The sequence below is a fragment of the Pinus tabuliformis genome, chromosome X (genome assembly GCF_031772625.1).
Source record: "Pinus tabuliformis cultivar Carrire ecotype Pingquan chromosome X, CPIR1, whole genome shotgun sequence".
In the NCBI taxonomy this organism is placed as follows: domain Eukaryota; kingdom Viridiplantae; phylum Streptophyta; class Pinopsida; order Pinales; family Pinaceae; genus Pinus; species Pinus tabuliformis.
The window spans coordinates 881,875,729-881,947,817 of record NC_142308.1 but is presented as its reverse complement, the minus strand read 5'-3'; the positions used below and the strand labels follow the sequence as shown (position 1 = coordinate 881,947,817).

General features: G+C 35.5%; 1 long non-coding RNA gene across 1 annotated transcript; it reads left to right on the top strand.

The window, feature by feature from the left end:
* The first annotated feature begins 34,366 nt into the window (after positions 1-34,366).
* Positions 34,367-35,566, top strand: LOC149142520 (uncharacterized). Its single transcript, XR_016265146.1, has 2 exons — positions 34,367-34,523; positions 35,098-35,566. It is a non-coding gene; the product is annotated as an uncharacterized LOC149142520 (long non-coding RNA).
* Positions 35,567-72,089: the final 36,523 nt, after the last annotated feature.

The following is a 72,089-nucleotide window of genomic DNA, read 5'->3' as shown; positions in this document are numbered from 1 at the left end:
TTTGTTGTTTACTAGACATCATTTAAAATTGAACTTAAAAATTATTTCAATCCTCTTTGTGTTTTTTAATTGAAGCATGATATATTTCAGTTCATTTTAGGTATAAAAGTGACTTGGATGATAGTAAGATTGTACTTATTTTCATAGTCTATCAAACTAGAAATCCAAATTGTTATATTTTTTAATAAAAGTTATAATATAGAATATTTTTTAAACTAGCGAAATGATTAATAGATTCATAAACTGAAATAATGAATGTATCAATAAATACTCCATATGAAAATATATACAAAATACATTACATTAACATCCATAAACTAAAATGATAAGCATCCATAAACCGAAATAATGTTCACGTATCTATAAATTGTCCATGTATGAAAATATAAAAACTATCCCATCTATGTACCACTAGAACTCCCATGTGAAATCTTTTGTGTAATGTAAGAATCCATAATCCAGATTTAATTACATATGAGTTTATTATCCTCACTCGAGTCCAAATGGAAGTTAGGTAGGATGGGGGTCTGATCAATCAAGGTTTGGTGCTCCCATGCCTTTGGCTCAATGATTGAGGCCTAAAATGATGAACCTGCATTGTCAATGTCTCCATACCCAACATCCCACTCATGTTTCCACATAACTATGACATCAACACCACTCTACATTTGGGCTTGTGCACATAATGGAAAAGAAAAACTATAATTAGTCTACGAATTAATTAGCATGCATGTAACTTAAAAAAACAAAATGTTGAAATCCTAGGAATAATTTTTTTACCTCAACTACTGGTCCATGTGGTTTCACATAATGACTTTCAGATGACCTCAGAAGCTCATCCATGTAGTTTGGTTGTGTCTAGAATTTATCATAAACTTATTAATATAAATGAAATCTAAAACGAACTTATTAATATATAAATAATATATAATTTGACAATAAGAGTCAAAAGTTTCATACATATGTACCTGGTTTGTCTCACGCGCGTCGTACACCCTCCAATTTTCATAGATGACATCATGACACATACATGCATATGAAAAAAATTGGTCAATGGGTAGAGTCTCAAGATGTGAATCATCATATAATTGGACTAGAGGGTCATGAGGCAACAAAGGTGGTTTTCTCATCTCTCCATGCAATGTAGCCTGCGCATTGACCAATGTCTTTCACATGCTATCTACAATGGTATTCCTAGTCTTAGTGTTGAGCTGCGATGCATCCTTTATCTCTGGCGACAATACCACACTCTAAGACTGTAATGCAACAATCTCAAAGGTGGTGGTATATGCACAACATATGTATGAGCCCCGACAAGATCATAGCTACATCCCATGTCGGGTCCATAAAAATAAGATCTAGTGATAGTGTAATCCAACCTCATATATAGCTCAAACTCTGCATATATATGCTTTGCAAAGTAAATGGGGTCCTGGGCATGGTGTGGGAACTGACCCCAAGCTCTAATGAATCGAACATAAACAAAAGGGGTCACATCAATATTCTTAAAATATTTCAGTGGAATCAAACTAGCATATCTAGCATGGTGGTCCGGAGGGATGCCAAATAGCTCCCGATGAACTTCAATCTCCTTGGTGGAATTTTTCACTGCCTCCCAATTATATGTGCCTTTAACATCTAGCCTCCTAATCCTGTGTATGGAATGTAGGAAGTGGCCCTATGATATTCCTTCACCAACATATTGATGCTCTCTAGCATCAAAGTCAAACTATGCTTAGTAGACAACGTATCAGGGATTTTACCCATGTCTCCTATGATCCATGTACGTTGTCCCCTCACATCCTCTAGTGTGATAGTGGTTGTTGCATTGTTTCATGTAGGGATTGACGCTGCACTATAATCCTTAGATTCTCCCTATTAAGGATCTACAAATCATAAACATAAGTTAACATATATAAAAAAATAAGCATAATAACATATGCATTAAATCAAAACACATCACTTGAAGATGATTTAAAAAATAAAGACAATTTCAAGGAATAAACACATAAAGTTTAAAGAGGATTTAAAAATGTAGGAGGTCTACTTACAATAGGTGAAGATGGTCGACTATCTATAACATGATCATCAACATACACTAAAACACTGCCTCTAACACGCTGATTAGTGTTGGAGCCAGGATATATGAGTGGAACACACACACTGGTTGGTCTACATGATCTATCACGAGCCTGACCATGTATAACAAATCCCCCCACACTTTGACGACCTACGGTTGGGGGGCGTATAGGAGATGGCACTGAATATTAGATATAATACATATCAACTAATCCAAGAAAAGAATGTTGACAAGAAAACCATTTCTAAACTAAAGTAGAATTATATAGTATGAAGTCCATATAGACACAATCAAAAGAAGTGATCAAATCTAACCTGACACATTTTCTCATTTCTAAATAATGAATTTTATTTATAGAGTACAAATTTGTAAATATATGTAAAAAATTGAAATTAACCTATTTGTAAAACTAATAAAATTTCATGCCAACCAAATACTCCATAAGACAAGTTCTTGTAATGTATGTATTTTATGTACATGACATGTACTAAGTGCAAGCACATGAAGACAATGTTTATGGTACACCACATTATATAATGAAACAATATGGTACAAATTAGAAAAGATTCAAAATGCTTTTATTTATTCTAAATGCATTTTTCCTCATGTATTTAATGTATGTATCAATCATGCATTACTGAAACTTGAACATACACACACACACACACCCACATGTATATATGGTTATATTATAGTTATTCTATGTTATGTTACATAGCTAAATATAAATATATATTTAACATTATGTTATATATAGTTATGCTATGTTAAGTAGTTATAAAAATATATATGTGTGTGTGTGTGTGATGTTATAGTTATAGTTAAATTCCCTGATGGGGGTGTGCAATGTGAAAAGCATGTGGGAAGCAGAAGATAATGAAGTACATGGCTAGGGTTTAGGTGACTCCAACTGGGCGATATGACATGTGTAGCTAGCAAGGTGCCGACCACCCCAAGTAGCGCGGATGGAGCCGAAGCGTTGAGAAGGTGGTCAAGTTTACTATAAATAATGAGTTCTTAGATTTTTGTTGCATTTGAAAATATGGTACAAATTAGAAAAGAGTCAAAATGTTTTTATTCATTTTAAATGCATTTGTCATCATGGATTTAATGTATGTATCAATGATGCATTGTTGAAACTTGAACACGCACACACACACATGCATATATATGGTTATGTTATAGTTATTCTATGTTATGTTATATAGTTATGTTACATAGCTACATATAAATATATATTTAACCTTATGTTATATACAGTTATGTTATGTTAAGTAGTTATAGAACTATATTAGAATAAATATGTGTGTGTGTGTGTGTGATGCTATAGTTATAGTTAAATTCACCGATGGGGGTGTGCAATGTGAAAAGCACATGGGAAGAAGAAGATAATGAAGTACGTTGCCAGGGTTTAGGTGACTCCAACCAGGCGACATGACGTGTGTAGCTAGCAACGAGACAACCACCCCAAGTGGCACAGATGGAGATGAAGCATAGAGAAGGTGGTAAAGTTTACTATAAACAATGAGTTATTAGTTTTTTATTGCATTTAGGTTTTGGGTATGGGAGTGAGCTTTAAAGGGATTCTGACAGCTGAGTGTGCACAAGCCTTTCACTTGTGCATGCCTGCTAGTCTGGGCACAACTAGGTCTGGGGAGTTTGGTGAGGGACAAAATTAGGCTCTTGTGTGCCTAGTCTCAGTGAAATTTAGAATAGTGTGGGATTAAGGGGATGTGGATTGCAACCACATACAAGTGAGTGTCATCATTGAATTCCACATTTTTGAGAGGTAATTGGGGTTTGGGTGTCAGCATTTTGGTTCTTTGTTTTAGTTCACTCTCTTTTTCTTGTTGAGGGTATCTAGCTCATCTGAATTATCGGTCCCCCTCGACCAACCTCCATTATGGAGTCAGTGTTGCTCTAAAGTGACAAGGTTGGAGAGATAGGTGGTTTTTGGGTTCGATGAACTTAGTGGAAGGCTCCCTCTCTATAAGTTGGGCTGCTGACACTAAGAACTAGTGGGTATAGTCTGTTTGTTTATTGTGTATTTGTTGGGAAATGGCGGACCCTCTCCTAGTCCAGTCTATAGAGATAAGTGGGCCATTTTCTGTGAAATTAGCATAAACTATCATCATGCTACGAGAGAGAGGTGGGGATAGGCCAGGAGTTGGACGACGTGGTTAGCCTGGGGTCCGGGTTGAGTAGGATGACGAGCGTGCAAAGGAAGATGTAGCACGAAAGGGGGGAGGTCACCTAGGACCATGCACTATCACCAGGGAACATGATGCAACTGCCAACACTAGCCTCTATTGCAGAACAATTGCACTATAGACATGCTAGTCTGAACATTCTCCATGAGCAGAGGTATGATGATAGAAATGAGATTATAGCTTACATAAATGACCTACAATTCTTAGAAGGATAAATTTTGGAACACCTCGCTTCATTTCATCACAACCAATGAATGTCTAATGAAAGGCTAGATAAATTGAAGTGAGGCTAGCTCATATTGAGCATCAAGTGCATGAGGGGCGAGGTCCTCCTATTGTCCTTGCGAATGCTCAGGCATTGAACCCCCCAATATAATATGGTTGTTGTTGGTTGGTTGTTTGATTTGTTTGTATTTTAGGTGATAGGGCTAATATGTTTATGGGCATCATGTAAAAAATGGCTTTATGTTTTCATATTTTGCTATGCTCTCCTGGCCAACAAATCCAGTCAGAGTGAGGTCGAAAGCGCAAAATTTTTTTGGCATGGATGTAATTAGTTTTTGAGAAACTAATATGAGTCATTGATTGGCTAAAAAAAGAATAGTTATAGTTAAATTAATATAGTTATGCTATTTTTGACTTTATGTTTTGTTATATACCTACATGTTATATATATTGTATAATTAAATATTGTTAACCAATTATATATATATATATATATATATATATATATATATATATATATATATATATAACTTAGTTAATATTTTATTTAAGTAATTAATTTTTTAAAACAAATTACTATATTTATTCTTAACAAATATTTAAAATATAAATAAATTTAAATTTAAAATAAAATAAAAATGAAATAAAATTTCTTTTTTGATAAATAGGGGTTCACCATGAGTAACTATATTCACTATGTCAATGCTAAGCTCCTAATTTATTTATTTATTGGTTATAGTTTGGTTGTTTTATATTTTGGAATATTTTTGTCATATTTTTGTTTAAATTTGTTCGAAATTTAAAATGTATTTTAAATAAGAAAAATTCAAAACCTGTTTAAAACTTATTTCTTTAAATTCCTAAGAAAAACTTCAAACCTGAAATAATTAGAAAATAAAGTATTTATCATTCAAAAATAGAAAAAAATCATAATGAGCATGTTACCATTTCAATTATGGAAAACGTATACCATGAAATGAAAAAAAAAACCTAGTTTATAGTTTTTGCGGTGGTTTTCAAGGGTTTTCTTAGTGGTTTGTTGTGGTTTTCTAGGGTTTTTTGGTGGTTTTCAAGGTTTGTCTTGGTGGTTTTTGTGGTTTTTTGTGGTTTTCTAGTTTCTTTCTTGTTGTTTTTTTATGGTGAGTTTTCTTTTCAATTTTTTTTTTGATAATAAAAATTAATTCAAATAGAGAAAAATGATAGCAAACCTACCTTGTCCTCCAAAAGGTAGTTGGTCTGACATTATAGGATCTTGGTAGGTTCACTAGGTCATTGGAACCAACTCCTCCATCTCGTTCAAGCTCCCAAACTACTAGTTGAGCTCCTCTTTACCTCATGATATGTGTAAAAGGGCTTCTACAGACCGCTAATGTCTCGATGAAGACCTAGAGCTTGATCGAGCCTATTGCTCGATCGAACTCTAAAGAAGAATCAAGCCCATAGCTCGTTCAAGCTCCTGTGTTATGTCGGGTTACATAAGAGATCAATTGAGGGTTTGTCTTAACGCTCGATCGAGTTATTTCCAAGCCTTCAAAAAACTCGATCAAACACTTAAATATTTCTCAATTGAATGCTTAAAATGGCTCAATCGAGCTCCCTTTTCTCACCAAAATGTGTCCTCGGTTTGCCAAAAAAGTGTAATCCAAATCCATGCATATATCAAGTTCCTTTGAGTTCTTCGTAATATATAAATCCAGGCTCCATTTGGAGAGATTTTCTTGATATGCTATTAGTTGTTGCATTGAACTCTCTATCAATATGCTAGAAAGTTATTTTGTAGAATTCCTTCTTATTTTCAATTTTCCTCTTCCATGCTTCAAGGTTAAGAACCTCTAGTTGTGCCTTTCCTACCATCCATTTGATCACACACCTGGAATCCCTAAAAATTTGAACGTTTTAATGTTCTTTGATGAAGCTAGGAACATAAGACCCAAGCAAGAATTAATTTTCTATTTGTATTTCTGCCAATTCCTAAACTAACTTTAAAGAGCATGGCTTTATCCCCTACCATTTTGATCATTCCTCACCCTCCACAATAATTTTCTTGTATTTCACAATTGAAGAAACCAATAAAATATTCCTATAGCAAGCAAGGGAAGTGTATTCTTCTAAATTCACCTCGAATTGTAATAGAGAGTATTCCATGTAATGAGAAATAATCTTGGTAGAGAGATGAAGAATATTCAATTTTTCATTTTTGAAGATTATCATTAGGGGAATTTTGAGATCTAAAATGGGCCTCCTAAGGAAATTATAAAATAATAGTGGAAATAATAAAATAATATTAGATTACATCCTCAAATTTTAGAGGGGAAAAAAGAAAAAACTATTTTTTCAACTCATATTTTCAACTTATCTCCCTATGGGTTTACTCAAGTTTTGAGTGGAAACACTCATTGGATGCAGAATTGGATTCCTCATCCAAGTAGTACCCATGTTTCATACTTTCTATGGAACCTACCACATGAAAATGAGAAATACATGAAAAACATGATTGCAATCATTTGTTTTCGTGTATTTCACATTTTCTGTGTAGCAGGGTCCATCAAAGGTATGCAATATGGGTACTCCTTGGATGAGGAGTTAAATTTTTCATCCAATGTGTACTCTTGCTTGAAATTTGAGTAAAACCTTAGGGAGATAAGTTGAAAATTTTGTTTTATTCTTTTATTCTTTTTAAATCGTTTTACTTTTTTACTAAAAAAATGGTGAATCACCCCCTATGGTTGACATCATTATCTTGAATCCTATTGGTTATAAATTTTATTTTGGTGGTATATTTTCCTTAGGAGGCCCATTTTAGACTTAAAAATTTCCCTAATTCTCATTCCTTAGAAGCTAGATACCCCATGTCAAAAAGATAGGAAGAGAAAGATGATTTTTAAATTTTCCCACCTAGTATTGTAGAAATTCCGCAAAGGAGGTTTGTGCAAGATGTTCTCTAATGCCCAAGATCTTCAAGAACAAATTCCTGGTTTTCTTAGATAATTGTAAACCAGTGAAGATGTGATCAATAGATTCATCCTAATTTCTACAAATATAACATTGGTTTGGACCCGCAAAACCTCTTTTCTAAAAAAATTTCGAGGTTAGATTTTTTTTTTGTAGCACTAGCGAGGAAAAACATTTAAGTTTTTTTGGTATGTTCCATTTCCAAATATTGGTGGTCCACCATATGATATCCTGGTCGACAACAGAGTAGGAAATAACTTTGTATGTTAGATTTTCTTTAACCTTACTCGTAGTATTGTCCCAAATACAAACCAATTGATCCTCTGATTCATTCAAGGAGACCCCATTTAAATTTAACTCCTTGATGAATGAGTTCCACTCTTTAGCCAATTTTTTTTCTAGATCTAAATCTGAAGAAGTCAACCATTTACCCTGAGAAGATACATCATTTAAGAAGATAAATCAATTAGAAGTCAAAGTATAAATCAAATATGTTGAAAACTTATAAACACGCTCCCCCTCTAGTAAAGGGGTCCTAGCCTAATATGAAAATTTTCCATCTCCTACCTTCCAGGGTAGCCAATTGAAGAGAAAGGGAAAAGAATCCATAACTTCCTTCCAGACAATTGAACCTATGTTGACCTACTTTTTACTTGTTCCTCTAAGCCAATCCACAATCAATTGTTTCTTTAGATACTTCTCTTTAATCACTTGACTCCAAAGGCCACCATCAAACAATCCTATCCACAAATTTTTTAGGGCAAAAGCTTTAGCAAACTAGGAAATATTCTTGAATCCCCATTCTCCAAAATATTTTGGTTTGGAAAGGGAGGCCCAACTAGAAAGTTGTATCTCTTCTTTTCTCCTTTTTCTAGTCCATAGAAAAATGTACATTCCTTTTCTGATATTGTTTAATATAGATTTTGGAATTTTGGAAATTTCAAGCTAGAAAACTAAGATATTTTCCATCACATATTTAACTAGGATCATTCTCCCCCTTAATGATGGCCATTTGTAACACCACAAACTGATTTTCCCTTCAATGTTTCTAGGGAGATGCTTCTAGACATCTTCATGATAACCATTTGGCTTTAGGAAGAAGCCAAGGTTATTGAAACTAGAATCCATAACAACCATCTGATAAGGAAGGATAAAATGGATGGATGAGAGAAGCTTCTCACTGGTTGCATTGTGATAAAAGGATGATTTCTGGGCACTAACCTCTATGCCATGAGCCTCACAAAATATGTTAGTGGCCTTATAGAAATCCTACCATTATTAAACAGATCCTACACCCGTCAATAGAACATCATCGACAAAGAATGGGTGAGTGATGAATTTATTACACGATATTTTAATGCCTTTAATGTTCCCTTTTTTCCTTTCTTTCAGCAACAACAGACTCAAACCTTCCATCAACAACAGAAATAGTAATGGAGACAGAGGGCATCCCTATCTAAGACCTCTTGAGTTATAGAAGTTGCTAGTGGGAGAACCATTGATCATAATGGATAAATTTGCTGAACTTACACAACCCATAATCTAGTTGGCAGTCTCCAATCCCAAATCAATTTGAACAAAGACTAGTTGAATAAAAGTCCATTTAACTTTGTTAAAATCCTTATTAAGATCCATCTTAAGGAGCAAGGCTTGGAGGCTTTTTTGACTTAATCGAGTGGAGGACTTCTTGAGTGACGCCAATAGCGTAATGCATCTTCATATTGGCCACAAAACCAAATTGATTAGTGGATGTCTTATCAGTAAAGATAGGCTTGATCATGTTAGAGATAATTTTTGAAATGATCTTATAAATCAAATTACACATAGAGATGGGCATCAAATCAAATGATGTCTTAGGTTTGGAGCTTTTGGGAATTAGAGCTATATATATTGCATTAACAACTCTTGAAACTTTCTCCAATATTCTAGATTCCACCACCGTATTGCAAAGATCAAGGCTGATCAAATAATTAACATTTAATAAATGTAATATATCATCATTAAAAAGCATTCACTATCTTTGGGTTCTAATATTTGGAATAAGGAATTTTGGTTTTTAGCAATTATTTTGAATTCAATGCAATGGATAATAACAAAAACATAAAAATGCATATACACAAACATGTGAAAAGAAAATTTACATGCAATAAATATGAAAAATAAGATGATACCTCTTGGAATGGTTTGTTTTCCAAATCTATGTATAAAAAAAATGTGACATTTCCCAACTCAACCCCAATTTTTCCACTGATTTCAAAACATGGAAGTGTTTGTTTTCCAGGTATAAATCTAACGAGATTTCCCCAACTCAACACCAATTTTACATTAAATTCAAAATCCATTAGCTTAGGAAAATCTCCTCTTAAGACGAGGACCACATTTTTGGCTTAATAGTGAAAAGAGAAGGTAAATGACACGTGTCAATAAGAAGGAAAAATCTCTTATTTATAAAAACACCTAAGAAACATCTATATATCTTGTCATGACAATGTAAATTTACTTGAGGAAAAACCACATGCATTTTGTTGAATGACAACATGATGCATCGTTTGACATATCTTACATCTAAACTAAGTTGCTAAGCTTGGGCTTCCTCATACCAAACTTTTCAAATGCATTATTGTTTTAGAATTTCATAATATGAGTGGGTTTCATAGATATTATATTGCATTTAATAGATTCACTAACTTTGTACACCCACCTCATAATTATCGAAATAAAATTAGAATTCCTTATATGTAAAAGTGTGTAATATATTTTATTATTAATATTTTTCTTATTCAAAAATAATATTAAAGTAATAGAACAGAGTTGAAGACATTGTGGGAGTGAGCAACTACGGTTTTTTTTAGTAGTTGTTGTTCTTCCCCTTGTGTTGATTTTTTGTTATAGATATGGGGTTTCAATTGTAGTTGAGTTTATATTTTCTTTCGTATTGATGATAGATATAGATTTTTTGTTGTTGAATTAGGGTTTTTTCTGGTTTTTACATAGTTCAAATTGTTATTAGCTTGGATGTTTTTTTTCTTTTTTCATGCATTCGAAATTTATTGAGGTTTTTTCTACTATCGGACTATGATTTGGTTGTGTTTCTGTAGTTTTTGAGTGGTTTTCATATTCAATGGGTCTCCCAAGAATATTTGTTGAAAAGGAAAAGTCAACTATATTTCTTAATTTGGGAATTTCCTCCTTTGCTAGGAAGAAAGTGACTACACTGAAGGAAATAAGGTTGATTGGTAATTTCGGTGGCCTTTGCCTTTGCCTTAGCTATAATTCTTCTTTAGAATGGGCCTCTATTAATTGGGTAAATCTTGAGCTCGTTGGAATTTTCTATTGTGAATATGATTATTATGATTTTCTTTTTTAAAACAAGGAGGATAAGGATCATATCTACAAATCTTGAACTTATTTCTTGAGCACTAGAGGAATTCTTATCACCCACTGGTCTTTGGATTTCAATCCCATGGTGGGAATTTCTTTTGCACTAGTTTGGGCCACATTTTCATATATTCCACTTGTTTGTTATGATGAAGCTATTTTTAAGGCTATTCAAGATAAATTGGGATGATTTATTACTAGTGAGATGAACAAGGAGAATAACTTCTCTAGTGTCAGAATCTTCATTGAAATGAATTTTTCAAAAGGACTTCTCAAGGTTATTTAGCTTAACTTGGATGATTAGTCTCATATTTAGGTGTTGGATTATGAGCAAGTTCCCTTTAAAGGTAATTTTTGTCAAAAGTATTGGCACTTTACAAAAATTTATCTTAAGATTCTAGCTTCTCATCTTTCTTCTAATCCACTGCCATTTTCTCATAGTAATGATGAGCAAGGAGAATTCATATGAGTTACATGGAAACACATCAAGCATTTGACTCAAATGGTCCATGCTAGCAAGCATGAATCTCATCAACATCCTCCCTCAATTAATAGATTTGAAGTTTTTAAGTCCCAAAGGAAGAAGTTATGGGCGATGAGGCCCAAGTTGATTAGGCAGTGCCAGATTAAGTGTGTCCAAAGAATATTAATTCATCCATTGAGGAAAAGTATTTGTCCAAGGATATTGACAATATTCCTCTTACATAAAAGAAAAAAGAAGAAGTTTAAAGGGAGGATGAGGAGGAGACCAAACCTCATTCTTCTTCTCCTTCCTATTTAGATGTGCTAAATATTATTTCGCATTCCTCCTCTCCTTTTATGAGAAGTAGGAAAGACCGAAGTAAGAAAAGCTCAAAATATGGTGTCAAGAATTATATTACCTCTTATAGGTCTATTCATGGATCAATTTCTCTCAAATAATGGAAATGTTTTCATTTTGCATCATCCTATGTAAGCAATTTATAAGAATTTACTTATGTTATGAAGAAGAAATATGTGAAATGAAGGTATATTTAAGGATAGGAGATAAATTGGGATGATTTATTTCTAGTGAGATGAACAAGGAGAATAGCTTCCCTTGTGTCAGAATTTGCATTGAAATGGATTTTCCAAAAGGACTTCTCAAGGATATTTAGCTTAACTTCGATGATTAGTGTCATTTTCGAGCCTTGGATTATGAGCAAGTTCCCTTTAAATGTAATTTTTGTCATCGGCATGGGAAATTTACAAAATGATATCTTAACATTCTTGCTTGTCAACTTTCTTCTAATCCACCACCATCTTCTCATAGTAATGATAAGAAAGGAGAATTCATATGATTTACATGGAAACATAACAAGCATTTGACTAAAACATTCCATGCTAGCAAGCATTAATCTCATCAACATCCTCCCTCTAGTAATAGGTTTGAATTTTTTAAGTCCCCAAAGGAAGAAGTTATGGGTGATGAGGCCCAAGTTGATCAGTCAATCCCATATCAAGTGTCTCCAAAGAATATTAATTCATTTGTTGAGGAAAAGTCTTTGTCCAAGGATACTGACAAAATCCCTCTTACAAAAAAGAAAGAAGAAGAAGTTGGAACAGAGGATGAGGAGGAGATCAAACCCTGTTCTTCTTCTCCTTCCTATTCAGATGTGCTAAAAAATAATATGTGTTCTTCCACTCCTTTTACAAGAAGTACGAATTACCGAACAAAGAAAACCTCAAAATATGGTGTCAGTAATTCTCTTACCTCTTCTGGGTCTATCCATGGATCAATTTCTCTCAAATATTTGAAATGTTTTGATTTTGAATCATCCTATGCAACAAATTTGTAAGAATTTACTCATGTTATCAACAAGAAATAGGTGCAAGCTTTAGAAGCTCTAGTATTTGATTTTTTCTCCACTTGTTTCTTTTGGGTGAAGGAGGGTTTTTAGCTCCTTTCATTTTAGATTCATGGAAGAGATTTTCTTTGTAATAGTCTAATATGGATTTAAACATGAATGCAACAAATTACAGATATAACCATACATATAGAGATGCAGCAGAAATAATACTTAATTTCATTATTGCAAAATAATGAAAATATGCTTACAAACAGAAATGGAAATAAACTAGCTAGGGTGACGGTAGCTTATCTCTGAGAAGAGATGTGGTGGCTACATGCCTCTAGACTGTGTTACAATGAGGCTCAAAGGCCTATTTATTGTTGAGAAATAATGGAAAACCCTAAAAATCCAAAAACCTAACCCTAGAAGATGAAACGCCAAACTGTGGGCCCCTTTTGGGTAAATTGGTACATCAACATCTCGGGGTCGTAACTTTGGCATATGATCTCCATTTGACATGCACACTCTCTTGTTAGAAAGATCTATACGAGAACTACAACTTTGCGGAGAACATCTATCTATGGACAGATGTGGCTCCCAATTTTCCCCAAAAACATCTTTTAGTGCCTCAAAACCGCTATGAAAGTTTAGGACCCAAAAAACTGCTAAAAATAGTAAATTGTGCTACAATTAAGGAAACTGAAAAGCTGAAAGAAACAATTGTCGGGGTCCAAGTGGACTTGGCGGGTGACCACCAATATCCACCTGAATCATTCATCCCCCCTTAGGAAGCAATGGTCCCCATTGCGTTGAGTTACTCCATGAGATGAGGAAACTTCTGCTGAATTTGGTCCCTGGTGAGCCACTTTCCTTGGTGAAGGAGTTGGCCTGCTTTGACAAGTCGATATAGTTGGATATTCTACTGGCGAGTGTGCTTGATCTGTGTGTCCATGATCTAATCAGTTGTATCTTGTTCCATGCAATGTGGATTTAACTCTATGGGTGTGAGTTATTTTGCAATGTTGGATGTGTCTAGTAATGATGGAAATTATGGACGAAGGTGGTCCACATTGAACATTGGCACAGGCCAAGGAATGGGGGAATGCTGAGCTCAAATGCATTGTCTCCCACAACCTTGGTAATGATGTAAGGACCATATCGGAGTGGTCTGAGTTTCTGATAGGCTCTGGTAAGGCGTTCCTTTTGCAAATGCAACCAGACTTTGTCACCTACCTGAAACTTGTGTGGCACCCGATGTTGATCATGTTGCTGCTTGTACTTGGCATTTTATTTCTCCAGAATTTCATGGAACTACTGGCGAATATGTTGGATGTGCTCAATGAAGTTGTTTTCCTAATCTGTTTCGGACTGGATATGAGCCGAATCTATGTGAGTAGCTGCAAATGGCATGGCCACATCAATGGGACATAGTGGCTAGAATCCCAAGCCCACCTAAAAAGGGCTCTGGCCAGTCAAGCTATGAAGAGCCCAGTTGTAGTTGTGTTGAACATAGGGGAAGCTCTCATCCCATGTGCATTGATGTTTTGAGTTGTACATGCACAAATTGTGTACGATCATCCTATTGACAACCTCTGTCTGGCCATCAGTTTGAGGATGGAAGGTTGTGGACTTAGTGAGTTTGTTGTCCATCATCGACCAGCTACTAGACCAAAATGTACTGAGGAACCTGCTGTCCTGATATGAGATGATAGACTGTGGGATCCCAAAGTGTACCCACACTCATTCAAAGAAGAGTTTCGCAGTGGCTTCTGCTATGATATTCTTCTTGCAGGCCACCATAATGGCCATCATCGAGAACCTGTCGATGACCACAAAAACATAGTCGTTTCCATGCTTAGTAGAAGGAAGGCCCAACATGTAATCCATGGAGATGGATTCCCAAGGTCGACTAGGGGTAGGCAGCAGGGTATAGAGGTCTTGCTTTTTGATGGTCGGTTTGGCAATGGCATAGGAAGCACATGATCTGATGTACTTCCTGACATCTTGTCGAAGATTTAGCCAATAGAACTACTTCTGCAGCACTACCACCATTTTCTCGACCCTAAAATGCCCAGTAGCCTAATTGTAATGTGCTTCCCAAATCATCTTGGCACGCTCGCTTGAAGGAACACAAAGGTGACCCAAGTGGCATAACATGGCATCCTGGAGGTGAAAATCTGGAACATGTTGAACCTCCAAGAGTGTCTAGTATCTGTGCCCGAATTCTGGGTCGCTTTTGTAGAGAAGTGACCAATTAGAAGTTGCGTGCCCACAAGATTTGAGCACGGTGGTTAGTGCCATGATCAGTGGTCGACTGAGGTAATCTTAACATTATTGGTGTTGTGCTACCCTTCTTATACTTGATACTCAACTGGAACTGTTGCAAGTATGTGGACCACTTCTGATGGCGATCATTCTGCAATTTCCCTTGGGTCTGTATGAACTACAAAGGTTGGTGGTCTATGTGGATGACCGTTTCCTTCCCCAAAATGTAATGCTTCCATTATCAACAGGCCTGCAAAATGGAATACATCTCTTTGTCATAAGTGGGATACTTTTGAACTGTGTCTACAAGTGTCTCACTGTGATATGCCACTGGATGCACCTGTTGAGTAAGGACTTCCCCAAGAGCATAGTCAGAGGTATTTGTCTCGACCTCAAATGGTTGTTGCAAGTCTGGTAATACGAGCACTGGTGCCGAGGAGAGGCGATCTTTCAACTCTGTGAATGCCTTCTGTTGAGATTCAGACCAAAATAATTTTTCTTTCGCTCCTCCCTTGGTGACTTGACTAAAGGGCCAAGTGATATGAGAAAATCCCAACACGAACCTACGGTAGAAGTTGGCAAGACCTAGAAAGCTATAGAGCTATATTAGAGTGGTTGGATATGGCCAATCCCAAATGAATTGGATCTTCGTTGAATCCACGTGCACCGCCCGTTCATCAATAATGTATCCCGGATACTGAACCTAGGTCATGCCAAAAGTTCATTTCTCCAAATTGGCACATAACTTGTGTTGCTGTAGTGTTTGGAGAACCTTTCAGATGTGGTGGAGGTTCTCTTCCCAACTCTGGCTGAAGATCAGGATGTCATCCAAGTATACTACTACAAATGAGTAGGTGAATAGCTGCAAGATGCCATCCATTAGCCTCATGAAGGTTGCAGGAGCATTCGTCAATCCGAAAGACATAACCAACCATTCGAAAAGGACCTCCTTGGCTTTGAAGGTAGTCTTCCACACATCAAAGGGTTTGATTGGTACTTGTTGATATCCTGACTTCAAATCAATCTTTCTGAAATATTTTTCCCCCTTCATTTGGTCCAGGAGGTCACCAATTTGTGGGATTGGGTACCTATTACAAACAGTGATCTTGTTCAGCGCCCGATAGTCAATATAGAGTCTCCATGTCCCATCCTTCTTTTGTACCAACATGATCGGGCTCCCATAGGGCAACATGTTGGAAATAATACTGAGAGGGGGGGTGAATCAGTATTATCTAGCAATTTAATAAATCTTCCTTATTTGATCTTTGAATTATTTTAGCATATCAGTACCATAAAATAATGAGCATGAAAAACAGATAGTCACACCAAAGAACACAAGATGTAAGGTGGAAACCCAATGTGGGTGAAAACCACCTGCTGCAATATGTCTCTATCTTCTTTCAATTTAGAAACTTCTTTTACAATGATTTTGTACTGGTGCAGTCCTTTACCAGTACGCAGGCTGCAACCTGCAGAGAGCTACAACTCTCTCTCTCTCTCGTTTTCCAGTCTACTCCTGGAAGGGAGCTACAACCCCCTACTTCTTTTTATAAAGCATCAGATAATCAACAAGTACATAACAGATATAGATCACTACAGATATCAGATCAGCAACAACAGAACTAACCCAAAACACCTTATCAATAGAGAAATTCAATCAACAGAACATCTTAAAACAGAGACGCAGTTTTTCTTTCTGTGGCCTGCGACGAGACGCCGTTAACCTTCTGCTACTCTACGTCCACACGCAGATATCCTTCTACTCCACTGCGTGCCCACGCACTGTTCCTTTGACTGCTCTGCGTTTTGTTGCTTCAGGGACGCACCCAAAGATACTATCGCGCCGCGTCTTTCGCTACAGAGACGCACCTGAAAACACTATCGTGCCGCGTCCTTCTGCTTCAGAGACGCACTTGAACCTTGATCGCCCTGCGTCCCCACGCAGGTCTCTCTCTACTGTGCTGCGTCTCGGCGCACTTTCCCTTTACAGTACCGGCGTCCCGGCGCACTTTCCCTTCACTGAACCTGCGACCCTTTAGATATAAATGATATGAAGGCTTCAGGACAAACCCAAACAGTCAGATCTACAGATCTGATCATGCGCCATAGAGATCACAGTCCATTAGAAGATTTGCCCTCTTAGATCTGGACTAGATCTCACCAAATAAGATATTCAACCCAAGACAATTGCTCAATCCAAATGAACTCCTTTGCTTTATATAGGCAAGCTCCTCCCCAAAACATGGAACAATACCATGAGCCGACACCATAGAAACATAAAACTGTCGGCTAGATACCACACAAGAAACCCCCACGTGCTTTTCTCTGCCTTGAAATGTGTGCACTGAGTAGACGCACCCCCTGAACGGCTGGCCGGCGTCCCTGGACGTGGGTTCTGCATGGTATACCTACGGGGACGCACTTTCTGAACCGATTGCATGCGTCCTTCTTAATTTTTCAACAACCTGAGAGCCTTACCACTGGAGTTGCCATCAAGTACAACATCTGTAACATACAGTCATACCAGATAACCTAATGCCAACAATCTCCCCCTTTGGACTTGATGGCAACCTCAATCTTACAAGCTTCAGCTTCATTCTCCCCCTTTGACATCAAGGGCAAAGGGTATGCTCCCCCTTAGCTCATGCTCCTCCAGATCTGCAACAAATAACCAGAAATCCACCATGAAAGAGATAGAGACATATTGCAGCTATTTCCAAGATCTCCTTCTCCATAATGCCAACAATGCATTATGTGCTCCCCCTGAGCCTTGTACCACCAATAAGAAGATGTTCAACAATAAGATGATGCATCAACAACCCCAAGCTTTTGCCTGAGGTATTCAAATGTGTCCCTGGGCAATGGTTTGGTGAAAATATCAGCAACTTGTTCCTTGGAAGGAACATACTCCAACTTGACTTTCTGTTCAAGCACTTGTTCCCGGAGAAAATGGTACTTGATTGGTATGTGCTTGGTTTTTGAATGCATAGCAGGGTTCTTTGAGATGATGATTGCACTTGTATTATCACGTAAGATGGGGATTGGTGGAGTACAAGTGATTTGAAAATCCTGCAAAGTCTGCATCATCCAAAGGAGTTGGGTGCAACAAGATGCAGCAGCAACATATTTCGCTTCAGCTGTAGACAAGGCGATCGAACTTTGTTTCTTGCTGAACCAAGATACCAGTCTGGAACCCATAAAGAACGCACCACCACTTGTGCTTTTCCTGTCATCCACGCTTCCGGCCCAATCTGCATCTGTATAAGCATGAAGAGTAAGATCTGTATCTCTAGGATACCATAAGCCATAATTTTGAGTCCCTTGAAGATATTTGAAGATTCTCTTTACTGCCTGAAGATGAGTCTCCTTCGGATTTGCCTGAAATCATCCAACTATTCCAACTGCATGCATGATGTCCGGTCGGGTACCTGTCAAATATAGTAAACTTCCAATCATAGATCTGTAGGTTGGTTGATGTACTGCTGCAGATTCATCATTTGCACTGAGACTACATCCTGTGACCATGGGTGTACATACTGGTTTTGCATCTTCCATGCCATATTTCTTCAAAATCTGTTTGAGATACTTGGTTTGAGATAAAAAGATTCCTCCTTCCTTTTGTTGGATTTGCAAACCAAGGAAATATGTCAGTTCTCCTAGTAAGGACATTTCAAATTCTTTCTGCATGACCGAGGCAAAACTTTGACTCATAGCTTCTTCATTGCTGCCAAAAATAATGTCATCTACATACACAACAAGTATTAGCAATTTGTCATTTTCAACTTTTATATACAGATTGCTATCTGCTGAACCTTTTGAAAAACCTTGTTGATGAAGATATTTGTCCAACCGGTAGTACCAAGCCCTTGGAGCTTGTTTGAGACCATAGAGAGCCTTTTTTAATCGGCATACAAGATTTGGATCATTTCCAAGAATGAACCCATCTGGCTGTTCAATGTACACTTCTTCTTCCAAGTCTCCATTCAGAAAGGCTGATTTCACGTCCATTTGAAATACTTTGAAGTTTTGAAAACTTGAGAGAGCAAGGAACATTCGGATGGCCTCAAATCTTGCAACAGGAGCAAAAGTTTCTTCAAAGTCTATTCCTTCTTGCTGCGCATACCCTTTACAAACAAGTCTGGCTTTGTTTCTAATTACTTCTCCATTTTCATTCAATTTATTTTTGAAGACCCATTTTGTTCCGATAACATTCTTATCCTTTGGTCTAGGAACCAGCTCCCAAGTGTTGTTCTTTTCGATTTGCTCAAGTTCTTCATCCATTGATTTTACCCAACATTCATCTTTGCATGCTTCTTTCACATTTTGTGGTTCAGTAGAGGATAGTAATGCCAAATAGCTTGAGGCTTCTGCAACTGTTCTTCTTGTTTGTACACCTGCTTTTTTCTGCCCCACAATCTGAGATTCTGGATGATTCTTCTGAACATATCTGGATGGAGTTTTCTCTTCTATTCTTGTCTGCTCCTCTGGTTCTTCTTGAGGTTCTTCTTCTTCATCATTCTGTCTTTGAGGGTAGTCTTCATCTTCTTCGATATCTTCCCGATGTACTTGCCTAGGAATGTATCCCTTCTCATCAACCACCACATCAATGTTGTCAACAATTCTGCCAAGTCTTTAATTGTAGCACTTGTATGCTTTGCTATGTGGAGAGTAACCAAGAAGAATGCCTTCATCTGCTCTAGGTTCAAGTTTGCCAAGCTGCTCATCAGTATTCTTGATATAGCATTTGCTCCCAAAGATTTTGAAGTGCTTTACCGAAGGAGTTTTACCACTCCAGAGCTCATGAGGAGTTTGAGTGCTGTTCACCCGGACATTTGTCTTGTTGAGAATAATAACCGCAGCATGTGCAGCTTCACCCCAGAAAGTTGCGGGAGTTCTTGATTCATCAAGCATAGCACGAGCCATTTGTTGGATTGTTCTGTTCATTCTTTCAACAACTCCATTTTGCTGAGGAGTTCTAGCTGTAGAGAATTCTCTCCTTATGCCATGTTCATCACAGAAATCAAAAAATTCATTTGAAGTAAATTCCCCACCTCTGTTGGATCTGAGGCACTTAATTTTGTGACCTGATTCATTTTCAACCAAGGCTTTGAAGGATTTGAATTTTTCGAAAGCTTCATCTTTGTGCTTCATAAGTCCTAACCAGACAAACCTGGAGAAATCATCAATAAATAATATCAAGTATTCCTCTCCTCTAGGTGTTCTTTTCCTGAATGGACCACATGTATCTGTATGTACTAGCTCAAGAGGCATGCTAGCTGATCCTTCCTTCTCTGGAAAGTTAGTCCTGGTTTGTTTTCCAAACTGACATGATCTGCATATGGTGTTGTCAGGAATTTTGATATCTGGAAGATCGCGAACTGCCTGATATTTGCATGCTTTCGTTATTTGTGAGAAGCTTAGATGTCCCAACCTTCGATGCCATAACCAGTGCTCTTCATCCTTGCTCAGATAGCATTGTTGTTGTCCTTCTTCAAATATGTACAGATTATTTGGAGTTCTTTTGCCTTTGAGTACTGTTTTACCTGTATCAAGATCACGAACAAGACATCCATTCGATCTGAAAATAACCTCGGTTCTTTGATCACACATCTAGCTGACACTTAGAAGATTATGCTTCAATCCATCAACATACAAAACATTTCCAGCTTTGACCTTTCCTTTTAACTGAGCAATGCCTTTTCCTTTTATAGTTGCAGGAGTATCGTTTCCAATAGAGACTTTCTTTCCTTTTTCTAGAACAGAATAAGATTCAAGTTTTTCTTTATCCCCTGTCATATGCTTCGAACATCCACTGTCAATGTACCATAGATTTTCCTGTCCCTCTGCATAAAATGCTATTCCACATCTTTCTGTTTGAGATTCCTTTATTCTCCATGTTTTGGTGCTTGAGGCTTGCTCCTTTTTCTGCTGAAACCTGCTCCTGCATTTAGATTCTTCATGACCAAAGTTATTGCAAATAGAACATTCAACTTCATTTTCAAGAACCGAAAAGTTGTTATAGGTCCTTTTTGTCATCCCTGTCATACTTCTTTGTTTTTTAGCTTCCCTAGTCATGATTGTTTTATATGCAACACATTGAGCTGCTTTGTGACCAAAATTATGGCAAGAAAAGCATTGTCCATTGAAGAAGCTTCTGCGGTTATTGAATCTACCTGCCAACTGATTGTAATTTCTATTTTCATCTATTCTTGAACCAAACTGAGAAGATTTTACTTGTGGCTGGTTGTAGCTTTTGTTCACCCTTAAGATGGATTGCCCCTGATAGTTTCTGTTTGTATTTTGTCCCTGCTTTACCTGATTATCTTCATTGTTCTTCTGCTCATTTCTTCTTGCCGCATCAAGATAACTTTTTGAGGTGGATGCTTGAGAGGTTTCTCCATTGTAACCCAAACCTGTCTTGTTTAGAGGAGACCGCTGCACATTGATAATCTCATCCAAAGTTTCAGATCCTTTGACAAACTTAAGATTAATAGCTTTTGTTTTCTCAATTTCTTTTCTGAGACCAACAATTTCACCTTCTAGTTTTTCAAGATGTTTTTCTTTTTCATCAATTTGAAATTGTAGAGTATCAATGATCACATTCTTTTATTCTATACATCTCTTGAGTCTAGTAATTTCATCATAGAGGTTATTCACATCTACAGCATCCTCATAATCATCATCTTCAAATGCCATTAACAACTTATATTTATTACTTTGTTCATCTTCATCACTGTTTGATAAACCATCACTATCTTCATGGGTGTAGTAGCTTTTCTTATTTGCACTTTGTTTCTTGTTCCATCTAGCAGGTTCCTTTCCTTTATCCTTATAAGGACATTTTGCAGCATAATGACCTACTCTTCCACAAGAAAAGCATTTGAAAGGTAGCTTACCTCTGAACCTTCCAGAACCCCTTTGAAGATTTCTGACAAAATTTGATTCTTCTTCCTCTTCTTCTGGAACATGGCTTGCTTCATAGTAATCTTCCTGATGCCTTAAAAGCAACTTCCCTTTTGTCTGATGGACCTCCCTTTCTCATTTCATAAGAAGTTAGAATTCCATGTAGCTGAGACATAGTGAGAACACGGAGATTTTCCTTTTCTTCTATTGCAGATACTTTAGATTCAAACTTGGGGGATAATGACCTTAGAATCTTTTGAACTACTATAGCCTCTTTTATTTCTTCACCCAAATTTTTCATACAATTAACAATCTCATCTACCCGAAGAAAATAACTAGCAACACTTTCATCATTATACATCTTGAGAGTCTCATATTGAATCCTGAGAGTTTGAAGTTTAGCTTGTTTTACCTGTTCATCTCCTTCATAGCTCGTGACCATTTTGTCCCATATCTCTTTTGCTGATTTGAAGTGCATTACCTTCATGAATTCTGTTTGGGATATACTTCCTAATAGAGTATTGACTGCTTTTGCATTTGTTTCATACTTCTTTTTCTCAGCTGGATCTGTAGGAGTAGCTGAAGGAAAAGCATAGCCTGTTTCTACAATGTCCCAAACTTCTGTACCAAGAGATTGAAGATATGCAGTAACTCTTACCTTCCAATAATTGAAGTTTGTCCCATCAAAAATCGGTGGCTTGATTGATGCTTCTCTCTCGTAGTTGCTCATGATGAACGATCTACCTTCAAGCGATCAAGCTTCTCTGAAGGACCTGCTCTGATACCAATTGTTGGAAATAATACTGAGAGGGGGGGTGAATCAGTATTATCTAGCAATTTAATAAATCTTCCTTATTTGATCTTTGAATTATTTTAGCATATCAGTACCATAAAATAATGAGCATGAAAAACAGATAGTCACACCAAAGAACACAAGATGTAAGGTGGAAACCCAATGTGGGTGAAAACCACCTGCTGCAATATGTCTCTATCTTCTTTCAATTTAGAAACTTCTTTTACAATGATTTTGTACTGGTGCAGTCCTTTACCAGTACGCAGGCTGCAACCTGCAGAGAGCTACAACTCTCTCTCTCTCTCATTTTCCAGTCTACTCCTGGAAGGGAGCTACAACCCCCTACTTCTTTTTATAAAGCATCAGATAATCAACAAGTACATAACAGATATAGATCACTACAGATATCAGATCAGCAACAACAGAACTAACCCAGAACACCTTATCAATAGAGAAATTCAATCAACAGAACATCTTAAAACAGAGACGCAGTTTTTCTTTCTGTGGCCTGCGACCAGACGCCGTTAACCTTCTGCTACTCTGTGTCCACACGCAGATATCCTTCTGCTCCACTGCGTGCCCACGCACTGTTCCTTTGACTGCTCTGCGTTTTGTTGCTTCAGGGACGCACCCAAAGATACTATCGCGCCGCGTCTTTCGCTACAGAGACGCACCTGAAAACACTATCGCGCCACGTCCTTCTGCTTCAGAGACGCACCTGAACCTTGATCGCCCTGCGTCCCCACGCAGGTCTCTCTCTACTGTGCTGCGTCTCGGCGCACTTTCCCTTTACAGTACCGGCGTCCCGGCGCACTTTCCCTTCACTGAACCTGCGACCCTTTAGATATAAATGATATGAAGGCTTCAGGACAAACCCAAACAATCAGATCTACAGATCTGATCATACGCCATAGAGATCACAGTCCATTAGAAGATTCGCCCTCTTAGATCTGGACTAGATCTCACCAAATAAGATATTCAACCCAAGACAATTGCTCAATCCAAATGAACTCCTTTGCTTTATATAGGCAAGCTCCTCCCCAAAACATGGAACAATACCACGAGCCGACACCATAGAAACATAAAACCGTCGGCTAGATACCACACAAGAAACCCCCACGTGCTTTTCTCTGCCTTGAAATGTGTGCACTGAGTAGACGCACCCCCTGAACGGCTGGCCGGCGTCCCTGGACGCGGGTTCTGCATGGTATACCTGCGGGGACGCACTTTCTGAACCGATTGCCTGCGTCCTTCTTAATTTTTCAACAACCTGAGAGCCTTACCACTGGAGTTGCCATCAAGTACAACATCTGTAACATACAGTCATACCAGATAACCTAATGCCAACACAACAGACTTGGATGGATGTGACCTTTCTGTAATAGCTCCTAAATCTACCTCTTGATTTAATCGTTCTCCAAAATGGAGCACCAATAGATTGGTCAATTCGGTAAAGGTGCACCTAGAGTCATATCGATGGAGTGCTTGACCTGACAATGCGAAGGAACCCTTGCGGGGGAGGTGAATATGTCCTCGTACTTCTCCACGACCTTGCTCATCTGTAGTTGTCGTGCAGAGGGGACCTATCTGGAGGTCGTGGTCATCGTCTTCTTCTTTCCTTGAGGGCGTATCATCAGGAAAACAAATTTCCTGGTTTTGGAAATGAGCTTACTGCATTATTTTGCAGTAGCCAAAGAGATGGTGGTAGGTAGTGCTACCTCTGGTATCATGTACAACTTATTTCTCAAAGTAACAATAACAATGCGGGGCCTTGATTCACACACAGCATGTTGCTTCCACAAGTATGGTTGTCCTAATAATACATCACAAACATCAAGGGGAGCAATGTCACACAATACCTCATCTGTGAAGGTCTTGATGTTGTATGGAAGGTGACACTGTTAGCTCACATGAAGATCTCGTCCTTGGTGAAGCCACCCGATGGTGTACAGTTGTGGATGTGATCTGGTCGGTAAGCCGAGCTGCTTCACAACCTCTACCGAAATGAGGTTCTTTTAGCTCCCGCTGTCAACAATGAACTGTAGTGGGGAGCGCTTTACCCACATCTGGGAGTGGAAGAGATGCTCCTCCTCCTCTGGATCTTCAGGTTCCTCCTTCTAGATCTTCGTGGTGGCAACAGCGGCGTTAGGCTCCACATCGATAATCTTCTTCCCTTTGTCATTCCCCTGGTCAGGTTCTAACTCAGAGTCGGTACATGCATCTGATTTTGAAACCTTTAGCTTGACCACCAGTGACTACTTGGCCCGACAGTCAGTTGTGTTGTGAGTGGAGCTCTTATGAAACTCACACCACTTTCCTGTGTCCTTTTTCGGCTTCACGGCATTGTTCTTTTCTTGCAGCTTTGGCGGGTTGTCATGGGCCGCCCCACCTTGGCATTGTCCTTTGTTCTACAGTTTGGCGGCACCTTTTCCTTGCTTCGGATTCATAGATCCAAAGTCTCGCTTCTTCTGTTTAAATTTTTGCTCGATCTTGATGGCATATCAGTATGTCGTGTCGAGCAAGGAGATGTTCAGGAATTATATTTCTCCCTGGATGTACCTATGCAGGCAGCCGTGGTATTTGAATACCAAATGCTGCTCTGAATCCTTGATACCCAACTTTGTGCGAAGGGTATGGAAAATATTTAAACTTTGACATGTCTTGGTCCCTTCCCTGCCACAACATGGTCCACTTTATGTATTGATCCTCATAGCTTCCGATAGGGTAGTACTGCTCCTTGATGGCAGTTTGGAATGAATTCCAAGTGGGTGCGACTGAAAAGAGTGAGGTCGTACTTTCATCCTTCTAGTCGTAGGAGGTTTTCCACCAATCCTTGACGTGGGGGGCGACTTTGAGAAGAGTGAAAGCAATCTTTTCCCAGCCAGAAAAATCATGAACAGAAAAATACCCTTCTAGCAGATTTAACCATTTATCTACGGCATTTGCATCTATCTGACCCTCAAATATGGGAATGAAAAAGCTAACTTGTACCTTAAAGGGTGTGGCACTTCTAGAGTAGATGCTGGAAGTAGATGTGTTGCCCCTGTGTAGCCGCTGAAGGATCTGGGCAAAGTTGTCCATCATCGCATTCCTTTCTCACTCAAGGGCATCTTCGAGCAAGATTTTGATAGGATCTTTGTTATGAAACCAGCTCACAAAAAGATAGAAAAGATAGATCAACACCTTAAAACTCAGCCTCTTCGAGGGGGCAACCTCCTTTACATTACACAAATGAAGAATTCTTAGATGATACAAATGACAAGACCTTCTTTCTATATATATGAGTCTAAGGGGTCATAATATAATCAGAGCCGACATAACAATAATAGTATTAGGGCACAACAACAACATTAGTGGGCTTCTATGGGGCACAATGATAATAATATGGGTATACATGGTCACAACAATATAATAAGGGGGTTGTACTAATAATAATAAGGGGTTACACTAGTAGTATAGGGACCTAACATGCCCCTCTCCTTCAAAAAGTGTTGTCCTCAACACTTGAGTAGTTCTGGATGCTTTTGTATAAAATTATCATCCTTCCATGTGGAATCTTCAATGGGTAAGTTCTTCCACTTGATGAGATATTTTGAAATTGATCGATTTTGTAATTGTCGACTTCTCAGTTCTGTGAATGATTCAGGTTCCAATATTATTTTTCCTTCCTTGTCAAGTTCTGGAAATATTGTTGGAACTAGGATCTTTGACAACTTTTGAATGAGTTTCCACCCTGCTTCACCATTCTTTCATTCATCCCTTGCTTTTTTTATCAAATTTGGTTGGATAATTATACCAACCTCTACCATTTTTGTAACCATACGTTCAATTTCACTCCTTTGGGCATATGGATATCTATAAGGCCTCATGTTTGGAGGAACACTTCCTGGAAGAAAATGAATAGCATGATCATGATCACAAATACGTGGGAGACCTTTGGGAGTCTCAAATACCTTGGAATGATTGTCCAAGGCCTTTTGGAGATCTGGAGAAATATATGATTTTGATGTGGGAACCTTTAGCGAACATAATTGTGTAATTATGACTCATTTTTGTTTCTTTATAAGCTTTGTCATTCCGTTAGAGTTGATTATCTTTCCTGGTTTCCCTGTGATACCCCTTAATTCAATTTCCTTTCCTTCTAAAGAAAATTTCATGAAAAGTTCTTGAAAATTAAAAGCTATTGTGCCCAAGTATTGTAGCCATTGGACTCCTAGTACAACATCAACACCACCCATTGGAATGGAAAGCGTTAGGCTATTCAATACATATTCTCCCATGGATAGCTTGATATTATGGCACTTTCCAGAGCAATTTATGGTTCCTCTACTTACAACTGCCACTTGACGCTTTGGTGTTGGATATAGGAAGCAATTAAATTGCTTGGCTATCTTACAATGAATAAAATTATGGGTACTACCGAATCAATCAACATTATTACCTTTTTCTTCTTGATATGTCCTTCTATCTTTATAGTTTGAGGAGTGGTAATTTCGACCAATGCATTACAAGCTATGGTCAGTTTCATTTCTTCTTTCTCTGGGGTTGGTTTCTGGTAAGTATCCTTTTGTTTTGATGTTTCTTGACACTTTTCTTCCTAATATTTCACTACTTGAACCTTCTTCTTCTTGATATGTCATTCTATCTTGAGAGTTTGAGGAGTGGTAATTCCTGCCATTGCAGTACAAGATATGGTTAGATTCATTTGTTCTTTCTCTATGGTTGGTTCCCGGTGTATATCCTATTCTTTTGATGTTTCTTGATCCTTTTCATCATAAGGAGGCCTTTCTTGTGGAAGATTTGTCCCACCTTCCTTCAAACCTTCCATGTCTTTCTTCAAATCTTCCATGCCTTTCTTCTAATATGCTTTCATATCATCGATATCAACTTCCATGGCATAGATAAAACTATTTATCTTTTTCTTCTCTAGAATATCGTTTACGCTTATATTCAATTTTTCAAAGTCCTTAATGTGATCTACCATTGAACCCTTTTGTTTGAGATTTATCAATTGGCTAAAGAAGGTGTTTCTCTTTGTATCCTCATAATGTGCTATCATTTCCTCCGTGAAAATTGACCACGTGACAAGTGGTTTACGAGAACAAAGCCCTTGATACCATAAAAATTGATTCGGTTCTAAATAATTAGATGCAATACTTACCTTTTGCAATAGTGGTACACCATGTAGATCAAAATATCTCTCCATCTCTAGTATCCAATTTACCAGATCCTTGCCATCAAACTTACTCATATCACCTTTTCTTGATTTTAAGAGCTCGATCTTGAAATGATTATAACTTGGTAATTTCAAATATCCAAGTTCTGAAATTGTGCCCAGTAGTAGCCCTTTGTGTCCTCTTTCTAACCCCTCAATTCTAATCAAGATTGGATTCTCCAAGGAAGAGTTATTTGAAATCTCCCATGATGACCTCATTATAGACTGGTTCAGTAAAGTGAACTTGTAAGAAGTGCCACGTGTCACTATTTCAACCTTAGGACCTGAAACCAATACACAGAAAGCTATAGTCCATCCACTTTCTAAAACTTCTTATGAAATTCCAATCTGATGCATAGAGATAAAGTTACGAGGATTCTCCCAATGTCACCTGTTTAGGATGTAATTCGGGAGCCAAAAGAAACCTTAAATGTATTGGACTGTATCTCCAAAAATATAGTGAAACAATATTTGAAGTTCGAGCCTGAGCGTCACCACGATTGTGGCTCACATGGGTTTTAATTTCAGAGTTTGAACCTTCTCAGAAAAACAATTATAGAGAAAATTCCACGATGACCTATTTGAGATGGAATTATGGAGTTTTCAAAAACCCTAACTTCCTTAGATCATATCTTCGAAAATATAGCGAGACAAGATCTTACATTCGGATCTGAGGTTCAGAGCGATTTTGTCTCAAATAGATTTTTTTTTAGCTTCTAAAACTTTGTAGCGAATGAGTTATTATGAAAATGTCACGATGACCTATTTGGAGGAGTGAAACCCTATAATCCAAAGCTCTAATACCAAATGTTATGAAACCAACCCACAAAAATATAGAAAACATATATCAATGCCTTAAAACTTAGCCTCTTCGAGGGGGCAACCTCCTTTACATTACACAAATGAAAAATTCTGAGATGATACAAATGACAAGACCTCCTTTCTATATAAAGGAGTTTAAGTGGTTATAATATAATCAGAGCCGACATAATAATAATATCATAAGGGCACAACAATAACAATAGTGGGCTTCTATGGGGCATAATAATAACAATATGGGTACTACATGGGCACAACAATATAATAAGGGGGTTGTACTAATAATAATAAGGGGTTACACTAGTAGTATAGGGACCTAACAATCTCCTGTCCCCTCGTCTTTCTTTTCATTCGCCATGGGAGGCCGTCGAGATTTATGAGGCTAGTCTTGCAAAGGTTCGACAAGTTCAAGCCCTAACTCCTTATATCCTGACCTTGTTGGGGACATGCAAAGAAAGATAGAGAAAGAGCATACCACTTTGATACCATTAATCTAGATTTAAACATGAACATAACAAATTACATATATAACCATACATATAGAGATGCAGCAGAAATAATACTTCATTTCATTACTGTAAAATACTGAAAATATTCTTACAAATAGAAATGGAAATAAACTAGCCAGGGTAATGGTAGTTTATCTCTAAGAAGAGATGTGGCAGCTACATGCCTCTGAAGTACGTTAAAATGAGGTTCGAAGACCTATTTATTGTTGAGAAACAATGGAAAACCCTAAACATCCAAAAATCGAACCCTAGAAGATGAAACGTCAAACTGTGGGCCCAGTTTGGGTAAATTGGTACATCAACTTCCTAAGGTCGTAACTTTGGCATACGATCTCCGTTTGACGTGCACACTATCTTGTTAGGAAGATCTATCCGAGAACTACAACTTTAGAAAGAGGAACATCGGTCCATGAACCCATGTTGCTCCCAGTTTTCCCAAAAAACATCGTTTAGGGCCTCAAAATGGCTCCAGAAGTTGAGGACGTGAAAAACTGCTAAAAATAGTAAATTGTGCTACAATTAAGGAAATTGAAAAGCTGAAAGAAACAATGGTGGGGGTCCAAGTGGACTTGGCAGGTGGCCACCAATATCCACCTGGATCATAGTCACCTCATTGTACTTGTTGCTTGTTCTGGGCACAAATTTTATTAATACAAATTCTCATTATTATTAAGAAAATAAAATTAATATTATCATTTTTCTTTAATCAGTTTGTATTACCTCCTCCCCCATGACATGTTTCAACTCTGGTCAATTGTCACATCAATGTTGAAGGCATATGGATTAGACAACCATTTGGTCCATCGTATAAACTTGTCTTCATACCGACATGCTCAGAGTTATTCCAGAGTGATGGATGTACTCTCTATGTACTTTTAGTTAACATATGAGATCTCTCCCTTGGTTCACAATTTAATCATGAGGCCTCGTTATTATTTAGTGAGGCTTCATTTGGGTATTATTGAAGGTGGCATCATGGCCAACCTGCAAACATCCTTAAGTTTATCTCTAAACCTAGTGCACAACTCTACAATTTTATTATTCTCTCTAGCTATGTTTTATTTATCTCCTCCACTGGGTCATGGCCTCCATGCCCTACTTCTTAATCATATCCAAGCAAAAATTAGTTGGCCCTTAAATTGTTCTACACTATTCTTCATGGAATTAGAGTGCCAGTATCACCATCTGCCTCTGGTTTGGAAACTTTCATCCTCCCACATGAACATGGTGGATATGGGGCTTCACTTGGACTTCACAGCTCTTTGTGATGGTGCACCTCTCAAGAATGGCACTTTTCTTCTTCTCTATAAAAAGGTGACCTTAATAGTTTCTCAGTAGGTCTCCTTCTAATCTTCAGTGGTCTCTTGTTCTCATGAGGATAGAAGGTCTACCATCGAAGCTTCATGCTTTTCTTGGCTTTGGTTGGTGGATTCTTTTAGTTTATGTCTGGTTGAGCCTACTTAAATCCTGTTACCATTTTATAGGGGTCATTGTGGTTGTCGAGCTTCACTAGACACCATTGGGGAGGTGTTCCTGGAAGCTCTATGGTGGCTCATCACCAATGTTGATCAGGTTCATGGTCAGCTCGTGGGTCATGGGTGGAATGTTTTCATGTGGCTCTGCACCCATGGATTTCCTCATGGCTCCTCCATGTTATCAGCAGTCTTACTTCATGTTTTAGTTGTCAATGAGAAGCACAATTTTGTTATGGTTCAACGAAAATGACTCTCCAAAGCAGAGCTCCTATAATTTTTCCCCTTTGTAACACCACATTTACAATGCCAATTTTTCTTTATGTCCACCAAATTGTTGAAAAGGGATATATTCAATCTCAAGACACTTAATCTATGTTGTTTGACTAGTTTCCTGGTGGGCAGACCAATAACATAGAGAACTATCTCATGTAAATCTTTCTTTCAGTAATATAAAGGTGCACTTTACATAAAAATATGTGTATTACCTCTAGAAAACCCAGATTACAACTACCCTTCCTCAGACATAATACACAACAATACATTAACAACCTACACATGCTTAGATCCCCGGATTGAAGATGGGTTTATCCTTCTTTCATTTTCTCTTACGTACATATATAACAAATGAGGGATTATCAAGAACATATGAGACAATTATATCCTTCCCTTTATATGCTTCCATTGCCAAAGATGCATGCCTATTTATAGTTTACTTATCACTATCTGAGTGGTCTAACTTGTGGGTACATTTGTGCCCACTCATTGATGGAGCTAGAATTATAGCAAAGGATTTTTTGAGTTTGGTCGTAGAGTGAACTTCCTCTGTAGATGGATGTGGTGGCTCTACATGATGTTGAGTTGAGTCCAATGGATTTGATTAGGCCATAGATGTCTTTTGTTGTTGAGGGGTATCCTGCTTGTGATTCGTATTATTCTTGGGTCTTTTTGATCCCTTCGAATCGTGCTATACACAATTCATTTTATTAGGATATTGTTGGGTATAGGACCCTTGCGAAAAGGGGCGAGCACTTTGTAGATGAGCCAGTTGTTGACAATTCCTACAACAACAAGCAGCATTCTCATAATCAACTAGTTGTGAATAAACCCTACCCTTCCATTTGAGGAGGATTTTATTCGAGAATCCTTTAGTGGGACACACTTCCACACATATGCGAATATATGTGAGAATTCCTTTAGCCACCTTATCATTTTCGGTTTTGATGTAAAGACCTATTAAGTTCCCCACATTTTCCTATGCATTAGGATGAGACAAATGTATGGGCACGCTAGGGAGCCTTAGCTAGACAGGAGTTTCCAATAATATCATGGAAAGAGGATTAAAGTCAAGGTACCATGGCTTAAAAAAATCCGTTGGAGTGACCCCAAAACTAGATCCCTTGACCAAAAACTTTATGTCGATCTACTAAATTTGGGAAGAGCACAACAAAAAATCCTTTGGAGCAATAATGTAGCACAATATTATGAGATCAACTCTATTTCACCCACTCTTAAAGAGTATAGGCTAAGGGCCGAAAGCCATTAAATTGGTAGATAAGCGTTTTTCGTTCATAAGATATAAGGAGAAAACTATATATCAAATTATATTCCTTGAGAAAGTTACATATCAAGTTATCTTCCTTAAGAAAACTACATATCAAGTTATCTTCCTTAAGAGACGTGGTTTCATTACCTGATCTACAATAATTACGAATCAATAAATCTTTATAATTTAGTAGCAAAAATCCAAAAAATAATCTTATCATTATTTCATATTTTATTAATTTTAATTAATATAACTAAAACCATTATAATTTGTTTGATATTTATTTTGAATAATATTAATAACCAAATATATTAATTATATAATTTATTTATAATTTTAATATATATTTAATTGAACAAAACAAAAAAAAATGAGATATATAATTCTATTTTTCATGGCTTCCATTGTTAAGAACACCCTCCAATGAGATATATGATTCTTGTTTTCCTCGCTTGCATTCCGAAGAACACCATTTAAAAGAATACATTGAGAGAGATTTCAACTATAAATATGTTGCAAATGTTGAATGCGCTAATGAACACCATTTAAAATAATACATAAAAATTTCAGTTTTAAGTATCTTGCAAAAGTTGAGTGGGGTAATTTACATTTATAAGCTTGGGTTAATTTATGGAGATCTAAATCGTAAATTATATTATTTAGATTAATATTTTATATCGTAAATTATATTGTTTAGATAATATTTTATATTATAATAATTGTATAGATATCTATAAAATTATCATTTTATTATTATTCTAATTAATTTTTCAAAATAATTATAATATAATTATAATTATTAATTTAATAAAATATAATTTTGAATTTAAAAAAAATTATATTATAATTTTAAATTTAATATTTTAATAAAATTATTAATCATTCATTTATTATATTTTTTTACTTAATGATATTTGATTTAATTCTATGAACATAAAAAATATTTTTTACTTAATAATATTTAATTTAACTCTATAAAAATTAAAAATCTAAAAAATAAAAATTTTAATGATATATTTAACTTGTGGATAGCCATTCTCGATAATGTCCCATTACTATTTAACAACTAAGTCACAATGTATGTATATATATATATATATTTGACTTTTCATTAACTCTTTTGATTTTTTTTTAAATTTCAGTATTATTCCATGGGAGAGAAATTTAAAATATTAAATTTTTTTATGATGCTAAGCTAATGTCTTATTATTGTATTTTTTTTTTCTCACATTAAAATTTAACAATATAATTTTTTGTAATATCATTATGTTTAGTTATTTAAATTTATGTCTGAATATACAAATAAACTAAGAGCTCTAAAAAACTTAATTCGTGTATTCTATATATTTTAACCATTTAGATTTATCATTTTAATAATTTTTAATTGGAGTATGATTTAAACGAGTTTTTTATTTATTATTTTTAGCTATTTAAATGTATTTTTGAATATATAAATAAATTGAGAACTCTACAAAATTTAACTAGATTATATAAATTCAGCTCAAATTTATAATCTCAACATTTTTTTTATTAAAATATGACCTAAATATGTTTTTTTTTTTTAAATTTTTATTAATGGGTTCAACTTCTTTAAATTTAGAAAACAAATTAAAAATTAAAAAACTTTTTAAATTTCAAATCTGAAAACTTTCCATGCTCTCTTAGATAGATGATTATTGGGTGTTTTGTCAAGGCACTCGTTAATGTGAAGTCACCAGTTCAATTCTCTACCCAAATCAAGGTGATATATTAAACATGATGTTGATATAATCCCACCAAACTTTTAAAAAAATCCAAAAACCCCACCCATATATTATTTTAAATAACATTAATTTTTTTTTAACTAAAAGTAATAAACCACCCACGGGTATAAATAATAGTTACTAATACATATATAGACTAATTTCACAGCTGAAATATAATAAATTTCCCAACTAGTAAAATTAAAAAATAATTGAGAAGAGATTTATATAAGTTAGTCAACTGTACTGGTGTAGAAATAATTTGTAGTTGGTATAAAAAAATAGGGAAAAGGACACGCAATGGGGTCGACAGATATTATTATCATCTTTTTTTATTTTATTTTTAAAATTAAATTAAAAGTTCTCTCTCCATATTCGGTCCTTTAATGTCGGGTTATGGAGATTCTATTTAATGATTTGTAGTTGGATGGCATTAAGAAGTCTTTTTAACTGCTTGCTTGGTCAATGTTTAGGTTGCTTGGTCATGTTTCAGATTTTATAAAGCACGAGATGAGTCTCTTTGCACCACAGAGGTACCAGTCAATGTTGGGAGGAAAGAGATCAGTTTCAAGCCTTAAAGTCAGAAGGAAGCAAGATAGGATTGTAAGTGTTGCTCCCATTTCATTAATTAATTAGTTGTAACAATTATATATATAAGATATTGGCTGTTCAGTTGGTTGAATCTCATTAAGTTTTTGGTTTTCTGTTATGAGGTTGTGAGTTCAATTTTTTTTTGGGATCTATCATGGTTGAATCTCATTAAGTTTTTGGTTTCTATTATGAGGTTGTGAGGTCAATTTTATTTTGGATCTATATAGTTGAATCTCATCAAGTTTTTGGTTTTCTGTTATGAGGTTGTAAGTTCAATTTTTTTTGGGATCTATTAAGGTTAGGTTCCAATAGTTGAGTCGATTTGGCAATCCTTCCTGTTAACAGATTGTAGGAGTTCAATTCTCAGCAGGTCTGTAAAGGTCAGGGTCTAATAATTGAGTCTATTTAGTAAACTTTTTTTTGATTGAGATTGCGAATTTCATTTTTTTTGGGTTTATCAGAACAAGTTTTAATAATTAGTCAATTTTTTAAACTAAAATTGTGAGTTGAATTCTCCTTAGATCTATCAAGATCAAAATCCAAACTAAATTTGTGAGTTCAATTCTCTTTGGATCTATCAAATCAGAGTCCAATATTTGAATCGACTTGGCACATCCCTTCCGACGGAGTATGCCCTGGACAGTCACCGAAGGAAAAGAAATGTTTGCAGGCATCCTCGACCTTCTCTCCTCTTTGGCTTTATGCATTCCTTCGTGCAGGAACATACCGTTAACGCTTATGCGACTCTCTGCTTTCGCGCGCGGCCTGTACTTGCTTCTGCGGAGGACAGCTTCAGATATACAGGCAGTACTTCACTCCTATATTTCTAATTCATCAGTAGATATTTACAGTTATCATCCAGTAGCAATGCTATAACAAGCTGTTTCTCTATTCTTGATGCGGGGAGTAATATGCATCTGTATTGCGCTCCATCAATCCATCCACCAAGGATTGAGATTGTAATTATAATTGTAAGTGAAATTGTGGGCATTAGGGGCCTGTATATATGTAATTAATCATTCTTCATTCAGAGATCATAAAATTTAAATAGATTATCAAGGTTTTATTTGTTTAAATAATTATTTAATTCTATTGCAGGATAAATTATTGTTCAGAGTTAGGTGGCTGTGGTCCAAATTATGGCACCAGGGTCCTGTATATGTAATTAATCATTCTTCATTCAGAGATTTTAAAATTTAAATGAATTATCTAATTATTTAATTTTATTGTAAAATGGATTATTTAATCAATGTTTAGAGTTAGGTGGTTGTGGTCCAAATGATTTGGTGGGGAGATTGGGCAGCCACACAATTAAAGCTAGAGTCTTTTGGATGGTCAAAAGTGGTCAGAATCAGAGCAAAAAAGTTTCAAATTTTTTTGTAGTAACAGTGTTTGAATCATGTTTTTGATGATGGAAATAGATTCAGCACCATAAAAAAATTTAGGGACATCCAAAATTTTAAAATTTAATAACCGTAATTTAAATTTACAAAAATCCTTACCAGATTTTATCAACATATTGTCAAAATTTTCATGATTTTCAGAAAGAAAAAAAGAAAAAAAGAAAAATAAAAAAAAACAAAAACAAAACAAAACAAAAACTAATATCAAGTTTTTGGTAGAATAATATGCCCTCATTTATTTTCCAAGAGCTGATTTTAATTTTCATTTCATTACCTTTTAAAAGAACCTACGGAAACAAAAACAATTTGCTACTGCAAACCTCACTCAATTGCGTTGATGTTCATCTTTCTCTTTTTTTATTATCCCCTCTAGTTAAAAGTTATCCCCTTTTAATTTCGCGGCACAATTACCCTAAATTATGCCCTTTAGTTTTGCGGTACATTCAGTCTCCAGAAACATGCGTCTAAACAATTTGCTCGTATCAATTTCAATCAGGATTTAAACTTTATTTTCACGTTTTTTATAATTTTTCCTCCTTGTTATAATATTTATTTGTTAACGAGTTTATGAATTAAATTTGAATGGACAATGATCATTATAGATAAAAAGTTATTTGAGATTATTTAAAATTGAAATTAAAATTTAAATGGAATATATATATATAATTTAACCATGTAATTTTATTTATAATTTTTTTTATTTATTGAAATCTGATAAAAAAATAATTGGGATTCTTTAAAATTAAAATATATATATATATATATTTAACTTGGGAACATTCTAGTGACTTTTTTTTATTAGAAAATGAATTTTAGGAGAATATTTTGGTGAATATAAATAAATTTAATAATTAATAAAGTAGAAAATAAGAAAATTTATTGATGTACTTAAGGAAATAATTGTAACTAAGAAAAAGTAGTGAAGAAATGGAAGATAAAGTTAAATATGAGAAGCTTAAAGGATAAGGATATTTGATATTTTCATCCCATTTCATTTTTTTATAATAATTATTACAAATAATTTTATTTTTTTGTTCTAATTTGGGAAGTTATTAATTAAATTACATTATAGGATGAGATTATTTATTGAAAAAGGAAAAAATAAATTTAGTTACTATTTTAAATTATTTTACTAAGTTGTTATTTACATTTAGGTTTCTAAAAACTATATATTTTTGGTTTTATTAAAGGTTTCAGTCAACAAGATATTCATAGCCTTAAGCTACCCAAAAACTAAATGAGGGAATACATCTCATTATCACTTTTAACTTCCGGGACCCTCTCTATTATTTAAAGACTATGTATAAAGCCTTAACTCATGAAGTAACCTACATAAATTTATTCTTTTACAATTAACAAGGAAGAAGTCTAACACATACCTTTTTCTATCTGGCCAAGTCTAATAGAGACTTATCAATACCATTAGTGCCTAAGGATTGTAGAGGAACACCTTTTGAAGCTTCCATTTCAAAATTTTAATGGAACTAGGCACCTATACATACATTCCTTTTTATCTTTTCAACTTCTTATGGTATTAGGAAAGCTACATTTTCCTCTCTCTTTATTGACTATGAATGTAGTCCACTGTTCGAGTCGTCCATATTCAAATTCTTTTCACCATTAGTGTCACTTTTCCTCTCAAAAGGATTAATCCCCATGTTTTTAACTAAAAAATTATTATTCAATTTGAGATAACAATATGTAGTGTGGTGTCCATCTCGATGAAACCCAACACACTAGAAAGGGAGTCATGAGTAATCCAAAGTCCAGATATTAGAATGAGAACCACATCAAATAAACATTGCTTTTGCTAGACCCTCTCAAAGGTCCAAACCAATCAATTTTCAATAATGGTCAAAACCCTTATCTCAACAAAACTCATGTCAATTTCCATAAAAATTCATAGGGCAGTCCCAATTTTTTTAAATGCCTCTTTTAACTTGAGCTCCAAGGCTAGGATTGAAAGATTAAATCAAAAAAGTATGATGAAGGTTTTAATAATCCTAGAAATGCTACATTTAGCTTTGGAACATTTTAGTGACTTTTTTTAATTAGAGAATGAATTTTAGGTGGTAAATATAAACAAAGTTAATAATTAGTGAAGTAGAGAATAAAAAAAATGTCATTCATGTACTAAAGAATAATTGTAAATTAGAAAAAGCAGAGAAACAATAAAAGATAAAGTTTAACATTAGAAGTATAAGGGTCTTTGATATTTTCATCACTATTCATATTTGCTTACTTTTTTTCTAGTTGTTATCACAAATTGCTTTTTTCTAGTTGGAAGGAAGCTACCAATTACATTACACGTAGTCTAACAAGGCGGAGGAGTTGCCTAGAAGTTTATGGAAATTCCGGTCATATTTAGAGAAAATCCAGCAAGGATTTTTGTAAATCCAAGTCATAGTTGTTAAACTTCAAAATTTTAGGTGTCCTAGACGTTTTTGATGGTGTTGAATCCATTTCCACCATCAAAAACACGATTCAAACACTGCTTCTACAAGATTTTTTGAATTTTTTTTTCCCTGGATTCATGTTTGGGTTCCTAAAGTAAAATATTTATTTTATCAACTATATTATAATGTGAGATCATTGAAAAACAAAATTGAATAACAAATCTAAGTTGTTCACATTTGCGTTTCCTAGTTAAATTGTTTGTTTGTATGGTGTCATTGATTTAAGTGATGTGCCAATTTTGTTCATGTAATTCATTATTTATATTTAACACTTTATGTTGAGTGTGTTAATAATTCTAACTAAGAATCCCAATTATAGTTGTGTTATTTCACTAAGAATATCATCCTCTATCAACGTGTGATGAGTTCTATTGCACACCATTCAATAGTTTCCATTAACTAGTTGTTGCATTGTTTTAATTAAGTTTTTAAATTTGTTGGCAAAGAACAACAAGAATTGGATTGATTGAGAGCTTACAAGGTTGTTGGATTATTTTCTTGGCTAGTTTGATCATGTGTTGAGTGGAAAGTAAAATCAATGATAAACTTAAATTATATCATTGTTCCTCTACATCCACTACTTTGTTATCCCATGGTTTAAATAGTAGTGACTTCACTTGGTTAATATCTTTGGTATATTTTAAATTTGTCTTAGTCCTATAAATTATTGAAGTCATTTACATAACCATGGATATATTATAGTTGAATTGTTTGGTCCTCTCTTGGTTAATTCCTTAAGAATCATTGTATTTCTCCCATTTATTGCGCTTTTATGAAATCTCCCTACATATGCACATGTTTTAATTCTTTTGTGTCTATTTATATGATAGTACATTTACTTGTGAAATGTGTGTGTGTGTGGGAGGGCGAGGGGAGGGGAGGGGTGGTGGCGTGTGAGAGAGAGTGAGGGGGGTAGAGAGAGAAAGAGCACTTGGCCTTAAGTTTTTTCTTTCTCATTCTCATTGTAATACATTGTACTTGTTATTGTTTTGGCTTTGATACTAAAGTAATTTATTACATTGTTATTTTTGTCCTCATTCATGCCACAACATTTTACTCCTTGCTTGTGATAGAAGTTGTACATATATATTTATTAATTGTTGAATTATACTTACATGCACATATATAAGGTTCAATATCTTTGTAAATTCTTATTATGACCCGAAATTTAATAATTATTGTCTAGCAAGTGTGGCTATCATTTAAGTACACAAGGAGATCTCCATTACCCTATTTTAATGAAGAAATTAGAGTGACCAATATATTTGTGGAATCAAATGTTGCACAAGTCTTGGTGGAAGGTAGCCTTCATATTTGGCTATCATAGTTTACCAATCAAGCCACTACAATCAAAATTGAACACGCGCATATGACTATGATGGTGTTTTAGTTTGGTCTTAGTGTTCATCACCTAGCTAGATCTAGTTAGTTAGGATATGAATTTGCAAAAGATTTTCACTAAAGACAATGAAACCAAATAATTAGCATAAAAATAGATAAGAAGATATCTACTATTAGTGAAAAAGTAATTTTAGAGTCGAGATGGTGGTTCAAGTATTCAATTTTACACAAAGTTTACAGTCACTTATGTCACATTCCTTTCTTTCCTTATTCTTGTAATATTGGATTATGACTATACTTCTAACATAGAGAGCCATAGCTACCTAATACATTGACTAAGCTTTCAAAATTAATTAAATGACTACTGAACGAAAAAATGCCTTACATATCGACAACCTAAGGGAAAAATTGCTTGCTTGTATGCACTAAAAGCTAAGCCACTAGTTGAAGGCCGATTGAATCTCCTAGTAGGGGTCTAGTAAGATAAGATTTGTGGAGAAGCTTGTTTCCTTTTGTACAAAATCCATGGATGGTCACAATGAATTCCTGAATCAATCAACTAATCCACCCACCCACCTATGTTGAAAATAAATTACGAGATGGGATTTCTTGGAGTGGGTAGAGGACCACACCCATCCCATCTCCCTCATGGGTCGAAGCTAGGTTATCCTATGGTTTAAATAGTAGTGACTTCACTTGGTTAACATCCTTGGTATCTTTTAAATTTGTCTTATTCCTATAAATTATTGAAGTCATTTACATAACCATGAATATATTACAGCTCAATTTGTTGGTCCTAACTTGGTTAATTCCTTAAGCATCATTGTATTTCTCCCATTTATTGTGCTTTGATGAAATCTCCCTACATATGCACATGTTTTAATTCTTGTGTGTCTATTGATATGACACTAAATTTACTTGTGAAATGTGTGTGTGTGGGAGGGCGGGGAGCATGTGAGAGAGAGTGAGGGGTGTAGAGAGAGAAAGAGCACATGGCCTTAAGCTTGTCCTTTATCATTCTCATTGTAATACATTGTACTTGTTATTTCTGTGCCTTTGATACTAAAGTAATTGATTACATTCTTATTGTTGTCCTCATTCATACCACAACATTTTACTCCGTGCTTATGATAGAAGTGGTACACATATATTTATTAATTGTTGAATTATACTTACATGCACATATATAAGGTTCAATATCTTTGTTACTTCTTATTATGACATGAAATTTAATGATTATTGTCTAGAAAGTGTGGCTATCATTTAAGTACACAAGGAGATCTTTGTTACCCTATTTTAATGAAGAAATTAGAGTCACCAATATAGTTGCGGAATCAAATGTGGCATAAGTCTTGGTGGGAGGTAGCCTTAATATTTGGCTATCATAGTTTACCAATCAGGCCACTACAACGAAAATAGAACACACACATATGACTATGATGGTGTTTTAGTTTGGTCTTAGTGTTCATCACCTAGCTAGATCTAGTTAGTTAGGATATCAATTTGAAAAAGAGTTTCACTAAAGACAAAGAAACCAAATAATTATGTCATAAAAATATATAAGAAGATATCTACTATTAGTGAAAAAGTAATTTTAGAGTCGAGATGGTGGTTTAAGTATTCAATTTTACACAAAGTTTACAATCATTCATGTGACATACCTTTCTTTCCTTATTCTTGTAATATTGAATTATGACTATACTTCTAGCATAGATAGCCATAGCTACCTAATACATTGACTAAGCTTTCAAAATTAATTTAATGACTACTGAACGAAAAAATGCCTTACATATTGACAACCTAAGGGAAAAATTGCTTGCTTGTATGCAATAAAAGATGAGCCACTAGTTGAAGGCCAATTAAATCTCCTAATAGGGGTATGGTAATATAAGACTCGGGGGGAAGCTTGTTTCCTTCTGTAAAAATTCCATGGCTTGTCACAATGAATTCATGAATCACTTAACTAATCCACCCACCCACCTATGTTGACAGGAAATTATGAGATGGGATTTGTTGGAGTGGGTAGAGGACCGCACCCATCCCATCTCCCTCATGGGTCGAAGCTAGGGAGGACTACCTCGGAAAAAGAAGGCTCACACAAGGGAGTAGTAGGGAATGGGGCAACTCTCTAATAAGAGAAGAACAATTTGACATTGAGCAGAGACATTTGAACCCAAGGTAGGAGAATATGATGAAGGGAGTAGAGAATCCCCTAGTGGTAGATCATAGAGCATAAGTAGTTGTTGAAGATAAATCAAGGATGACATAGTAGTTATAAAGTTTCTTATAGAGCCCTACATTTAGAGACTTCGATGTTCTTCCTTGTATTATCGTGTTTAAGCCATTGGGCTATGTAGGTATGTCTGAGTGGTTCTGTGGGAGGTTCAGAAAACATGTTTGGGTTACTCTGGTGCTTACCGCTAAAGAGTAGTTGATGAACGACTAAGATGGTAGAATCCATCACTTCAGTGCCTATCCAAGCCTTCATTGTGAAATCCTTGAGAGAGGAACCCCTCAGACTGTGGATCTGGGTCATGGGTCATGGTCAACTGTAAGAAAGTTGTAGTTTATATGTCGTATGGTTGGGTGGAGAGTTGAAGTCACTCCTTCAGTTTCCAACCACCTTAACATGTAAAAATAAGTATAATTGTTCATACATGTTGGATTACATATTATGACATTCCTTTTTGTGCTTATGATCGGTTTTTAATCTTGTATGTCCATGAGTGGATGCCTAAAATTTATAGTTATTCCAACAACTAACCAGTTGTTTTATGTATTTACCAATATAGATTGTCCACTTCAACTAAGTAGTTCACTAACATATGTATGGTTGTGAAATACCTTGAAATATTATAACATATTTCCTAAATTTCAATGTTAAACTCAAGCTTTACAAGTTACCTTGTAGGTATATAGTTGTATTCAATGCTTGAATTATGAAGGTTTCTTCCATACTTGTGAAATGAACCTATATTGTCTATTAGCATTGGAATAAAGTTTTAGGTTGTGTTGGTTAACACTATATTCATGATGGAATTCATAAACTATGTGTTCATGCTCTCTTTTTCTTTAGTTGAGATTCTTGATATTTTATTAATGGCTTAGCCTACTCAAGAGGATTTGTAATGATTGATGGTCAAAATGTAGATTTTTTTCAAGAACCATGTCACTAGACCTCAGGACTATGAACCTCAATGCACACATGAGATGGATAAGGGAAAACACCCTTCTTTGTTTTGGTGAACACCCCATCTCTGTACTTCCTCCATTTGTCTAGTCTAGTGGGTAGAAAGAGAACCGATATATACATATGAGTGTATGGAAAGAACCCAACAGCTCAAGTTTGAGGGTGGAACCTTGTTCCAATGGAATCATGCCAAGAGAATCCATGAGGGTCTTAGCCATTTGACCTTCAACTATGAAATGGATGAGTGAGTTCTCAAGGTTACGAAGCTTTGAACCATTAATCATCTTCAAAATAATTAAATGGAGAGGGGATTAGGGCATAACCCTGGCTATTAAAACCTTTCCATTGGGTTGTTGAACCTCAGACCACAATTACAAAATTGAGCTTGGAACGAAGAGTAGATCCCAATGTTGAGGACCTAAGGTTGAGATTATGTAGCTTGGTATGACATGACCTAAGATAATGTGGTTGAGATGACATCGTATGAGATGACATGGTTTGGGATGGCATGGCCTAGTGTGACTTGTCTTGGGGGTAGATCCCACTCTTGGATCTTGTACCTCAAACATCGACATTTTCCCAACTAATGTTAGAACAGAGGGAAGGCTAAGACCCAAATGCCAAGATGACGTGTCTTGGGGTGACATGACCGAGGTGACACAGTTTGGGTTGATGTGGATTATGTGTCACGGCTTGGGGATGTACCCTACTCTCATGCCTCAATCCTCAAACCTTACTGTTTGTAATGGAATTTGAAATGAAAGTTAGGTAATGAGATCTCAATGTTGAGGAGTCAATCCAATGGGAGTTCTAGCTATGAAACCTCGCGGTATAGCCACGTCCCACCATTGAATATTTGCACTTATTAACTATGGTAACAAGAGGAGCCAATAATGAATCATTCTTTATGGCCTTGGTTCCAACAATGGAAACTTATGGTATGGCCACCCCGCACTACCGAGATCCCTTCACAACTTGTTCACTTTAGTAACAATGGTGTTGAAAAATTGTGTGTCGATCCAGTTGTGGTTCTAGAGTGGAACCATACCTTTTCCCATTTCTCACCTCCATAACTCATCCCTTGATAACCTTTGTGGAAATAGGTGGTGACGATGAAGTTTGGGCCAATCTATTGACGATTAAAATGTGGGAACTGTTGGAAAAATGCAATATGGTAGATATTAATTCTCATTTCCCTTAACCTTAATAATTACTTATGAAATTTATTTAACTTCTTGCAATTTTCTTTATTATATATTATTCATCAAACAATTATCAAGAATGAAATAGTTAAACAATAGACACAAAAGTTAGGCTCCAAGCCAGGGAAAAACCCCTCCAAGGGGAAAACCAAAAAAAATATCTTCTCTTCTTATAGAATTTTCTTCAACTGAGAAAACCCAAGGCATAAAACCCTATACCAAGTCCTACTCTAGAACCAAGTCATCCTTCCATAGAGACCTTTTAATTAGGTCAAAGTTAAACCAATTCAACTAGAGACAAACCATCCTTGAACTGCACCAAACCTAGAATTTCGACCCTCCCTACAACATAATTTCAGACTTACAGTTACTTCATAAATCTCAGCTCCTGCAGCTACTCCTGAAATTCACATGTGTGAGAGAGAGTGCTCGAAAATCATCTTCTTTCCCTTGCTAGGATTTTTCCCTTGATCTCTTATTGTTATTATAGAATATCACACTTTATATGATGAGGTGCCAAATGAGGTTGAAGATGTCTCTATATATAGCCTTTCCAATAGGTCAAATAACTCCTCTCTTGGTTGACTTGTCCTTTGGAGGTTTCCAGGAACTTCTAGATTCAAAATAAATTCATTTTAAAGTTACATCTTTCCTGGATGGGTCTTATAATCATGGTGTTGACTCTCTTGACTTGTGAAAATAAATCCTATGACCTAAAAAACCCTAGAAGCAAGAAGAACATAATTTTGCCTAGAAGATCATCAATAAAAATAATGAAACTCATTCTTTTCAAATAATAACTTTTTTATTTTCTTCTATTTTTCGTTACATAAGATACATATTGAAGTGAGTATAATAACAATTATAAAGACTGAAACTAGTTACTTTTCTAGCACTTTGTCTTAACTAGGGAGGTATTCATAATTGTGCCACTAATACAACATGATTCTCAAACTTAAGAGTTCTCATAAGAAGATTCTCATTGATAAGCTAAATGTAAGCATCAAAATTATTATGAGAATTGTCTTTGAGACCTAACTAGACAAGCTCATGTTCATTCATGAGCATTGTGATGGGAGAATTTATGTGTGATACCTCACTACATCTACAAGGAAAATAGCCCATCCAACTATTCACAAGGTATTTCCTTTTAGGACTATTCCTACCTTGGATTTGTATTCCTTATTTCTTAAATAATATCAATCCTCTTTGACCACTCTTATCTTGGAAACCTGTCCTACCATCAAAGAGTGTTAGTACCTCTCCTTTCTTGGATGCTCCATCCTAAATGAAACCACAAATCCTTATCCAATCCTCCACCATTCTCTCTTCATGGCCTTCACTTAGACTTACGATTATTAGTCCTAGTTAAGTGCATGGAATGTGAAGAAGAGAATTCACATGTGGTGTCCGTCATCACTCCCTCTCAACTATAGAGGATATCCATGTTCCTTTTTAATTAGTGAATAAATCCTTGCTCATATTCAAGGATACTCCTTTACCCCCTCTCAAATCTAGACGAGATTCCATATTTCCTTTCAATTTTGGAAGTCAACATTTATAGCTTGTATTCCATAAGAGTATCAACCACATTTTTTGCATGGAGAAAGCTACATGACTGCCTCTTTCCTTCACATCTCATTAGATCGATATTTCTTTCATTCAGTGTATCATGGATCCATGTTCTTCCATCAATATTTCGATAGGATTCAGGTCATCAATCTTGCACATCACTTTTAGCTTGTATTCATCAACGAAGGCATTATATCAAGCCTTACAAAACTTAAGGATAATCATAGCTTTCTTAAGAAAGTGATCCTTTTTTATTGTGCAAACTTGACCTCCTGGTTACCTTCTCGCACTACTACTTTTTAATCCCAAGATGAAAACATCTTAAGTTCATGATTTCCTCAACATTCATCATATATTCCTACAATATACTTCTCGGTAGAAAAAATAATATGTTAACTAGATAACCAACAAAAAATATTAATGCTAGACTTAACTCATCATGATGACCTTCTCATTGAAACATCAACAACCTCATGGTGCATATTGACAAGAAACTTCCTTCATGCATCAGGATTCCAAAGGATCAAACTTGATTACCAAGTTACAATATTCTTTCGAAGACTATACTAGATGTTGAGCACCATTCTATATATTATATTGAGAAAGTCTTAATCTTTTATTCGTTCTAGAGTAAGTCAAATTCATATTTTAGGAATCATACAACTAAATGGAATATTCACCATGCATGATCAACTTCTTTTATAGGACTATGTAGATATGAATCCTACCCAAGAGTTACTTCAAATATGCATTCCTATGCTTTCATACAATCATCTAACTATATGCCCTAAAATGATCAATTTCATTCCTTCATCCTTCAAGAGTATTGTTTCTATACTATATGGAATATATACTATCCTTGTAATAATGCTTCTTCCAAGAACCTTCCAAAGTGATGGTTCTTATAGGATCATGATGATCCACCTTAGTAAGATGACTACGTCTAACATAATATTAAAGGATGCTTGAATGTACAATAATATGAGAAATGAACCAAAATTAAAATCTAGATGATTCCTACAAAGAAACTTAATCAATTATAATTTAAACCTTCTACTATCACATGCTTCTATCTATGATGCCATACAAAACCAAAATTATTCTAGAATAAACAACAATGTATGCTATTATAAAGGAAATGCCAACTTCATAAAGAACTTAATAGAGATGATGACTTCTTTATTACTAAATATATTTGATATCTTGTTTCTTCGACTTCTTCTTTCATTCTCCCATTTCTTTAGCTATGTGATCTTCACTTATTTCCCTTATTTTATTTTTCTAGTTGTTTGCAAAGACCTTCTTAAAGTGTCCATATTCATTGCATCCAAAGAGTTGAAACTTTGGACATATATGGCTTCGTCTTGGAATTTTCAAGCTTCCCCTTCTTTAACTTCTTGGTCCTTGCAATAAAATCTTGAGATTGTTCATTTGATTTGATGTCATCCTTTGCCTTGATACTAGTTTCTTCCAAGATGCATTGAGCCCACAACTTATCAAAAGGAGTTGATTCTTTCTTAGAGTATATGCTCACTGAAAAAATACTCCATTTTGGTGGAAAAGCATTCAATACACATATGGTCATTTAAGAATCATAAATTTCCTCCCCAAGCCCCTACAACTGATCTCTTATTTGAGAAATCTTTATGAGAAAGGAGGTCATGTCCCCATCCTTAGATTTCTTCATTTTATATAACTTATTTCTCAAACACAACTTTTGACCTGATGTACTTATAAAAAATACAAATTTACTAGATTTTCATACATAGCCTTAAAAGTCTTCAAATTAGCAACAAAGGGATTTAGATGATCCTTAATGGATTCAACATTGATCCTTTGTGCCCTCACTTCCAATTTCTTGTATTTTCCTAGCTCTTGAGTCCTGTATTTGCTAGGTTCAGTAACTTCACCATGGACATATTCCATTACTTCATGTGTTGTAAGTGCCAGGTCAATCATTTTCTTCCATGCTAGGAGATTTCCTGCCCCAAGAAGCTTATTTATTTCCTTGCAGAAAGAGCCCACATGACTTGTAGATTCAAACATATAGTAACAATTTGATACTTACTTGTTGTTAAGCCTCATTATTGCAATAAGAATGTTTCAACTCCTAAGGCTATCAACTTAAATTATCAACCTGTGGTTCGTACAAAATTAAGATGCGTCAACACTATATGTGCAACATGCAATTTGTCCTTCTTTCGTTGATCTGATGCAATGAAGTGAATGCCATGAAATCAAAGCCTAAACTAATTGCAGAAATGGAAAGGAAACCTAATTAGTTTTGAAAATAGGAAATCATAGTTACTTTTTCAAAAAGGAAAGGTTATTATACTTTGCATGAATGTAAATGTTAATCCTATTTGTAGAAATATGAAATTAACATATTTGTAGAGTGTAAATGGTACATAAAAAGGATGCCTAGTTTATTCAATAGAAATAACCTTGTTGGGAATGGAAACCATAGCTTAGGATGTATGAAACAAAATGAAATTATTATTCAATAATTGTATTCGAGATAGACTTTTTCAATAAATTTTATGAGGTGCTTCATAATGTAATCATGAAAATCATCATGATGCTCTTCAAGTGATGAATTTGTCCACTAACCATAACTGCAGAGGTGAATTTCAATGGAGAAGAGGCAAGGATTAAGTGGTATTCTAGTCTTAGTCAATCATGGTTCAAAGCCTACATGTCATTATTCAAGCCTAAGGGATAAAATCCAAGCTTTTGGAGCATGTATAGTTAAGTTTAGATGTGTTATAGGAGTGCTACAGGAGGTGCTACATGAGGCCCTGTTTTGCTACAAGAGCGAGATAAATTGTCGAATTCCCATGTAAATCAAATGAAAATTGGATGGGAATTTTTTTATTATTGATTAGGATATCTTAGGACTTCATTTCAATTGGAATCACTCCAAAATACCCCTATTAACATGTGCTAAAAAATAACAAAAATTTCGACTCTAAAAAACGGAAATTCAAGAACTAGTGAGCTAGTTAACCTACCAAAATCCTAGCCTAACCAAGTGAAACTTATATGGGATAAATTTTGTTATTAAATTTAATGTTTTTATGACTCAATGAAAGTGGAATAGACTCAAATTAAGCTCATTAAAATGTTGTAAAAAATATCATAAAACTACTACTCCTTTTCTACAAGGGGCTTCCCGAAATTCTAGATTTGTGAACTAGTAGACCAATCCAAGTAGCTCAATGATGAATATGAATTTTCAAATTTGTTCTAAGGGTACATAATCCTTGTGAAAAAAAAAAAAAAAAAAAAACAAAAACAAAAACTCACTACTATCATTTAACCAATATGACCTACAACAAAAGAAGCTTGAATAGTAAATGCAAAGATAAGAGATGTAAGTGAAAAAGACATTCAAATGAAATAAAGAAATTTTACAAGAGGGATTTAAGGCTCCTGGGATGGAAAAGCCCAAAGAAAATCAGATTCTTGTAAAGGAAACAAAGCTTTAGAAGCTAAAAATGGCACCAACCTTTATTATTTGAATCAATCCAAGCACATCCCTACTACAAATGAAAGAAGAGTTGCTAAATAACAAGTTTTCTCTACAAGAAGACTAACAAATACATGCCCCTAGAGGAAAATTCGAATTGGTACTATAAAAATAGATGAGAAAGAATTCTCCTTGAAAGGAGGCATATTTCCCCTCCAAAATCTTTCAAAAAGTGGATATGGTTCCCAACACTAGGAATCTTAATTAAATGACAGGGAACACATCCCTAGATTTTATCAATCAGTGGAGCTCCAAATTTTTTCAATAAGTTCATGATATTGAGTTTATTTATTATCCAATATTGGTCCATCCTATAGTAGTGAACAATTCCCTATATTATCTCTTTCAAAATTTACTTTATATTATATCAATATTATGCAAAAATTAATAATATTAGGCACATAATATGCAATTAGCTCTAAACATTCCTAAAAACCTATTAAAGCTAAAAAAAATTTATTAAGTGTAGAAGGAGAGATTTAATATAACCTTTATGTTCCTAGGAAATTTTATATGGACCTTAATTTATGTCTAATTTGGAGTCCCATCATACCCCCTACTAACACTGTTGCTCATCCTCTAAGAAACCAATCCAACTTCTTACCATGTTGTTATTATTTTATGCCTCATATGAATTTTCATGAAATTCCCTTCCTTATATCAATGGAATATGATTTCTATGGCTTCCTGCATTGGATGGACTTCATGGAAAAGCCTGTCATGGTGGCAAGTTGTGCCTCTTTTTCCTATAGTTTCTCTCTAAGCCTCTTGTTTTCTAACTGCAACTATTCCTTCATGGCTAATTTATTTAGCCCCAAGTTGGCCAATTAATTACCCATTTGTTGCATTTTTTCCTTCATGAGGACCACCTCCTCCACCTTCTTGGATTTTGCAATTTGTACCCATATATGAGTTCAACCTCTTTCCCTTTCTAGCTCAAAGAAGAGCGGTATTGCAAATTTGGTAGGTATAATTCTCCCACCCTCAACAAATTTGTAGTAGGATCCAAGGTCAGGTTGTGGATTAGGATCCTATAGTTATTGGAGGTATTTTTCTTCCCCTTTTGATGTGGCTTCCCCTTCCTGTAGCATTCCCTGTTGCCCCTGTAGCAGCCCTGTTTTTGTGTGTAGCTCCTTCGTTTTCTCCTGTAGTAGGGTAGCTTGTTCTTTGAACCTATTATATGTGAATTATCTAGTGGTGGTCCTCCCTATGTGTGAAATTTACCCTCCTATAGAACTCTATTAGCTTCCTGTAGAAAATTTGTTCTTCCTGTAGCAGTTTTGCTCCTTCGTGTAGCTAAAAACATGAATCCTATAACAACCAATATTTGCATGCCAAGAGGTCGTGGGTCCATCTCTTATTTTTTTATTTTTATTATTATCATATATACAGATATATATATATCTATATATATATATATATATATATATATATATATATATATATATATATATATATATATATTGTTTTTCTCTTTTTCTTCATTGCAAGCAAAATAAACTCAAATTGTTTTTTGTTAACTAAGGTGGCCTTCACTTACCCCTTCACACTCCTTGTTCTCCATCATGAATAAATGATTGCAACCCATTTTCTCAACTCCTCTTCACTTTTGTCTTGTTCCTCTCCCACACGTGCAGGTGTCTTAGTGGAAAAGTGAAGCTAACTACTAGATAAGGCCAATGTTGCTCTGCTACTAATTTTGGCTATAAAAAACATTTTCCTTCATACACTTGCAATGTTTTTCAAGCTAAAATAAGTTCCTAGGAAAGTTTTATGGGATTGCATACCTGAGCTTTATCCTTGATGTGTTTTTGAAAGTGATCTTGAGCCTTCTAACATGATTGTTGAAGCTGAATTTGGTGGTTCTAAAGTTACTAGTGATGATCCTTCAATGGTTGCATGGAGGATATGGACATGGGTGAGGTTGTTTTTGAGTTTCTTCTATGAGGTCATTTCTTTGTCTCCCTTTCCTTCTGCAATTTCTTGAGAAGAGCATAAAATTTGTATGTTCTCTACTAGCTGAAACTTGATGATACATGTCCTTTGTCTTTTGTGCAAGTGCTTTTGGAATCAAGTGTTACTTCTTGCTAGGTGATAAAGAATCCTGTAACAACTGATATGAGGTCCTATGACTACTGAAGGATCGAAATTTCAATTCTCAATTTCTCATGGTGACTGAATTCTAAATATGATGCTCTAGATGTGTTCTAATAGGGGATGTGCATACTTCTACAAGTTTGTGTGTCTTCTTGTAGAAGTCACATAAGTTCTCTTGTGATCATTATTTCCTTTAGGTAATACCTTTAAAAATATTGATAATTCATGAGTAATCCGTTGACAAGGATCAAAGGCCGTTTTTGTGGTGGAAGGGATGGAAGAAGGGGTGAAAATGGGTTCTTTTCATGGACAAATATGAAAATGGAAGTGGAGAATAGGTCAAGTGGTGTGGAAAATGAATGATGAGGCTATGGTGGACCCCTCCTTTTATTCATAGATGAAAAACATAATATCTGAACCATTTTCCATGCCAATCACGCTCTTGTAGCAATTCTGGTCACTCTTGTAGCAAATATGGAATGCTCTTGTAGTAGAATTGTTTTATCCATATCTCTCAAATGGTAGATTGGATTGACTTGAAATTTGGTGAGAATGTTTCCATCATCCTTATGCATCTCTTCATAAAACATCTTTGCCAACGGATTCATGAATCTAAAAATAAAAATAAAAATGGTTGTATGTGATGGAGACCAACTTCTTGAAAAGTGTGCAATGGAATTTTCTGAAATTACTTGAGAATGTTACCATCATCCATATGCATCTCCCCATGAAACAAATCAGCTAATGGATACATAGTTTTCAAGAAATGGTGAAGCAATTTATGTCCTATGTATTTTTACCTCATCTAGCAAAACATAACCTTCACGTAGAATTTTAGGACAGTGAGGGAAATGAATGGGAAAGGCTTGGAAATGATGGGTGGATGTTGGAAATGGACGAGGGTGATGGATTGATATGGCCTTGGTCCTATTGGAGCATCTAAGAAAAGGATGAGAAAACCTAATTTTGGCTTCCTTTGACTAGATTTTTGACCAACTTTTTCTTTCAGTGCTAACTTATTTTTGTTGCTTGCAAAGGTTGGAGAGAACTTGCATTTGTTAGAGAGAGATACATGGAGCAAACAATTTTTTTCTTTTCATTTTTAATTTTTTTCGTAGGCCTGCTAGTTTCCTTAATGATGTTTTCAACCAGTAGGTTTGTCTAGGCACCTCAAAGGAGGTTTTCATTTAGGATATTTTCTTTTTCTCCCTTTTTCTCCTTTTCCCAACCCATTGACTGCCTCATGGAGGTTTTCAATGATTGAGCCAATCACAAGTGCCTTAAAGGACGCTTTCACCTGAGATTTATATTTTCCTCTTATTTTTTCATTTTTTAATTTCTTTTTTATGTCCTACTCTACTTGAAAAAAGAAAAACCTCTTTCAAGTATAGGAATACTTCCAATGGAGCCATGTGCACATTGAGATGACAAATAAATTCATGTGTAAGCTCGAAAGATATGCTTTGAATGTACCTGAATATGAGAGACCAATTTCTTTGATTGAGATTAGATCAATAATTGTTGAAGAAGAGTGTGTTTCTACAACTTAATGATTGTCTAGAACCATATTTAATATAGTTATGATTCCCCTGGTCCACTTGCACATTTGGACCTCTTTCTATGTCCTCTTCTACCATGAAATTCAAATCTTCCTCTCTTTTTCTAATTATTCTCTTGAACACATGGAAGATTTGATGGTAAACATGAGGGAACTCTCTCAATATATGATTTTGATGTCTTACCTTCATCAAGTGCAACCTATGATTCTTTGGTCTTCTCATTTGAATATTCTTTTTCTGAATGTTGTCCTTCAATGATATCAATATATATAATTTTTTTGCAATACTCTTTCTGAGATTAGATGAATACCATTTAGATCAAGAGGAGATGTTTGGAAGTGTTGTACCTTATAATTTTAAGTGGGTTGAGCTACTTCCTTGTGTGGGTTTGGAAATGGTGGCACAAATAGTTGAGTGGGAGTGGATCCTTGAGATGGCTGTGGTTGAATTTGTGATTGTGGTGGAGGTGGATGGTAGGGATAACATGGAGTTGGGTATAGAGGATATTGAGGAAAATATTAAGGATATTATTGATTTTTCCCATAAGTTTCTTGCCAACCTTGTTTCCAAGATTCGTTTTGGGGTTGAGATGGCCAGGTATCCCAAGGAAGGAGTGTGTTGCAATTACTTTGAGATGGATGTGAATAAGTTTGAAATTATGAATTGGGTTCTTTCATCATATTAGGTTGACTAGGTTTCCATGGTGTTCTTGGAGCTACATAACATAGCTGCTTTGGTGATTGACTTGCTCCATTATCCTCTTTGTAAACTTCCTTCAAGCTAGGTAATGATGGGAAATGTTTAGTAACATGTGATTATGCATGAAAAACATGAATATCAACATCTTCATTTTGATTATTTTCCATTCTTAAAATTTCTACTTGTTTGCTTTGATTGCTAAGAATTTTTGTTTTAAAGTTACCAAGCAAATTTCCAAGTTCAACTTGAGTTATCGATCTTGATACTGATTTACTTACCCTTTCCCTTCCTCTTGAGATGCGCTTTCATATTTCAAAAATATATTCAAATGATAATTGGTATACATCACCTCTACTCATGAGATCAAGGAGTTCAGTCCACTCATCCCTAATTGTTATAAGTAAGAGGGTTTTTAGTGTGCGAAATCCTAAATGATGTTTTTTTTCCCTTTTAATATTATATGTAAATCACTCTATTAGATTCTCAAGGATCTCATCTTTTTTTTAGTGATTCTAAAGATTTCTTATTTAAGATCGTGATCTTTATATTTTTATAGAAAAATATTTTTCATATCATTCCATGATATTATTGAATTAGTCCGTAAAATCATGAACCATTTAAGAGACCTATCCTTCAATTTTGCTAGAAACAATCTCAACTTTTGAGTGTTTATTACGTAACCATAATATCTACAAAGGATTTCAAATTCAAAGGGAAAGGTTTCTAGATCCTCTGACCTCATACCATGGAAGTTGGGAAGGAAAGATGGAGGGATTTTCTTCACATGCACATTGACATCAGTATCTTGAACTGGAAATCCAAGAGGATCTTCTTCATTGTCATCATCTCCACCCATTTCTTCTACTTTCTCTGCCACCTCTTTTTCTTCTACCAGAAAAAGTAGAAGGTGATGTGGTTCTTATTGCACCACAAGGTCAAACAGAGGGGGGGGAGGTTCGGTGTAGGAGGAGTATTTTTTTTTTTTTGAATTTTTTGAATAAGAATGCTAATGCAATGAAATTTTTTTATTTTTGAAATCAGATATGTCTAATGCAATTTTTTTTTTTTTTGCAAGAAGTAAAAGAAATCCGTCAACGAGGGAAGAAAACAATGCATACATTGACACCTCCCAGAAAATGGCACCAAAAAGTGATGATCCTCAGTATTGAGACAAGAATGTTGCAACTCCTAAGGTTACCAACTTAAATTATCAACCTGGGGTTCATACAAACTTAAGATGTGTCAACACTATATGTGCAACACGCAATGTGTAATTTCATTGATCTGATGTAATGAAGTGAATGCCATGAAATCCAAGCCTACTTAATTGCAGACATGGAAAGAAAACCTAATTACTTTTGCAAAGAGGAAATTATAGTTACGTTTTCAAAATTGAAAGACTATTCTACTTTGTGTGAATGTAAATGTTAATCCTATTTGGAGGAATTTAAACATTAACCTATTTGTATAGTGTAAACAGTACATCAAAATGAAACCTAGTTTATGTAATAGAAATAACAATGTTCGAAATGGAAACCATAGATTAATATGTATGAAACAAAATGAAATAATTATTCAATCACTACATTCAAGATAAATTATTTAAATAGATTTCACAATGTGCTTCATAAAATAATCATGAAAGTCATAATTATGCTTTTCAAGTCATGAATCTGTTCACTAACCATAATTGCAGAGGTGAATTGTAATGGAGAAGACAGAAGGCTTAAGAGGTATTTTGGTCTTGCTCAATGATGGTTCGAATCATAAAGTTCATTATTCAAGCCTAAGGAAAAAACACCAAGCTTTTGGATCAGATCTGGTTAAGTTTACACATAGATTGCTATAGGAGGCCATGTTTTGCTACATGAGCAAGATTACTTGTTGAAGGCCCAAGTAAATCAAATCCAGATAGGATGGGAATTTTTTTATTATTAATTAAGATGTATTAGGACTCCATTCCAGGTGGAATCATGCAAAAATATTCCTATTAACACATGTTAAAAAATAGCAGGAAATTACTACTCTAAAAACTCGAAATTCAAGAACTAGTGAGCTAGTTAACCTACCAAATCCCTAACCTAATCAAGTAAAAATGATATGGGGTGATTTTTTTTATTAAATTCAATGTTTTTATGACCCAATAAAATTTTAATAAACTCAAATGAATCTCATTAACATATTCTAAAAAATAGAAGAGAATTACTATTATTTTGCGACAAGGGACTTCTAGAAATTCTAGATTTGTGAACTAGTAGACCAATCCAAGTAGCTCAATTATGAATATGATTTTTTAAAGATATTATAAGGATGCATCATGCTTCTGAATTTTTAAATAACCTTAAAAATAGCTCACTTCAATCATTTAAATAATCTGACCTACAACAAAAGAAGCATGAATAGTAAATGTAGAAATAAGAGGTGCAAGTGAAAATGACATTCAAAGGAAATAACAAAATTGTACAAGATGGCTCTTAGGATCCTGGGATGACAAAGCCCAATGAATCACATATTCCTATGAAGGAAACCAAGCTTTATAAGCTAAAAATTTCGCCACACTTCATTATTTGAATCAATCCAAGTACATCCATGCTAGAAATGAAAGTGGAACTGCTACATAACAAGTTTTCTCCATAATAAGACTAAAAAATACATGACCCTAGAAGAAAATTCGAATTGGTACATATATATGTAGAACCATTCTCCTTGAAAGGAGGCAAATTTCTCCTCCAAAATCCATCAAAAAGTGGATCTGGTTCCCAACACTAGGAATCTTCATTAAATGACAAAGAACACATCCCTAGATTTTCTCAATCAGTGGAGCTTCAAAATTTGTCAATTGTGATTATCCAATATTGGTCCATCCTGTAGTAGAGAGAAATTCCCCATATTATCTCATTCAAAATTTACTCCATATTCTCTCAATATTCTACAAAAATAAATTATATTAGGCACATAATATGCAATTATCTCCAAACCTTCCTAAGAACATATTAAAGCTAAAAGAAAAATTGTTAAGTGTAGAAGGAGAGATTTACTATAACCTTTGTGTGCCTAGGAAAGGTTATATAGGCCTTAATTTATGTCTAATTTAATCAAGAGCCTTCCCTTCTTTGATGATGTCTCCAACTATCTCGAGGCTTTCAAGATATTCAAGGAGACTTCAATGATGTCATAGAAAGATGTTTTATAGGATAATTTTAGCAAAAAATTCAAGGAAGAATGAATGATACCAAGATTCCTTTCATGATTCCTTCAGAGATGTCTTCCAATGAGAATTTAAATAGATAACCTTCCAAGAGAGATCAACAACCTTCTTGAAATATTTCCTTTTAGGACCTCCTTTGAGGAGAGTTTAATGTAGTCCTCTTGCTTCCTTCAATAAGAACTTGATTCCTTTTGCAAGTGACTCCCCTTAGCAAACCCTTCTTGTGTCCACAAGATGATCCTTCCAATTGCCTTCATGTTCACCTTAGCTCTCATACCATGTTGGAAAAATGAAATATGGGAACTATTAATTCTAATTTTCCTTAACCATAATAGTTGCTTGTAAACATTATTTACCTTCCTGTGTTTTTCTTTATTAGATCTTATCCATTAAAAATTATCAAGTATGAATAAATAAAATAATAGAAACATAAGTTAGGCTATATGCTATGGAGAAACCCCTCCAAGGGGAAAACCCAAAAAAAATCCTCTTCTTATAGAAGTTTTTTAAAATGAGAAAAACAAAGGCCCAAAACCCTAAGCAAAGTCCTCCTCTATCACCAAGTCAACTTTCCAAAGAGACCTTCCAATTAGGTCAAAGATAAAACAATTAAACTAATGACAAACCCTTGTTGAACTGGACCAAACTCAAAATTTCAGCCCTCCTTACAACAATATTTTGGACCTACATTTAGTTCATAATTTTCAGCCCTTACAACTACTCTAGCAACTTGCACATGTGAGAGAGAATTCCCAAAACTTTTCTTATTTCCTTTGCCAGGTTTCTTCTCCTTGATCTCCTGCCCTTCACTCCGCCTTTTCATCCTTATTATAGCATATCAAACTTAAGATGATGAGTTTCCAAATGAGGTTGAATATCTCTCTACATGTATCCTTTCCAAGAGGTAGAATAACCACTCTCTAGGTCGACTTGTCTCTGCCACGACTGACATGTGCTTTCGAGGTTTCTAGGACCTTCTAAACTCAAAATAAATTATTTTTTAAGTTACAAGTTTCCCGATTGAGTCTTATAATCATGATGATGACCCTATTGAATCATGAAAATACATCCTATGACCTAAAAAATCCTAGATGCATGAAGAACGTGATTTTACCTAGAAGACCTCAATAAGAACAATGAAACCCATGCTTTTGAAATAATAATTTTTTTTTTCTTATTTTATTTGTTACATAATATACATATTTAAATGATTATAACAACAATTATGAACATTGGAGTAGTGATATTTCCAATAGGAACCCTACCCACTAGGAGACCACCCACCACTTGTTCCTTATTACTCATTAATTGTTATGAGTGGGAATGTGAAAGAGTGGTCATTCTTGTGTAATGTGGATTGGGTATCATGGGTCCAACAAGAATGATAAATTAGGGTCACACTGCCTGATGTAGTCTACCTGGGTGCCAAGTGGGAAATGTGATGACATGTCCTATTTTGATTGGCTAAAATTCCAATGGGCATAATGTTCGATCAATAACTCGGATTGAGATGAAACATATATTGTTGGAAATATCTTGAATAAATAATCATCATGGTCACATTAGAATTAATTGCCAAATAATTGCAAGAAAAAGAAGTTTTTGCTAACCCCACCTTCATAACAAACCTTGGAGGTTAGGTTAAAAAAAAAGGTAACACCTCCCATGACCCAAGAAAAGTGAAGGGTTTCGGAGGGAGGTGATTACATAGTGGTACCAAAGTGAAGGTTCAACACTAGACAAGAGAGGGTCACACACAAATGATAACATTTATTTTGATAGTTTAAGGATTGTGTGCATATGAATTTAAACTTGTATATGTCATGGCTATTGACCTTGATAGAATGCTTGAATGTCTTGTTATTGCATCTAACTAACATGGATTTTAGATGTGTGAAAAACAAAAAATTAGCATGCCAAGGTAATAAATTAATACGTTTATGCTCCATTTAGCTAACAATTGTGTATGTGGACAGTTGGTATGCATAGGAGTGCAAAGGGAAGTGGACCCAATTGTTGTTACAAGAAAGCAATTTGGGTTGGGAGCCTCATAAAAATTTGAGGAAACTTATTTATATGTTTAATAAAATTGATCTATTTATTCATGTGATGAGATTCCTAATAATCATTTTAATTCTTGCTTGGAAGTCTACATTAGAAGGTCAATGTGGATAGAGGATTATTCAAGGGGGATTGGTTAGATCAATATGGATGATTTGGTAAATAATGTTACAATTGTGAAAATGGCTTGATACAGGAGTTCCCTTAACTTAATATTGTTCTTGGCCAATATATATATATATATATATATATATATTATGAAGGCATGAATGGTACGTAAATTGAAGCTAGTACTTGTTACATTTTGGGTAATATAATATAACATGGATTATGTGAAGGTATGGCACATGCATGTCAAGATGAATATGCATATGTTGGGTATATGAATGAAGACATGGCTTATAAATGTAAACTTGATACCTAATGCAAATGTTGTATATGAAATTTAATGGAAACTTATAAGCAACTAAATTGATAGAGTTGTGGCTAATATGTGAGGTTGAAATTATTTAGAGACTATTGAATATTGTGATAGTAGATATGCTAAAATCTAATCAGAATTATTGAAGATACTTCATATGAGAATTCTTGTAATGGTAGCCAAGTAAGGAAAATAACAAGCAAGGGTAAAAGGTAATGGAAAGGATTTGGGTAAGAATTCCTTTAAGTTGAATTTGATATATATTTTTTTTCAAAATTAATGCATGCATTGATCCCCAAGAACAAGTATAGTTAGGGTAGGAATATTTTAGAGTGAAAAATTACTAGGACTTTTGTAATTCCTTGAAAACGATATGGAGAGCTAAAGTGCTTATGAATGTAAAGATATGTAGATCTCAATTTTGGCTCTTCAGGCTGTTGGAATAGATGTTTGATTCCATTGTGAAATACTCGGAGTGAATGTGATGCACATATACAATCCCATGATAATTTCATTTCAACCTATTTAAACTCAGTTGAAGGTGATAGAATTATTATGAGTGTAATAATTGTAAGATCACTCCAGGGTGTTTTTATTTTTTTTTGCAATGAACAGATTGTACGTATGATCATTAAAAACTATTTGGCTGATTAAAAGTTCATATTGCAGGTAGAATGCTACAATGGGGTGTGATATAGAATCCACCATGGCAAAATATCACCGCCTTCAATGGATCCCAATAGCATGACTAAAATTCCTATGATTATGAGATCTGGCTTATAAATGAAGGACATTTGGGAAATTATTTTATTTTTTTATTTTTTGAGTACATGTCATAGGAACTAAATGTTGTGACATAGGTTAAATGATGGAGCAAGGAGCTCATTAACAAGACCAATGTGGTGACATTGTAGCCCCGTCATACCTTCATTACCTCATTAGGAGCAAGCCATAACCAACACCTTCACTATAAGTGGGGCATGATAGACAATCACTTGTCTATAAGACTCCATAAACAATCTAATAAAGCATACCACACTGACACTTGGGTATAAGACTCTAACAATAACCTCATCAACGAAAATCCTTGGAAAGGTAGACTGCGTGAAAGGGGGGTTTCCTGGGCTTGGAAGGGTGAGTAGTTGATGCGAACCCATGCATGAAAGCCTTTGGTAAGGTATATTTCTTGGAATTTGGATTTTCTAAGCTCAGAAGGGTGAGTAGATGATGGGGGGTTATGGAGGAAATCCCTCATATAGGTAGAATTCTTGAAATGGAGTTCCCCATGCTTGGAAGGGTAAGAAACTGATGGGAGAATAATTTTTTCACACACTCACTAGGATGTGCGAAGAAGAGGGTTTGTTCAATGTAGCTAATGAGCTAAAATTATTACTTGTGGATGCAAAACATACCAAGAATAATCACATGGATAAGAATTCATTTAAAGAATTACTTGTTGTAATTTTAGCTTAATTTGATTTATATTTATTATGATTAACCTCATAAGAACTATATGCTTATGATATAGGTGAGCTGAAGAAATTCCAATCAAGGATAGATGATGTTAATTACAAGGTGACATTATCGTAACACATTAGGAGTTTAAGGGAGTTGAAGGCCCTAGGGATTCGACCATTACAATGACATTAAATATAATTTCTCCCATTAATTGAGTTTGGAGCTATTATTTCTTCTTCCCTAGTTGGTTGTTATAGGCTATAGAGACAAGAAATGATTAAGGAGAGCATGGGAAAATTTCCCCATTTTGATAATATTAGTATTAATAAAAGGGGGAAAATAAGTATTAATAAAAAGAGGGGAGAAATAAAATAAAATGATAAAATAAAAAGAAGCTTTAAAAGGGTGGATAAATTTCAATGAATGCTTATAAAAGAGAAGAGGATACCATTCATCATCATGATATTCTTGGTGATTTGTCTAATTATGTTTTGGTTTGAGCATGTTAGTGTCGGTATCTTCATCCCTCCATTAGTGATCAAAATTCTCTTTTTGCATGAATTTTAGGTGTCTCATCCAATCAGCTACATTCCATTAGGTCATGGATCAACTGATGGTAGTGGTTCATTATCAAATTTCCCTCATGGTCTTTACCTGCTGGCCTATTTTCACAAGTTCAGGTCATTTACAATCATCTTTTGTCATTACATTTGCAAAAGCCATTTTTAGTGTTTTAGGTCTCATTAGGCCTAGGATTTTCCACCATAGTCATGTAAAAGCTCAGTAATGGTCAGTAGGCACATGAGGAGGTCTAGTAAGGTCTCAAGATCAAAATTTCATTAATGATATACTCAATAAGTGATTTTTTTCCTCAAAACCCTCTTTTGAGGTAAAACAGAGTTTTTATGTTCTATGAATAAAAATTTCATGTAATTTTAATTTTCCTATATGTAATAAGTTCAGAATTGCTGCCCTTGGTCACCTTGCCAACTGCAGCCACTGCAAGCAAAAACACAAGCATCAATGCATCAGTTTGTCAAATGATTAAGAAAAGTCAATTTCAATGGAAAAACATAGTTCAAAACCAAAAGTGACTTGAACATTAGAAAAGTGGGTTTGAGATGAGTGAAAAATTAAAGTCATTCATATTTAAAGTAAAAAAGGTCTTCTCGATCATTTCATTGTGCAAATTTACTCTTGGAGCACAAAAATCGCGATTTGGGAGTATAAGAGGCAAAAAACATGTTTTTTAAGGCAACTTGGCCTGTCACTGCGCATCAGAGGCAATGTGCTATGCATCAGGCAGGCACTACACATCAGAGGCAGAACTACAATGTAAATTTGAACTAGTGCGCGCATCAAGAGGGAGCCGCACGTTGGGCCCAGTGCGCTGCGTATCAGTCTAGTTTGTTCTAAATCATCCCAAATCGTGCCATAACCCTCAAATTTGCTGCATTTTCCCTCTACAAGTAAGTAATCATCCTCCTAAGGTTGAATTTGAAGTCACATTGGTGTTTTGCATAAATCTTGCATGTGAAAAATGAAACCCTAGTTTCTCTTCATTGTTTGCCATCCAATTGTGTAATTTTCATCCCACCTTCACAAAAACTTCATCAAACCCATTTTCACTCTTTATTTACCCTAATACACTTCATTCATCTCATTTTCTCATACCCCACTCCCCTAAAGCAATTATTTCCCTCACCAAACCCTAAATCCCTCACTAAACCCTAATTTCCCAAAATCATTCCCTTCACTCCCCAACTTCATCTCCCAAGAGTAAAATCTCTTCATACTCATCACTATTGTCCTCTTTCATCACCATTTTTCATCATACCTTCATTTCATCATTTTCCCTAAAACAAGCACAATGGCAAGAAACAATGACTCAAGCTATGAGCAAGAAACACAAAGTGATAGTTCAGGAGACAAAAATTTATAGCCTAGGAGACCTCACAAGGGTGGGAAGATCATCAGAGAGGAGCCTATTAGTATTGTTGAACTTCTTTCTTGTCCTCTTACCACCACTTGTTTCAGATACCAATCTTGCTTTGAGTTTTGTGAGATGGTAGAGAGGGTTAAGTATCATCATGAATTGGCTAGGCAATTTGTCATCAACATGGAGGACAATATGGTACAACTTGCTGGCATCAACTTCACTCTTTCACCAGCCATTATTGCAGAAGCAACTAGGATGCCAGATGTGGGGGAAAGATGGAACAAGAGACCAAATATCAGCAAACAAAACTATGAACCCTACATTAAAGCTAGATATCATAGCCAATTGGGCAGGGTGTTCCCCTTCAAGTTTTTGGAGGACCGATATGTGCCATTAATGAAACTCATCATTAAATACTTCACATGTGAGGGAAGGTTCTTTTGACTCTATGCTTATCATATTAGGTTGCTTATGCATTTTACTAGGGTTAGAATGATGAGCATACCATACTTCATTTGCAAAAACATAGAGAGGATGACTATAATTGTAAAAAGGAAACCCTACCCATAGCAGCTCAATAGCATATATCACTTTTCTGTCATCAAAATTGTTGTTTTGCATCAGTTGACTTAGTTGGGAGTGCCATGGGAAACCGTCATTGCCCATGAGATTTTCAAGGGACCTGAAATGTTTGCAGAACCTTAAGAGGAAGTTAGACCTTCTAGGAAACAAAGAGAGCATGAAAGAAAAACTGAAGAGGCTCAGATTCCTATATTTATCACTTATGAAAAGGGGACAAGAAGACTTTTTGCAGCTGCAAAACAAGTATTATCTCCACCAGCGGTGGAAGGGGTCTCGTTCTCTTCAGCGGACAACAAGCAAATGTTATCTTCTCCTGGGGTGAAAGGGGCTTTTCCTTCTTCTTCAACAGAGCAAGTACATGATAGAGGGAAGAAACCATTGCATGATGAAGGGCCTTCTAAAGGCCAAGATAGAGATTTCATTTTGATTGAGGAAGAGGACACTGATTTGATCTCCCAAAACTGAAGGCTCAAGGAGGTCATTCGAGAGAAAGAAGCTGACATCCAGGCCTTATCACTTAACCTTGAGAGGGCTAAGTGGATTATGAACTTCGTTGAGCAATAACACAAGCAAATGGAGGACAAACAAGAAATCTTGGAGCTGCAAGTCATTAAAGAAAAATAGCAAAAGTCCAAGAGGGCAAAAGGGCAAGTTGATTGAACAAAAGGACAATGACTAGGAATATGTGTTGGAAAAGGTGAATGCTCACCTTGAGAAGCTTCTAGACAAGGAAAACAAGGAAAAGAGCATGTTGTGCCAAATGGCTTATCACTACTTGGCTAGGAATAAAATCCGCAAGACAAGGATAAGGTACCTAAAATCCAAGCTAAGGAGAGCATTAAAGGCCAAAAAGGAGCAATACAAACTTAGAATATTGGCTGAAGCTTCCTTGGCCCAAAAAAGTAGTTAATGACCTTGCCTCTTGCTAATTTTGAAGAAGTTTGGAGAACTTTTTGTCATTTTCAAATTTTTAATTGCAATACACAGGGATTTTCCTCTGATGCGCAGTGCCACTAGCGCTGCGCATTGATCTGGTAAGGAATTTTGAGGAATGGATTACATTTTTGTATTTCTCATGAAAAAATATGAAAACCCAAAAAAATTCACGAATTTTGGAGGAGTTTTGGGTCACCAAAAGGGCAAAAAACACCTCAAAATTGCCCTTTCTGCCACTTTTTGGACCCACAGGAAGTAGTGTTGGGAGAACCGATTTTTGGAGGGGAAAATGGACACCAAATTCAAAACCTCCACTTGTCTTAGAAATTAGACAGAGAGACCTTTCCAACAAGCCAACTTGAAGCAAATTTGGTGAAGGGTAAAGCCTCCAAATTCATTTTGGAAAAGGCACTGCGCATCAGGCAGATGGCGCTGCACATCAAGCACAATTTGCTCAATTTTGCTCAAAACTCAAAATTTTCGCCTAGTTTTTTCTTAGTTTGACCTTTTCTCTCTCATGGTAAAACTCATGATGTAAATTGATGTAATTTTATGTAAAAATGATGAAAATTGACTCAAGGAGGTAGATACATAATGTATAAGTGGTTTTGAACTGAATGAATCAGTTTCCATAGTTTTAAAGGCAAGCTATTCCATTGCCTATTTTTTAGTTCCCAGTTTAGATCTTATTGAAACAGCTCCTAGACTCATGGATTCGACCCCTAAAGGCTAGCATGGGTGGTTTTTTGCCTATATCTTGTACTTTCTTAGTCATTTGTCAAGGTTGGACTCTTGTGAATGCTTTGAGCATTATTGTACATCATCTCTACAGTTTGGCAAGGAAATAGACCAGAGTTTGCAACATTTTATGGGATTCTTGTGGCAAGGTGACTTAGTATTGTTTTCCCTTCTGTGATTCAAGTTACCATATGTTTATTTGTGCCATTATCTCTCTCTTTTCAGCTTAACTAAATGAATCAAGTATAAAGGTGGAAATCATTGATGTTGCAGTGGTCTACCTTAGGGTTTGTTTAGATTTACATGTTTTCTACTGTTTGAAGAGGACTCATGACACTTTCATGCCCTATCCAACTCCTCACTAGTCTCAAGACTCACAATTAAACCTAATCTAAAGTACTAAAGCACATGCCTACCTCGCCCCACAAAAAACCTCTGCAAGACTGAGTTCATTCCCTGGACCCAAAATTGCCTTTCACATTTGATCCAGCAAACAACCATTAAACTCAATTAAATTCCTCTGAGAAAAAATACCTAGCCTAAAATTAGTATTTATATCAGTCATCTCAAGCCTTCTTTGATATATTTTCTTTGAGATTGACAAGGAGAGAGCCCTCTCCCGACATTGTAGGGCTAGCTACCAGGTTAAGCGTGGTTTGATGTTACCCTAGACCTACCTTTCTCAGCTTGAGGTAGATTTAGGCCATAAAAGAGCATAAGAGAGTTCCTACATAAATGGTTTCAAGTGAGATCCTTCATTAGTTTTGATGGATTTAATTGCCTCCATAGCTAGTTCCATTCAATTTCTATGGACGATATTTCCCGCCTAGTTGAATTGTCTCAACAAATTATTTTGAAGATATAATAATGTCTTAGGAAAACTTTAGTATCTAGGAGCATACTGATTATTTGCAAAACAACACTTTCAAGAGGTTGAGTATTCTCAATCGAAGGATGAAATTCCTTCTCAAATATGAAGTTGATTTCTATTGACAACAAATGATTTATTTGCATAAGCATTGAACTGAGACTTTAGGGGACGATTTCCCTCATTGAATGAATCAATCATTAGGATTGCATTGTTTTTCCAAAATATAAAGAGAGGTTTAAATCCTTCTCAAATATGAATCTGATTTCTATTGATAACAAAGGATCGATTTGTATAAGCATTGAACTAAGACTTTAGGCAATGGGTTCCCTCATTGGATGGTTGAATCATTAGGATTGCATTATTTTTCCAAAATATGAGGGGAGGATGAAATTTATTCATTTGAAGATCACACCATCTTCCACCACAAATGAGTTTCATTATTATTGGCAGAGGAACAAAGGGTCATCTTGAGGAAATTAAATTTTCTCTCTTAAGGCTAAATTTTGTTCACAATACCTATGCTAAGAATTTTGAATAAAAGAGGTTCAAACCACATCATAGAGGAGGCCAAATTAGCTCATAACAACTAGACCGAGTTCGTCAATTCTTAAGAGGGTTGAATCAATTCTAAAAGGAGGTCGAATTCTCAAGAAAATAGAGGATCAATTGTAGAAGTAAAATTGTTCTTATAAGAACAAGTTTATCTCTAAGAGCCATTGCTTATACACAAAATTTGAAGGCTCGACTATGTATACAGTTGGACTAGAATCTTGAGGATATCATCAACATTTGGAAGCCGAATTTCTAAATGTTACTAGAGGAAAAATCTCTAAGTATCACTGGGTTGAAATCTTGATGGTGAATGGTGGCTAAAATTATTTTTTGAAACAACAATCCTTGGAGATGAACATAATCAATGCCTTGTATGCTTGGATGATTCTCAGGGATAAAGTTTCTGTCTTAAGCATGTCATTTCTGAGGAGCTAATTTTTTAAATCATGTTATGCTATATCAAGTCTCCTTGGCTCGTGTTTGGTAATAGAGAATATTTATCAGATTGACGGCCAAATTGTGTTTTTCATTTGGACAAGCTTCCTTTGGATGAGGAATTTATTTAAAATATATTTAGAATTTTCTCAAGGCTAGAATTCAACTGGAGCAAATTCTCAGGTTCCACATCAAGATATGCTTGAAATAGTAAAGACAAATCTTAATAAAAGATTCATTTTCCTCTCCCTTATATTTATTATCTTATTTTTCTACAAGTGTTTGATGAAATTGTTGATCCATGAATGTTTGCTAAAGGTCTTCTTCTAACTATTTGAAAAGAAAATTGTGCAACAATTATTTGTAGAAAGTTATCAGAGAGAAGTTTTACAATTAGTTAAAGATAATTGACACAAAATAACTTTGGTACATTAAACTATAACCCAATGCATTAGGTGTATTCAAGAAAACAATGAGCTAAATTGGTTCCCCGTTGATGCCATATGGAGAAATAAACAATCATGGTGGAATGTGTTGGAATCCTACATGGTCTAGAGTTTATTATACCATAGGTAATGAATGACATGGATTAAAATGAAAACTCAAAACATGAAAGATGTTTCTATTGGAAGAACTAGAATTAAAAAAACTCATTTTTTTGTTTCTATTCTTTATTTACATATCACTAAGGATGGTGTTCCTTTAAGGGTTTGGGGTTTGTAACATCCCTCACTTTCCCTATTCTGGTAATATCAAATTATTTGTACTACCTGTTTTAGGGAAAACTAGTGTCAATTCGAACTGCTAGTCCCACTAAGACAGGTAGCTATCTTAGAAACAAACAATGAAAGCTTTTCAAGAGTTCCTTTAAGTGTGATAGATGGAAGAGAAGAAAATAGGACCAACCTGGATCTTCTGCTTTGATCCTAGCTTGATTTCTCCTTTCTTTGATCGAGTTTTCCACTCCTCTCCTACCTGTCCCACTTCAAAGAGTACCTGTAGATTTAAAGTAACAACAAACTATCAAAGAATCTCTATCTAAAACATCATAAACAATGTAGAATCAGAAACACATTGACCATACAATTGCATTCATAAACAATAAGATTCACAAATACACGATTATATGGAGGAAAAATCAAAGAACTTTATTAATAGTAATGTAAGAGAGGATTACAACCTAGCTGTCTGATCCAGCATCATCCTCCCAGTTGTAGAAGTCCTCTTCACCTCATGAACAAGAAAATCACCCAACAATGCAATGTCTATTCTCACCAACAAACCAACAACACTTCCTTACAAAATACAAAATTCCAGCCTCTAGATCTCTCAGATGAGGGATCCATTTATAGATGTGTTGAAAGGGTGTGAGTCAGCTCGAGGTTTTTGTCCACTTGGAGATTTCATTGATCTCTTACTCATCCTTGGGAAAATTCAGAGAGGCAAGTGTCATAGGACAAGTTTCTGGAAGATTCCATGATCATCCACCTTACAAACTGTCTCTGCCATTTGTCTATTCTTGCTCATCACACCCCATAGAAGAGCATTTTAGTATGCATCACACATGGCCAGTTAGGCAGTTATTATGCATCGCACCTTGCCCATGGCACAGTCTGTATGGTCCAGTTTTGTCCAGTTACGAGTAGTTTTTTAGGCGGAACTTCTGGGAAATGATGTAATCAGTTGACCATGATCCTTTAGGGTATGAAACAACATGTTTAGGGACTTAAGGAGCCCTTAGTTTATGGACATATGAGTTTGGAGTTGCAGTGCCCAAATATTTCTATAACAGCTGGCCCCTAAAGCATGAGGTCGTAAATCTTCTGATGTTGGGTGAAATGCTTTATTCATGAGGATCTAAGGTATTCATACTCGAAGGTGACCGGTATAAGATACAATACCATACATCATCATCATATTATTTTCATGATCTAGCTAAGGCGAGCATTCCCATGCTCAGCTTTATAAATTCATTTTCATGTACATAGGATAGACAATCGTCTGCTGTTGCAGACTGGTGGTTCTTCACATGAAGAGTCATCTTCCCTAGCTTATATGACTATCTATGCAGCTTTTGTGTACAATTGATGTCTTTATTTTCCTGAAAATATCGCAGACCGGATGGATGAAACTAGATCTAGGGTCTTCAAAACTTGTCTAATCTTCGCCCGATGTACAAGTCAATCCATGTGAAAAGATGTTCTGAAGTTGAACATGGAAAGACATCGCCTGATTACCAGCCAACGATGTAAGTTGTTAATAGATGTGAGAGGAGTCACCGATAATGATGATGAACCTCAAGGTACTATAGTAAAACTCATGTGGTGTGAATATATGAGTTGATGTCGAACACTACACAAAGTCTTTCGATCGAAGGTCATTGATGTAAACCTGTCGTCGGAAGTGAGAAACTTTCCATTAAGGCATGCAAGCCTCAAATTACTGAAAAGGGGTGTTTCTAAGTCAACTTCTTGGATAATGAGCTAATGTCTACAAGAAGTGATCTGTCGTAGGAGGGCCTTGATGTATCCCACATCTACGATGCGAAACGGAGAAAATGATTTTTTGTGGAGGTGAAAATGATCTGATGATATAAGGTTCAAGAATGGCAATCATGAAAAATGAAGGGTAGATGTAATGCAGTGGATGACGCATTTGCTGGATGGTGAATTCTCTAAATGACTTCTCTTGAACATATTGGTGACACTGATATGGATTGGTAACGTTAACCCCATGGATGGCATGGCGGACCAATGGTGATGGTGAACAGAAAAACCCAACCCAACTCAATCATGGTGATGGAGCAAAAGTGTCATGTTCAAGAGTGACTTGCTACTAATAGAGTTCTTCAAGTTTTCTTCCCATTTTTCCCCAGTCATTGCTGACCAGTACCTCTTTATTTTTGACAAGCTTGGGGAGGATAACATATGCTTGGTCTATAATTTTCCCTTAGGGCATACCTGTCTCTTTGTGTTTAGTGAGCCTAGTGTCAGTGGAACTCGCTCTTGTTTGGGTGGACAAGTTTTTCACTATTATTTTAACGAGTTTAATGACAAAGATAACTCGGTCATTTTCATGTTTAGAGAGTTTGAAAAGGGACAAAAAGGGGACTCCAATAGTCAATTTTTGTGGCATAATCCCTTAAGTCCAAAAAAGTATAAAATAATACGAAAGGGATTACTTTTCGATAGTTTTAACGAGCTGAAAAAGACAAGCGCTCGATCTTTTTGTTTAATGATCCCTCAAGTAAAAAAGATTAAAATATATGAGAGGGATGGTGTTCCCTTTAGTTTAACGAGCTAGAAAGGCTAATAGCACGACAATATTTTTATATTTAACGAGTCTAAAAAGATTTTAAAAGAGACTCGTTTTTGAGGAACGAGTGATATTTCTAGGTAGTAGCTAGTTCTAGGTAAGTTTGGAACTTCTCAAAACATGGCAGTGTGAAGAGGGTGGCAATCATAATCACTCATCGCATGTGTTCCTCAAAAGGGTAAACAATCAAGTGGAAGTGTATGGTTGGCCGAACGAATGGAGGTGATGGCAGGAACACAACCAAGGTTAAAAAAAAAGCAGATAGCAAAGCGATCACAAAGGTTATTTACCAAAGGCAAGCTTATTTTTTAATGAGCTGGAACCTTGTGCCAATATGTTCTCAGTGCAGGTTGATTTTTTAATGAGCTTGAACCTTATGGGAACATTGCTCTTACCAGTCTTTTAATAATGTCTCTTGGTAGATTTATTTTTTAATGAGCTTGAACACTACTATAACATGTGCTCATTGCCTTCATATGCAAGCTAGGAATGACCGAGCTACAAGGTTAAAGGGTTGAGAACCTACAAACTAAGAAAATCAAAGGTCATTTTTCACTTGCATGCAAAGGGTTTGCATGCCCCTAGGTCTTTAAGTAAAAGGAGAGTTTCCAGGTTACCAAATGGAAGTTCCTACGGTTAGGTAGGATTGTTTCTGTTGGCCGACAAAAACTCTTCCTTTGCTTTGTCCATCGAAATAGATGAAGGTGATTGCTGTGAGCTTCCAATCACATAACGTACAAAGGTGAATGCTGTGAGCTTCCATTCACAATTGTATAAAGGAAATAATTGTGTCAGACTGATTACATAACCTATACAGGAATGTTTTTCGGTCCAAGTATTATAACCTTTGAAGAAAATCTCTTTTTTCCTCTAGGTTCGCCTGCCGAAGCAAACTGGGGTGAATGCCCCCTAAACTTTATCACACTCACCGAATTACTCACTGTAATTAGGTGGAGGGAATGAAGGTTGAAGAGACATTGTTGATGCGAAGAGACCATTTAGGGATGATGGTTGATTTGTAGCTATGTTTGAACCAGGAAATGAAACCTGGTCGACAAGTTGCACCAGTCTACCTTCATTTGGAAAACACATCACTTGAAAGAATGTGGAAACAATAGCTTCCATGCTATATATATAGTCACGTCCAAGGAGTAGATTGTAATCTAGTGGACCTTAGACTACCATCACGTTCAAATGAACGGTTTTCTTTCTCAAAGTTATTGGTAACTTTGGAAGGATCTCTAATGGTCAACTAGTTCTTTTGTTGAAGCCTGACAAATTTGTTTTTCACGCAAAAGCGATGGCGAACCAAGCACTTTCCAAGCAATTGAGGAAAGGATACTCACTGAAGCCCCTTCATCTATGATAGTGCTAGACACGATCATTTTGTAAACTTGTACTATGATTTAGAATGGTACATTAGATGGAAGGTGAGGTTACGCTAGTTGATTCCAATCAAAGAAAATGACTAGACTGCTCAGAGGAGGTATCAGATAAATGTCTGGATAAGTTTCATGAATTGGGGGGGTCTCTTCCTATTGTGAAGGAATGGGTGGATTGCCCGCAAGTTCATTAGACTCTGTATTGACAAAAAGAATTTGAACGATGTCGTTCTCATTCTCCTTGGAAGCTATATCATCTGAAGGTGGATTTTCTGAAGGTAAGACTAGGTCGACTACAATCTCAACCAGTTGATTTTGGTCCGATATGGACTCAGAAGGTTCACTTTCAGTGATAGGTGATTTGATCGACAATTGATTTATGTCAATTGGGTTTTCAACTAGTGAAGGACTTGGCAAGAGTTTCTTGTATCCAGGTGGAAGTTGTTGTGGTTAAGCAGGATGGTTATCCAAAATGCTTTTGGCTTCGTCGAGAAAAGGACAACAGTGAAGAGTATGATCACCTTCACATAACCTACAAGGAACTCTGACTTTTCCTTTCTGTCTATTGACTTTGTTTTCACTAGTTGATGGTGCATTGTCAACCTAACTGTCAGGGGTTGATGACACCGAAT